Here is a 71,784-nt window from a genome sequence, read left to right on the forward strand (position 1 = left end):
TATATCCTATCCCAACAACTCGCGATAATATTATATACACAATACCTGTCATACCTCACGACACAGCTCTTGAAACCAACTCGCAAATAATTCTCAGCTCCCAAAGGGAAATTGAAAAATGTAAACGATATAACAAACTACGAATTTGTAAGCAAAAATCGGCTAGTCACCCGATAAGCTCCAGTAAAGACTGCGAATCAGAAATATTGCAGTTGGCACCAGATATTTTAAAAATTTGCCCAATAGGCACGTATTATATGAGTGAAGAATTAACCTATATTGAATTAGAAAGCGGCAAATTCATTGTGATTCCCAGAGGCGGAGTTGAGATCCAAACACTTTGTAAAGAACATTCGACCATTACTATTAGAAAGGCACATATTGTAGAATCTGACGAATCCTGTATATTAACCAGTACAAGAAGTATGATTAAAATTGGAAAGGTTGACCGAGAATATACGTACGAAACGCGAATAAAATACATAGAGTTAAATCTTACGATGGAAGATAGCAAAATTTTGTCTAAGGAGCTCCCACACCTACCAATCAAAATTGAAAACGATTTCATAAAAACTTCATACCAAACATTGGATGATTTTGATACAAAATTATACCAGATCAAAAGCTCACGCAGAATAACTAGTCTAATGGAAAATGCTTGGAATATAATGAGTTATGTCGGAGTAGGACTGGGAACTCTTCTCCTTACATACATTTTATATAAATGCGGATTCTGTAAACTTTTTCCGAGATGTCCCAATCTGTGTCTTCAAATATTCTGTTCCAATCAAAATGATACCACGAATACCACTAAAATTGAACCACCAGGTTCTACTGCGCAGTATGAAATGTTACCAATACCATTCTCTCGCGACTTACCAGTCGTTACTGAAATCAAACTACCTGAACGAAGGAGATTACATTTTCGGACAAACAACCTAAGGGACTAGGTTGAATCTAACAATGGGAGAGTGTGAGGGGGGGCCCCCTCCCTTAATCAGCACGATACCCATCCTGTGTCTCCTTACATCCGTTCCGCGAATGCCTCGTAGGCATAAAGAGATCATCTAACCGTGCGACAGGAAGACGCAGTGAGAAATAAAGCAGTTATCATACAAACTCCGTCGGGTGTGGTTTTATTTTAAAATACCTTCCGTCTCGCCGTCACACTTACATTCATATTTATATTATATATTTTATTTCATTTTATTTACAAACATAAATGATCTATATAATAATGATAATCGTAGCATCGATTTACTTATTAATAAATTTATTCTTGACTTTGGTCTGACTTGAAGTTTTGTTACCTTTTACTTTCAGTATAATTACCTTTACCCCTTTTCGTGAATACAGTAAAACTTGGATATATGCAACAAACATTGGGACCCAGGCGTTGCATATATCCAGTCGAGGTGTCGAATCTCGGGTTACACGCGACGAGCAGCCAAGCGTGAACGTAGAAAAGGACAGACAGTGGTGGAAAGAGAGAGGTCCGATGATCAAAGGAAAGAGCCGAAACGTATCGGTGTGACTAATACTAATTCAACTATAAAACTTTTTTATTTTTGACTTTTTTTTACTGAAACTTTTACTAACGCATTGGTGAAATTTTTCTGATTAAAATGATACCAAACACGATATAGTTTGAATTATAATTACTTGCTAAAATTGATGTTAAAAGTTGGCGAAAAGCAAAGGAGGATTGGAAATGAAAACCGGTTGCGGCGTCGACTCGGGTTTCAAACGTTGCATATATCCAAGCGAGGTGTCGATTCTGGGCATTTAAACGTTGCATATATCCAAGCGAGGTGTCGATTCTGGGCATTTAAACGTTGCAAATATCCAAGCGAGGTGTCGATTCTGGGCATTTAATGTTGCATATATCCAAGCGAGGTGTCGATTCTGCGTCCGTACAAATCGTTTGTACCGTGCCGCGTTACCTATTCTATGTTCGTACACAACATGCGACGTGATGCATGTTGCATGTTGCGTGTTTCACGTATCTTTGGTGTACGGCCTGCCTTATACATATGTAGCCAAATCATATCGTGTTTGGTACCATTTTAATCAGAAAAATCTCACAAATGCATTAGTAAAAGTTTCATTAAGAAAAAGTTAAAAATAAAAAAGTTTTATCGTTCAATTAGTATTAGTCCCATCGATATTACGGTCGGATCATATTACACGGTTTCCTCGCCGAGCGGCTCGGTTCGGCTTAGGGGGATCCCCCCAAGTGGAGGGGATAGCGATGTTGCATATATCCAGACAAACTTTTGTTGCATATATCCAGGTTTTACTGTAGCGTGGTATACCAGACTTATCTTTGATGATAGGTTTGATGGTAAGTATGGATCCCTAGGATTGCGCGGCTGTACGATAGATGGTTCTGCGGACGGTAACTGTGTTGTAACGGGTAGCTGGAGCGTGGTAGGTAACTGCTGCGCGGCAGATAATTGGTCTGTGGATAACCGTTACGGAGTGAACGGCCGAGTATTATATAGTGAGTAGAATATTTGCGGTTGGTAATATCTTTGGTGCTGCGGTTGGTTACCGACTAGGGATAGCTTTTACGGCTTATCTTCGGGTAGTATTGCGTGCTTTACTTATTACGATGCGTTTTGCCATCGTTATCTTTCGTAGGTACCTTACTTCTGGTTTTCATCGCGGTGATTTATTGAAAGTTTGTTGAAGTATTTTCGCTTTTCGCTTTTGAACGTTTATATATTCTGTATAATTAAGGCGATGCGAGCGTCGAGGCCGAACTCCGAATTCCGCGTCGGTAAAACAGTCAACGTTTCATCGAAAATTGGGCTGAACAGAAACTGATTTCAGCGCTACCTCAGTTATTGCATCCAACTAACGGCATGCTATTCTACGTCACTCTTCGCATACACCTAAATGACACACGGATGCTACGATAGCTATATGTATTATGTACGATGAATCAGACCAATTTTTGCGCGTCGCCGAAGAAACCACAGTTTCTCGAGCGAGTTCGGCTCGCCTTTGATGTGGTGACAGCCGAGAATCGAAGCAGCGTCCAGGGAGAAAAGCAAGTTTAAATACCCGTGTACGTGTGAGACAATACTAACGCAATCAAAATTTAAGATTAAAACCTTCTTATTTTTGAATTTTTTTAAATGAAAATGTTACTAACGTATTTGTGAGATTTTTCTGATTAAAACAAGATCAAACATGACATAATTTGAATTATAATTATTTATTTACTTATTTATACCTAAATAAGTAAAAATAGTGCAAATTATATGGTGTTTGGTCTTATTTTAATCAGACGAACCTTACAATTACATTGGTAAAAGTTTCATTTAGCAAAAATGAAAAATAAAAAAGTTATTGTTGAATTAATATTGTATCACTCAAATGTTTTTTCTCAGGCCCTTTAATTCTCGGACCTCTTTCTCTTTCGCTATTTGTCCTTTTCTACGTTCGCTAGCATTGAAGAACTCGCTCCAGCCGTGTTGTTCTTCCAACATCACATTTTCGTTACCTATTCATCTAATATTTGGGCGTAACGCAAAATCAGGAGAGTCCAGCATAATATCACATTCTATGCTGAAAAAACATACTAGCTTATCTGTCTAAAAAAATTTTAATAACTCTGGCAACAGATTTATTTTCGGGGTACTTTTCATAAGTAATCAGTATTTCACCAAATTGTTCAGAATATCAATTTTTATAACATATCAAAAAATCATTAAAATCGGGAAAGACGTATTTGTTCTTCAGTTCCACTAAAAAAAAGAATAATAATAGCAACAAAAAATAATGACAGTACGTCTTGTGACACATGGGTTGAAAATCGCTATCCTAGTCGATAGAACGATGCGTGAAAAAAAATTTACGCGTCAGAGTTCATCGCCTATACAAGGCTCGAACGTCCCATTCTCCACGATACATTGTATCGTCGTCGACGGTTCGGTCGACGCACACATATTCACATATACGAGCTGCGAATAAGCGTGCGGTCGAGCAAAGTAAACGAACGAACTGCGCCCTACAGAAAAAACGAGGAACTAAATTTGTGGTCTGTTTTACCTTCTTGACGTCTTTCGCGAGTGAAAAATCAACGAAATCGTAGTTTTCGGTTTTCGTCTAAACGAAAAGTTGTACACCATCCCCTGAGTGCTCGTTTTGCTCTATCCGACCCAAAGAATGGCGCTCTGGTCTCTATTTGGACATTCGTTTCGCAAAAATGTTTATATTACAAATAAACTAATGCAGGTGAGTCCGATCCGCCATTTTCTTGACTGTGGACAGACACAAATTTCAATATTTTATAACTTTTTGACGATTTGGGTAAAATAAGGACCAGAGCGCCATTCTGTAGGGCCTCCTGGACAAGTCCCTCAAATTTTTTTGCATTCTGTTTGGAAATGACGACGGAAACCGAAAACTCGCGTCTAGGGATTTTTCTAGGGACTGTCGGTAAAGTTTTCGACGCTCGCATCGCCTTAATTGATTAATTTGATGATTTAGTGGTTAATTTGATGGTCGACAACCATTATGGTGTAACGTGAAACGTATCACATGAATATGTTTAGAATGGTATGGCGACACTGCCATGGGAATATTTATCGATAGTCTGTAGTATTGATATGTCTCGAGTATAAATCGAGGACCTTTTGTATCGATGGTTATAAATCAAGAGCGAAATTCAAACACCATCTGCGCGAATGTACACTTATATAAATAGATAAGGCCCAAATTGTAAACCCCTCGACATGGGTGATCGAGCTGAGAGAAGGCCGGAAATCCAGAGAATGGGATAGTTTTACTTCTAAAAATCCTGAAAGGCTAATTTATGATAGACCATAGCAAATTCGTTGTTTTCGACCAAGTCACGAAGGTCCTTAAAGAATACGAAGTCTTTTCCGATATCCTGTCTTTTCATGCACTCTAAGAGGGTCGTAAATTTCCTCAAGAGTTGCCTTTGGCAAGTACAAGGTCTTGTCTTTTCCTATTTTCTCTGGGTCCCACGCTTTCTCGTAGCACATGTGCGCTGCAACGTTCTAGCGTCTTGGCGGAGCGCCTCCACTTCCACGCGCCTGAGGGTGGACCACAGCCAGGAGAAGGGGCCCACGCGAGACGGGGTGGACTCCTCCACCATTGGACGAGGGATGATCCTGAGGGAGGATCCAGGATCCACGAAGGAAGGGGCATCGACGGACAGCGCGCGAAGATCTCCTCCGCCAAGCGTTGAACGTTCAGAATGATTTTGTCAACCAAATTAGACGGATCTTTTCTCACGAGTAATTATAACGCATCCTGAAATCAGAGTCTTCAAGTCTGTTTCAAATAAAGAGTTCAAGTTAAAATCGTAAACAACAGTGAACGATAGATTATTTTGTTTTATTCTCGCGCCTTGCGAGCGGAGCGCCTCCGCGCTCCACGAATCACCTTACCTGCGCCTAATTCCCCAGAAATCCCTATACACCGTGAACGGACACGCAACATATTTGGTGACAGCGGTGGGATAATTCAAAAGGGGATAGTTTAAAAGTGGGGATAAACATTTAAAAGGTGATAAACATTCAAAAGGTGACAATTTAAAAGGTGATAACCAGGAGAAAACAGTTTAAACAGTGAAGTAACTGAATAGTTAAATAAAGTGATTGTGATAAACTTATGTACACTTAAATTACTTTATCAGCTCGCGGGTGTGAATTAAACAATTAATCAAATACTTTATAAATTATTTTATTGAACATTATAATAAGTGGACAAAGTTTAGTGCAACTTCTCCCTCTTGGGTTTTGGCACGGTTTCCCCAGGAGCGAAGGGTAAATACCGGAGACAGGTGATTTCGGCTGCCGTGCAAGCCATCCACCGAAATCACGCGCACCTCGTCCACGATATCACCGGATCATTCTTGGAATCTGGATATAAGAAAGGAACCTGAGCGGACTTCTTACGGAGCTGAGGCCTACCTGAAGCAGCTGATCGCAGACGGATTTTTATTGGAGTACCTGTTGCGGAGCTGGAGACCATTGATCCAGAGTACCTGAGGACCTGCTCATAAACCGGGGTCAAACTGCTCAACGGGTCGCCGACGGATAGGACCGTACACCTGCAAAGAGAAGGTTTAATTTAGCAAAAACTTTAAAGTGACTTTTTGCGGAATACTAATTGATTCGTCGCAACAAACTGTAAGTCTAAATTATAACCGATTACATTATAGAATATTAGTTATAATCAGTATATTTGAATCGACAAAATGCCGCCGTTAGCAAAGAAGTTAGTAAAAGCCAGAAGGAGGAAGAGTCGCAAAAATAGTCTGCGTGGTGTTAATGTTATGTATATAGAGGATGTTAAGGGAGAATCTCCTAGCATAGGGTCTTCTTTTTCCTTGCACAATACTGAAACACAGTTGCAGAAGTCACTTCCTGTTCCCGAACAGACTACCATACAGAGCTGGGGTGCGACAGGTGATATATTAAATCTTGCCAGTAGCACGGTGAATAATACGCCAGTTTCATTTGGGGCAACAACTTCCAACGCGTTTCCCTCTTCTTCACGCGGTGTCGACAATCAATTAAATATTTCCGATGCAGTACCTGTCCAACCTTTATTACAACCTTCGGGTAAAGATATACCCGAAAATCCAGTAATGACGCTACCTGAGTCTTCTGTTTCGTCGCGTGCTCCATATGATTTATTAAGTAAATTCGTACCTCAGTTTGATGGTAAATCATCTTCAGTGAACCACTTCATTGCACAGTGTCGACTCGCTGATTCTTTAGTCAAGCTGGGTGATAAAGTCTATTTGCTCGCGTTGATCCAAAGTCGGATGCAGCATCACGTTTATAGAAGTATAGTAGGTAAGGCAAGTCCTAAAACTGTAGAGGAGTTGATCAGTTTAATTAAATCCGCTTATGCTAGGACTTTCAATTTAACCGATATATTAAATGAAATAAAAACTGTACGTCGTAATGAGCGGGAAACGATAGAGGAATTTGGATTTAGGGTAAACGGAATTCTAGATCACGGGTTACAGGCAGCTAGAGAGAGTTATGATTTGGAAAAATTTTTAGGAATTCAAACTTTACTCTCGGAGAGTGCGGTACACGGTTTTCTGAAGGGATTGCGGAATGATATAATTGCGGGTATCGTTTCTAGGGATCGTCTAAGTGACGTTGTAGCTGCTGCAAAATTAGCAGCGGAAATTGAGGCTCAGATGGACACTCCGCGAACATCTCGGAATCCTAAACCGCTTGATAGTAATCCTAAGGTTTTGACGGCAGAAGTGCGCGGAAATAGATGTTATAATTGTGGAAAAACGGGTCATCTTTCCAGGCAATGTTATGCGCGAAGGGATTATCAACGCGGGGGGCCAAGTCGCGACGCTTCTAGGTGCCGAAGGTGTGGGAAACTAGGCCATACGGATTTCCAATGCCGGAGGGGAAATATAAATCGTGGTCACGAAAATATAAATTTAGAACGGGAAAATACTGACCATGGTTGGAGGAAACCGCGATCGCCAATTCCTTCAACTTCTAGGCAACCGGAAAATCCTTTAAACTCAAGGGGGGTTTCGTCGACGGGCGCAGCACGAAGGGAACCCCTTATCTCTCGCGCCGGATCCACCGCGTCTGCCGCGAAACCAGTTTAAATCAGATCAGACAATCACCATATATTCCTTTAGAACACAAACATTTTCGGAATGGTCTCGCTAAATTCCTCGTAGATACTGGCTCTCAACTTAACCTATTTAAACGAAGGGAATTAAATCCTGATTTGTCGATTGACGAAAATTTAGTTTACCATCTTACCGGCATTAGTGCAGGTATAGTCCAGACATGGGGTGAGGTAGTTATTAATGTGCATGGCATCCCTGTACATTTTCAAGTGGTGGAAGATAACTTTCCTGTTAGGGAGGCCGGAATTTTAGGAATGTCATTTTTGGAAAAACAAGGGGCTACTCTGAGGTTTGGAGAGAATTTTCCATGCCTTGTGGAATTTGGTGATGGAAATTTGCGCACTCCTATTTTCTCGTCGTATGAGTTGCCTCCTCGGAACAAAGTTTTGATTTCTGTCCCAACGAAGGGTGATATTAAATCGGGTTACGTTAGGAGGATTGATGCTGGTCCTGGTATATTTTTGGGAGAAGTATTGGTTAATCAACAAAACGGCTCAGTCAAATTATTTGTTATTAATACTACATCGGATTACGTTACGCTTACAACACCGCAGATTGAATTGGAAGATTTTGAACTGAAACCCCCTGCATCGCGTTCTTCTCGAACAGGAAATCCGAACGCAAATAGATCAGCAGATCAGGCACAAAGATTTAGTGCACTACTTAACTCCTTGGATCTGAGTCACCTTCAAGAAAGGGAAAAGGCCAGTATCCTGGAAATTATACATGAGTTTTCGTATCAGTTCCATCTTCCTTCAGATAAACTGAAGGCAGCTAATGTTCCCTCTCACAAAATTACCACAACCGACGAAATACCCATACATACCAAACAGTATAGGTACCCTCCGATCCATAGAAATGAAATAGAGACTCAGGTGGAATCCTTGCTTAAGGACAAAATTATCCAGCCGTCGGTATCTCCTTACAATTCACCTGTATGGGTAGTCCCGAAAAAACCTGGTTCATCTGGAAAACCACGATGGAAGATGGTCATCGATTATCGGAAGTTGAATGAAAAAACTGTGGCTGATGCGTACCCTCTTCCAAATATTACCGAAATTTTGGATCAGTTAGGAGGGGCGAAATATTTCAGTACTCTCGATTTAGCTTCTGGTTTCCACCAGATTCCTGTAGATTCTTCATCGAAGTCTAAAACGGCTTTTTCTACTCCTCATGGGCATTATGAGTTCAACAGGATGCCCTTTGGCCTTAAGAATGCTCCAGCTACTTTTCAAAGGGTTATGGATTTGATACTATCCGGGTTGCAGGGCATCGAGCTTCTGGTTTATATGGATGACATTGTCATTTATGCAGCCTCCATTGAAGAGCATGGGCGTAAGTTGAGAACCCTTTTAGCTCGGTTACAAAGCGCTGGATTAACCCTTCAGCCTGAAAAATGTCGTTTTTTACAAAAGGAAATAATATATTTAGGGCATGTAATCACGAGCGAGGGTGTAAAACCGGATCCCGGGAAAATTCAGGCAGTAAAACAGTTTCCCATACCCAAGACAAGAAAGAATATTAAACAGTTCCTGGGTCTTGTAGGCTATTATAGGCGGTTCATTCCCAACATGGCTCGGATTGCCAAACCCTTGACTAGGCTTTTGAAAAGGGATGTACCTTTTTGTTGGACAGCTGACGTGCAAACTTCCTTCGAAACCTTAAGAGATATCATCTGTGCTGAACCTCTATTACAGTTCCCGAATTTTTCGCAGTCATTCCTCGTTACTACGGATGCTTCTAATTATGCCATTGGCGCCATTCTTAGTCAGGGACCAGTGGGAAAAGATCTCCCAGTCGCGTATGCCTCCAGATCACTAAATGACGCAGAAATTAATTACTCAACGATTGAAAAGGAATTGTTGGCGGTTCTTTTTGGTATAGAACATTTCCGACCCTACCTTTATGGCCGACAATTTACATTGCTCACGGACCATAGACCCTTGGTATGGTTACACAATGTCAAGGATCCAACATCTAAAATCATGAGGTGGCGGATTAGGTTGAATGAATATGATTATACTGTGGTATACAAACCTGGAAAGGTTAACGCCAACGCCGACGCACTTTCACGAAACCCCGTAGACACCTGCATGAATCCTGTTCCTCAACAAAAAACCGTACGGTCTGATGTTGATTTTAATTCGAATTCACAACGATTGGAAGGGGTGCTCACTTGTACGGGTATGGTGCCACCTGCAGATACTGAAACAGATAGAGTAGATGAAACGTTATTTATTGGAAATGAAATTCTTGTGGCCTCTGCTTTCTTGGCGCGCGGGAACACAGCGATCGACTTTAATGAGACTACGAATAAAGTTAATGATAGTACGAACTTACGAGTATTGCCCTTGTTGGCTGGGAATTCAACGGATGAATTTAGTAAAGGATTGTCCCACTCGAGTACCTCCATGCTCGAGGTGCAACTTGTCGCGGCTTGTAGGGGTACGTTAACCCCATGTTGTGATGTTCCACGCTTGCCCCCGGGTAACGTAGCTCCGGGAGGTCAAGTGAGTGAAGCCGGCGCCATCCCGATTAATAGATCCGGATGGTCGCACGATGAGTCCACTATAAAAACGGCTTCGCCGGGTGGACGAAAAGCGAGAGTACTTCCTGGAGGGGAAGATGAATGTAAAGAATTGTCGCCTGGGATAAGAAGCCCAGGTGATAGAATGGGAACGCCATTGTGTCCAGCGCGTCATGGTTCACGCTCGTTGGGATGGACTAGTATGTCTTTGCACGTTTCCCAACGTTCGGTGAGCCTGGATACGTGCTTGTATGGCTTTGAATGTGAAACAACACCGATACGGCCGATACAACCGGGTGGGAATGAATGTGTTAGGAACTGCACTGGCGAGAGGATCAGGCAGGTAGAGGACAAGATTGCACAAGGAAATCCTGGGGAAAAGGCAACTTTAAAAATAGTTTCTATACGTAAAAGTATAATCATGGTTAGTAATGAAAATGATGAAAATACAGATAACAGTCAGGGTAGAGTTTTAATTAATAATGCAGATGATACAGTAAACAGACCTGCGGTACATCCTTCTTCCTTACCCACTATTCTCGATGTAAAAGACAACTTATTCATGAGACAAGACAATCTCGTTCATTTTATTCCTTTAAATTGTATTGATACATCTCAAACCACTGTGGGTTTGTTAAACCGAATTGGATTCTCGGTAGGGGAAGTACAACAATATCAATTTGAAATCGGCAATGCCATGGCTTTTCCGCATGATAAACATTCCGTCTTCTTTTTATTTTATAAGAATGAACATCAAAATGAGTTTAATCTCGATTACGTCGAAGCCTCGTTAAAATCACTCAAACCTCTTTTAGACACCTTGGACACGAAAACGTTTAGTATCTTGATAGATCCGGACAGATTCAACCCTACGGAGCGGGGTAATATAATAAATTTAATCAAACAGATTTTCGATAGTTCTGAATATATCATTACCTTGTGCACTGGAGAAATTGTAGTTCCACCGGAATCGAGTCGTCTTCAAATCATTCAGGAGCACCATGAATCTGCAATTGGAGGTCATAGGGGTATTTTTAAATTGCACCAACTTATTCGCGAACGGTTTTATTGGCCGGGTATGGCAAAGGAGATTACAGAATTCGTTCGCACTTGCCCTATTTGTCAGAAGAATAAAAATTACATAGCTGCAATCAAACAACCAATGCAAATCACCGATACACCCCGTCAAGCCTTTGAGAAAATACAAATGGATATAGTTGGACCTCTACCCGTAACTAATAAAGGAAATCAGTATTTACTCACTTTGCAGGATAATTTGACTAAATATTCTGATGCGATTCCATTAAGAACCATAGATACAGTAACCGTTGCTCATGCTCTTGCTGAACAGTTTATCAGTAGATTTGGATGTCCACGGGTTATCCATACTGATCAAGGGAGGAACTTCATTAGCCAGGTAATGAAGAATTTCTGCAGGATTTTCAAAATACAGCGAATAACATCCACGGCTTTTCATCCTCAGTCGTTGGGTTTTCTTGAAAGAGCACATCGTAGTTTTATTAATTATCTCAAACACTATTGCACAAAAACGGATTGGGATGATTGGATACGCTTTTGCATTTTTTCATATAATACTTCTGTACACGAGGGCACTGGGTTTACCCCTCACGAATTGGTTTTTGGTGTTAAAGCCAACATACCTTCTGAATTTGCCAAGGGACAAACGCCTCGAACTTTTGCACAGCATTTTGATGAGCTTTTCAATAAAATCACCACCACACAGACTATGGCTGCGCGAAATCTAGAGAAAGCAAAACAGAGAAGTAAGGGTTACTACGATAAGAAATTAAACCCATGTAAATTTAAAGTAGGCGATATGGTATATCTACTCAAGGAGCCTAGAACTTCTAAATTTGATTGCGACTGGCTGGGTCCTTATAAAATAAGCCGAATGTTTGGCGACTTAACAGCGGAATTGGAATTAAAAGAGAATAAATGTAAAATAGTACATACCAACAAACTAAAATTGGCGTGTATACGGCTAGATGATATTACCGAAGACTGAATTAGATCGTTGTTGCCTTGTAAACTTGCGATTATACTCTATTAATATTATGGCTTATGAATACACCAGAGACGATTGATAATAGATGGGAGAATTATTATTTGTTGTATGTTTACATATACGGAGTATGCTGGGTGCGAAATTACGAACTATTGAATGGACTATTGAAGTTGTACGACGCGTGACTTTGGAATGAATTAGTTGATACAGACCTACTTTCACGTTATTAAGGAACAATGTTTTGAATGAAAAAGCTGTTTTATGTAAACACCTTTTTGTATAAGGGGGAAGGTGTAACGTGAAACGTATCACATGAATATGTTTAGAATGGTATGGCGACATTGACATGGGAATATTTATCGAATAGACTATTGTATCGATATGTCTCGAATGTTCTTCGAGGATCTTTTGTATCGATGGCTATAAATTAAGAGCGGAGTTTAAACCATCTGCGTGTACGCTCGTATTATAAAATAAACAAAGCCTAAAGTTGTAAACCCCTCGACATGGGTGATCGAGCTGAGAGAAGGCCGGAAATCCAGAGAATGGGATAGTTTTACTTCTAAAAATCCTGAAAGGCTAATTTATGATAGACCATAGCAAATTCGTTGTTTTCGACCAAGTCACGAAGGTCCTTAAAGGATACGAAGTCTTTTCCGATATCCTGTCTTTTCATGCACTCTAAGAGGGTCGTAAATTTCCTCAAGAGTTGCCTTTGGCAAGTACAAGGTCTTGTCTTTTCCTATTTTCTCTGGGTCCCACGCTTTCTCGTAGCACATGTGCGCTGCAACGTTCTAGCGTCTTGGCGGAGCGCCTCCACTTCCACGCGCCTGAGGGTGGACCACAGCCAGGAGAAGGGGCCCACGCGAGACGGGGTGGACTCCTCCACCATTGAACGAGGGATGATCCTGAGGGAGGATCCAGGATCCACGAAGGAAGGGGCATCGACGGACAGCGCGCGAAGATCTCCTCCGCCAAGCGTTGAACGTTCAGAATGATTTTGTCAACCAAATTAGACGGATCTTTTCTCACGAGTAATTATAACGCATCCTGAAATCAGAGTCTTCAAGTCTGTTTCAAATAAAGAGTTCAAGTTAAAATCGTAAACAACAGTGAACGATAGATTATTTTGTTTTATTCTCGCGCCTTGCGAGCGGAGCGCCTCCGCGCTCCACGAATCACCTTACCTGCGCCTAATTCCCCAGAAATCCCTATACACCGTGAACGGACACGCAACATATTTGGTGACAGCGGTGGGATAATTCAAAAGGGGATAGTTTAAAAGTGGGGATAAACATTTAAAAGGTGATAAACATTCAAAAGGTGACAATTTAAAAGGTGATAACCAGGAGAAAACAGTTTAAACAGTGAAGTAACTGAATAGTTAAATAAAGTGATTGTGATAAACTTATGTACACTTAAATTACTTTATCAGCTCGCGGGTGTGAATTAAACAATTAATCAAATACTTTATAAATTATTTTATTGAACATTATAATAAGTGGACAAAGTTTAGTGCAACTTCTCCCTCTTGGGTTTTGGCACGGTTTCCCCAGGAGCGAAGGGTAAATACCGGAGACAGGTGATTTCGGCTGCCGTGCAAGCCATCCACCGAAATCACGCGCACCTCGTCCACGATACCATTGTTGCGTGTCCGTTCACGGTGTATAGGGATTTCTGGGGAATTGGGCGCAGGTAAGGTGATTCGTGGAGCGCGAAGGCGCTCCGCTCGCAAGGCGCGAAAATAAAACAAATAAACTATGTTCACTGTTGATTATAGTTTAATCTCAAGAACTTAATCAAGCTGTTTCAATCAAGTATGATATTGATTTTCGGCGTGAGAACAACGTTGCAGAGTCAAGCGACAAAATCATTCTGATCGTTCTACGCTTAGCGGAGGAGATCTTCGCGCGTCGTCGGTCGATTCCCCTTCCTTGATGGATCCTGGATCCTCCCTCAGAATCATCCCTCGTCCAATGGTGGAGGAGTCCACCCCGTCTCGCGTGGGCCCCTTCTCCTGGCTGTGGTCCACCCTCAGGCGCGTGGAAGTGGAGGCGCTCCGCCAAGACACTAGAACGTTGCAGCGCACATGTGCTACGAGAAAGCGTGGGACCCAGAGAAAATAGGAAAAGACAAGACCTTGTACTTGCCAAAGGCAACTCTTGAGGAAATTTACGACCCTCTTAGAGTGCATGAAAAGACAGGATATCGGAAAAGACTTCGTATCCTTTAAGGACCTTCGTGACTTGGTCGAAAACAACGAATTTGCTATGGTCTATCATAAATTAGCCTTTCAGGATTTTTAGAAGTAAAACTATCCCATTCTCTGGATTTCCGGCCTTCTCTCAGCTCGATCACCCATGTCGAGGGGTTTACAACATTAGGCTTTGTTTATTTTATAATACGAGCGTACACGCAGATGGTTTAAACTCCGCTCTTAATTTATAGCCATCGATACAAAAGATCCTCGAAGAACATTCGAGACATATCGATACAATAGTCTATTCGATAAATATTCCCATGTCAATGTCGCCATACCATTCTAAACATATTCATGTGATACGTTTCACGTTACACCTTCCCCCTTATACAAAAAGGTGTTTACATAAAACAGCTTTTTCATTCAAAACATTGCTCCTTAATAACGTGAAAGTAAGTCTGTATCAACTAATTCATTCCAAAGTCACGCGTCGTACAACTTCAATAGTCCATTCAATAGTTCGTAATTTCGCACCCAGCATAATCCGTATATGTAAACATACAACAAATAATAATTCTCCCATCTATTATCAATCGTCTCTGGTGTATTCATAAGCCATAATATTAATAGAGTATAATCGCAAGTTTACAAGGCAACAACGATCTAATTCAGTCTTCGGTAATATCATCTAGACGTATACACGCCAATTTTAGTTTGTTGGTATGTACTATTTTACATTTATTCTCTTTTAATTCCAATTCCGCTGTTAAGTCGCCAAACATTCGGCTTATTTTATAAGGACCCAGCCAGTCGCAATCAAATTTAGAAGTTCTAGGCTCCTTGAGTAGATATACCATATCGCCTACTTTAAATTTACATGGGTTTAATTTCTTATCGTAGTAACCCTTACTTCTCTGTTTTGCTTTCTCTAGATTTCGCGCAGCCATAGTCTGTGTGGTGGTGATTTTATTGAAAAGCTCATCAAAATGCTGTGCAAAAGTTCGAGGCGTTTGTCCCTTGGCAAATTCAGAAGGTATGTTGGCTTTAACACCAAAAACCAATTCGTGAGGGGTAAACCCAGTGCCCTCGTGTACAGAAGTATTATATGAAAAAATGCAAAAGCGTATCCAATCATCCCAATCCGTTTTTGTGCAATAGTGTTTGAGATAATTAATAAAACTACGATGTGCTCTTTCAAGAGAACCCAACGACTGAGGATGAAAAGCCGTGGATGTTATTCGCTGTATTTTGAAAATCCTGCAGAAATTCTTCATTACCTGGCTAATGAAGTTCCTCCCTTGATCAGTATGGATAACCCGTGGACATCCAAATCTACTGATAAACTGTTCAGCAAGAGCATGAGCAACGGTTACTGTATCTATGGTTCTTAATGGAATCGCATCAGAATATTTAGTCAAATTATCCTGCAAAGTGAGTAAATACTGATTTCCTTTATTAGTTACGGGTAGAGGTCCAACTATATCCATTTGTATTTTCTCAAAGGCTTGACGGGGTGTATCGGTGATTTGCATTGGTTGTTTGATTGCAGCTATGTAATTTTTATTCTTCTGACAAATAGGGCAAGTGCGAACGAATTCTGTAATCTCCTTTGCCATACCCGGCCAATAAAACCGTTCGCGAATAAGTTGGTGCAATTTAAAAATACCCCTATGACCTCCAATTGCAGATTCATGGTGCTCCTGAATGATTTGAAGACGACTCGATTCCGGTGGAACTACAATTTCTCCAGTGCCTAAGGTAATGATATATTCAGAACTATCGAAAATCTGTTTGATTAAATTTATTATATTACCCCGCTCCGTAGGGTTGAATCTGTCCGGATCTATCAAGATACTAAACGTTTTCGTGTCCAAGGTGTCTAAAAGAGGTTTGAGTGATTTTAACGAGGCTTCGACGTAATCGAGATTAAACTCATTTTGATGTTCATTCTTATAAAATAAAAAGAAGACGGAATGTTTATCATGCGGAAAAGCCATGGCATTGCCGATTTCAAATTGATATTGTTGTACTTCCCCTACCGAGAATCCAATTCGGTTTAACAAACCCACAGTGGTTTGAGATGTATCAATACAATTTAAAGGAATAAAATGAACGAGATTGTCTTGTCTCATGAATAAGTTGTCTTTTACATCGAGAATAGTGGGTAAGGAAGAAGGATGTACCGCAGGTCTGTTTACTGTATCATCTGCATTATTAATTAAAACTCTACCCTGACTGTTATCTGTATTTTCATCATTTTCATTACTAACCATGATTATACTTTTACGTATAGAAACTATTTTTAAAGTTGCCTTTTCCCCAGGATTTCCTTGTGCAATCTTGTCCTCTACCTGCCTGATCCTCTCGCCAGTGCAGTTCCTAACACATTCATTCCCACCCGGCTGTATCGGCCGTATCGGTGTTGTTTCACATTCAAAGCCATACAAGCACGTATCCAGGCTCACCGAACGTTGGGAAACGTGCAAAGACATACTAGTCCATCCCAACGAGCGTGAACCATGACGCGCTGGACACAATGGCGTTCCCATTCTATCACCTGGGCTTCTTATCCCAGGCGACAATTCCTTACATTCATCTTCCCCTCCAGGAAGTACTCTCGCTTTTCGTCCACCCGGCGAAGCCGTTTTTGTAGTGGACTCATCGTGCGACCATCCGGATCTATTAATCGGGATGGCGCCGGCTTCACTCACTTGACCTCCCGGAGCTACGTTACCCGGGGGCAAGCGTGGAACATCACAACATGGGGTTAACGTACCCCTACAAGCCGCGACAAGTTGCACCTCGAGCATGGAGGTACTCGAGTGGGACAATCCTTTACTAAATTCATCCGTTGAATTCCCAGCCAACAAGGGCAATACTCGTAAGTTCGTACTATCATTAACTTTATTCGTAGTCTCATTAAAGTCGATCGCTGTGTTCCCGCGCGCCAAGAAAGCAGAGGCCACAAGAATTTCATTTCCAATAAATAACGTTTCATCTACTCTATCTGTTTCAGTATCTGCAGGTGGCACCTTACCCGTACAAGTGAGCACCCCTTCCAATCGTTGTGAATTCGAATTAAAATCAACATCAGACCGTACGGTTTTTTGTTGAGGAACAGGATTCATGCAGGTGTCTACGGGGTTTCGTGAAAGTGCGTCGGCGTTGGCGTTAACCTTTCCAGGTTTGTATACCACAGTATAATCATATTCATTCAACCTAATCCGCCACCTCATGATTTTAGATGTTGGATCCTTGACATTGTGTAACTATACCAAGGGTCTATGGTCCGTGAGCAATGTAAATTGTCGGCCATAAAGGTAGGGTCGGAAATGTTCTATACCAAAAAGAACCGCCAACAATTCCTTTTCAATCGTTGAGTAATTAATTTCTGCGTCATTTAGTGATCTGGAGGCATACGCGACTGGGAGATCTTTTCCCACTGGTCCCTGACTAAGAATGGCGCCAATGGCATAATTAGAAGCATCCGTAGTAACGAGGAATGACTGCGAAAAATTCGGGAACTGTAATAGAGGTTCAGCACAGATGATATCTCTTAAGGTTTCGAAGGAAGTTTGCACGTCAGCTGTCCAACAAAAAGGTACATCCCTTTTCAAAAGCCTAGTCAAGGGTTTGGCAATCCGAGCCATGTTGGGAATGAACCGCCTATAATAGCCTACAAGACCCAGGAACTGTTTAATATTCTTTCTTGTCTTGGGTATGGGAAACTGTTTTACTGCCTGAATTTTCCCGGGATCCGGTTTTACACCCTCGCTCGTGATTACATGCCCTAAATATATTATTTCCTTTTGTAAAAAACGATATTTTTCAGGCTGAAGGGTTAATCCAGCGATTTGTAACCGAGCTAAAAGGGTTCTCAACTTACGCCCATGCTCTTCAATGGAGGCTGCATAAATGACAATGTCATCCATATAAACCAGAAGCTCGATTCCCTGCAACCCGGATAGTATCAAATCCATAACCCTGTTCGGACACGGTTGAGAACCTTTGTCCATCAGGGGAGGTTTATGATACCAAGAGGCCCAGCGCGTTCGTCGCCGGGAATAGCCCTTTGACTCGAAGGACGAGTCAAGGCAAGGCCTTTGTCTATCGGTTTTCGCCCGGTTCGGTTCTACGAATTCACGTGTAACTCATAAATGACCTAACGGGACCGCTGTCCCTCATGCGTCATCGGTAGAAACGAAGAAAGAAAGAAAGGACGTTTTCAAATGCTACCCCTCTGATGCTAGAGTTTTCAGGATAGTTCCGGGTATATTTTTTGCTTGCTTTTTAGTCGACTAGAAGACTTCGAACGGTTCGGATCGCGGTCGTGACAGAGTTAGTTCGCGAGTGCAAGAGCCGAATTTCTTTGAATTTTGAATATTAGATGTCGTCAGACGTGACAACTGCGGTCAGCTGACGACTCGTAGAGTTATACGGATGTCGTTCGGATGTGATAATTGCGATCACACCGACGACTCGTAGGGTTGGTTACATCACGTAACCACCCTGATTACACAAATTACAAGTACACAAAAAGACACCCGTGGTCGTGACGACGACGCGGTAGAGTGGTTACCCAGGTAATCACTCTAATTCGTTATGATTGGTTAACGCCGAATCATATTTATTAGCCGACAAGCATGGCATTACACAAGACAAATTACACAATAGAAAACACATGATCGTACCGATGAGCCGGCAAGCAATGGCTTATATATAAATAATAAGATTTAAAGTTAACGTAAAATTATATTACATGCGATCGCTCGCACCTCGTTTCAATTTATTTCATTCTTAAATATATTTTAAGAATCAGGGGTTTTTATGCCGTATGGCTTTTCCCCTTCGTTTTTTTGAGAGCCAATAAACAATAACATTTTTGGCTCAATTATTATTTAATTTATTTATAAACCTATCACAATCCTTATCGAAACCTGAAATACGGGACTTCTCCATGTTGGAGAGGTTTCGACGCTACAAACCCTTTGAAAAGTAGCTGGAGCATTCTTAAGGCCAAAGGGCATCCTGTTGAACTCATAATGCCCATGAGGAGTAGAAAAAGCCGTTTTAGACTTCGATGAAGAATCTACAGGAATCTGGTGGAAACCAGAAGCTAAATCGAGAGTACTGAAATATTTCGCCCCTCCTAACTGATCCAAAATTTCGGTAATATTTGGAAGAGGGTACGCATCAGCCACAGTTTTTTCATTCAACTTCCGATAATCGATGACCATCCTCCATCGTGGTTTTCCAGATGAACCAGGTTTTTTCGGGACTACCCATACAGGTGAATTGTAAGGAGATACCGACGGCTGGATAATTTTGTCCTTAAGCAAGGATTCCACCTGAGTCTCTATTTCATTTCTATGGATCGAAGGGTACCTATACTGCTTGGTATGTATGGGTATTTCGTCGGTTGTGGTAATTTTGTGAGAGGGAACATTAGCTGCCTTCAGTTTATCTGAAGGAAGATGGAACTGATACGAAAAATCATGTATAATTTCCAGGATACTGGCCTTTTCCCTTTCTTGAAGGTGACTCAGATCCAAGGAGTTAAGTAGTGCACTAAATCTTTGTGCCTGATCTGCTGATCTATTTGCGTTCGGATTTCTTGTTCGAGAAGAACGCGATGCAGGGGGTTTCAGTTCAAAATATTCCAATTCAATCTGCGGTATTGTAAGCGTAACGTAATCCGATGTAGTATTAATAACAAATAATTTGACTGAGCCGTTTTGTTGATTAACCAATACTTCTCCCAAAAATATACCAGGACCAGCATCAATCCTCCTAACGTAACCCGATTTAATATCACCCTTCGTTGGGACAGAAATCAAAACTTTGTTCCGAGGAGGCAACTCATACGACGAGAAAATAGGAGTGCGCAAATTTCCATCACCAAATTCCACAAGGCATGGAAAATTCTCTCCAAACCTCAGAGTAGCCCCTTGTTTTTCCAAAAATGACATTCCTAAAATTCCGGCCTCCCTAACAGGAAAGTTATCTTCCACCACTTGAAAATATACAGGGATGCCATGCACATTAATAACTACCTCACCCCATGTCTGGACTATACCTGCACTAATGCCGGTAAGATGGTAAACTAAATTTTCGTCAATCGACAAATCAGGATTTAATTCCCTTCGTTTAATCAGGTTAAGTTGAGAGCCAGTATCTACGAGGAATTTAGCGAGACCATTCCGAAAATGTTTGTGTTCTAAAGGAATATATGGTGATCGTCTGATCTGATTTAAACTGGTTTCGCGGCAGACGCGGTGGATCCGGCGCGAGAGATAAGGGGTTCCCTTCGTGCTGCGCCCGTCGACGAAACCCCCCTTGAGTTTAAAGGATTTTCCGGTTGCCTAGAAGTTGAAGGAATTGGCGATCGCGGTTTCCACCAACCATGGTCAGTATTTTCCCGTTCTAAATTTATATTTTCGTGACCACGATTTATATTTCCCCTCCGGCATTGGAAATCCGTATGGCCTAGTTTCCCACACCTTCGGCACCTAGAAGCGTCGCGACTTGGCCCCCCGCGTTGATAATCCCTTCGCGCATAACATTGCCTGGAAAGATGACCCGTTTTTCCACAATTATAACATCTATTTCCGCGCACTTCTGCCGTCAAAACCTTAGGATTACTATCAAGCGGTTTAGGATTCCGAGATGTTCGCGGAGTGTCCATCTGAGCCTCAATTTCCGCTGCTAATTTTGCAGCAGCTACAACGTCACTTAGACGATCCCTAGAAACGGTACCCGCAATTATATCATTCCGCAATCCCTTCAGAAAACCGTGTACCGCACTCTCCGAGAATAAAGTTTGAATTCCTAAAAATTTTTCCAAATCATAACTCTCTCTAGCTGCCTGTAACCCGTGATCTAGAATTCCGTTTACCCTAAATCCAAATTCCTCTATCGTTTCCCGCTCATCACGACGTACAGTTTTTATTTCATTTAATATATCGGTTAAATTGAAAGTCCTAGCATAAGCGGATTTAATTAAACTGATCAACTCCTCTACAGTTTTAGGACTTGCCTTACCTACTATACTTCTATAAACGTGATGCTGCATCCGACTTTGGATCAACGCGAGCAAATAGACTTTATCACCCAGCTTGACTAAAGAATCAGCGAGTCGACACTGTGCAATGAAGTGGTTCACTGAAGATGATTTACCATCAAACTGAGGTACGAATTTACTTAATAAATCATATGGAGCACGCGACGAAACAGAAGACTCAGGTAGCGTCATTACTGGATTTTCGGGTATATCTTTACCCGAAGGTTGTAATAAAGGTTGGACAGGTACTGCATCGGAAATATTTAATTGATTGTCGACACCGCGTGAAGAAGAGGGAAACGCGTTGGAAGTTGTTGCCCCAAATGAAACTGGCGTATTATTCACCGTGCTACTGGCAAGATTTGATATATCACCTGTCGCACCCCAGCTCTGTATGATAGTCTGTTCGGGAACAGGAAGTGACTTCTGCAACTGTGTTTCAGTATTGTGCAAGGAAAAAGAAGACCCTATGCTAGGAGATTCTCCCTTAACATCCTCTATATACATAACATTAACACCACGCAGACTATTTTTGCGACTCTTCCTCCTTCTGGCTTTTACTAACTTCTTTGCTAACGGCGGCATTTTGTCGATTCAAATATACCGATTATAACTAATATTCTATAATGTAATCGGTTATAATTTAGACTTACAGTTTGTTGCGACGAATCAATTAGTATTCCGCAAAAAGTCACTTTAAAGTTTTTGCTAAATTAAACCTTCTCTTTGCAGGTGTACGGTCCTATCCGTCGGCGACCCGTTGATTAGGTTGACCTCGGTTTATGGGAAGATTCCTTAGTACTCCGGCTCGATGGTCCCCAATTCAGCAACAGGTACCCCAGTAGGATCCGTCCGCAATCAGCTGCTTCAGGTAGGCCTCAGCTCCGTGAGCAGTCCGCTCAGGTCTCTGGATTTTATTTCGTCCTCTCTTATGCTCCAGGAATGATTTCAATGATGACGTGGATGAGGTGCGTGTGATTTCGGTGGATGGCTTGCACGGCAGCCGAAATCACCTGTCTCCGGTATTTACCCTTCGCTCCTGGGGAAACCGTGCCAAAACCCAAGAGGGAGAAGTTGCACTTAACTTTGTCCACTTATTTAATATGTAACAGTTCAATAAAATAGTTTGTAGAATTTTTAATTGACTGTTTAATACACACCCGCGAGCTAATAAAGTAATTTAAGTGTACATACGTTTGTCACAATCACTTTATTTAACTATTCAGTTATTTCACTGTTTTAAATTGTTTCTCCGAACTATCACCTTAAAATTGTCACCTTTTAAATGTTTATCCCCACTTTTGAACTATCCCTTTTTGAAATATCCCACCGCTGTCACCAAATATGTTGCGTGTCCGTTCACGGTGTATAGGGATTTCTGGGGAATTGGGCGCAGGTAAGGTGATTCGTGGAGCGCGAAGGCGCTCCGCTCGCAAGGCGCGAAAATAAAACAAATAAACTATGTTCACTGTTGATTATAGTTTAATCTCAAGAACTTAATCAAGCTGTTTCAATCAAGTATGATATTGATTTTCGGCGTGAGAACAACTTTGCAGAGTCAAGCGACAAAATCATTCTGAACGTTCTACGCTTAGCGGAGGAGATCTTCGCGCGTCGTCGGTCGATTCCCCTTCCTTGATGGATCCTGGATCCTCCCTCAGGATCATCCCTCGTCCAATGGTGGAGGAGTCCACCCCGTCTCGCGTGGGCCCCTTCTCCTGGCTGTGGTCCACCCTCAGGCGCGTGGAAGTGGAGGCGCTCCGCCAAGACACTAGAACGTTGCAGCGCACATGTGCTACGAGAAAGCGTGGGACCCAGAGAAAATAGGAAAAGACAAGACCTTGTACTTGCCAAAGGCAACTCTTGAGGAAATTTACGACCCTCTTAGAGTGCATGAAAAGACAGGATATCGAAAAGACTTCGTTACTTTTAAGGACCGTTCGTGACTTGGTCGAAAACAACGAATTAGCTATGGTCTATCATAAATTTGTCTTTTAGGAATTTACTAAGTGAAACTATTCCATTCTCTGGATTTCCGGCCTTCTCTCAGCTCGATCACCCATGTCGAGGGGTTTACAACTTTAGGCTTTGTTTATTTTATAATACGAGCGTACACGCAGATGGTTTAAACTCCGCTCTTAATTTATAGCCATCGATACAAAAGATCCTCGAAGAACATTCGAGACATATCGATACAATAGTCTATTCGATAAATATTCCCATGTCAATGTCGCCATACCATTCTAGACATATTCACGTGATAAACGTTTCACGTTACAATGGTATGAGCTAGGGAAATTTATGAATTTATGAACACTAGGTATCTATATACTTTATGGTTTATGGTTGCGCTCTTTACTTTTACTTGGCCCGGTTTCCTATCTTAGTTGGCATGGTCATCGGTTATCGATGACGTCTGTTTACTCTCTCTGAGCATTGTGCATCATGTATGTACCTATATATTTGTTATGTGTTGCGATATGAAGTGTTAAGTGTTAACTAAACTGTATGAATTACTAATTATTAATTGTTGAATTTTCTAATTTAAATTTTGAATTTATTCGACAGTGCGCGTTCTAATGTGCTACACTGAGACGCATTGCAGTGTATGTTTTAGTGTGGTGCTATTTCCTTCGATCTGCTCCGTTTTGTGTATATTATATTATATTATATTATGACCATATTTATATTTATATTTATGCTTATTATGTCCAATCTACGTTCGATTTACGTTCAACTTATGACCAATTCATGTATTGAATATATTATATATTATATTATATTATTATTTTAGACTTTGGATTATGTTCAGTTATTTCAGTTATATTAGGTTATACTTAGTCAGTATTCTGTGCTAAATTGTATCGTATTGTATTATATAACTCCCTATCTCCTATTATATTATTATAATTGAGTGAACAAATGTACAGGGTGATTAACGGTAGCATATGACATATTGAATTACATTAAATTAAATGACCTGATTTTGATTATTAATATGTGCTTGTGTTATTTCACTGTACCTGTTGTGATTATATCCATCTGCCATAGTTTAATGGGTCTGATTATATAATGGAATTTAGTAGAGTTTGGTTTATCTGCATTGGATGGCTGAACGAGTTTATATTGTGTGCTTATATTGCATTTATATTCCTTTATATATTTTAAGGACAGGTTTGATCTTGGTTTCTTAGTTTCTTAGTTTTTAGTTTCTATTGTAGTATTATAGATTGTATATAGATTGTTTTCAAGCTTCCAGGGGTTTCTGGTTTTCAAGCATTATCAGTATAATTGTGAACTATAAGATGTATTACATATTTCCTTAGCACCCTGAGATATGAATGACGTTGACTTTGGTTTATTGTTCGCTGTTCACTATTCTTATTCGGTCACTCTGACATGTATCAAAGATTTCTTCCCCAATTGTGTGTTCATGTTTCATGTTTCTATAAGATCATTCACTGCTCATTTTGTAGCTCTTCGCACCCCTTCAGGATGATGTTGCACATTATGGCTAACACAATTCTAATGTAGATGTGATAGTTGGTGGATTAGTGAACTTATGGTGGTTTACAGTACTCTATGCAATCTTTTGAATCTTGATTTATCCTATCTCAACTATAATCCTGGTTTTAATTTGGTAGGTGTAAGTCCAGTAATGGGTAAAATGGTAGGTGCTCCTGGAAGCATACGCTACAGCAGTCTTTCTGGCATTATACAATGTCTTTATTGCTTTCTATACATACATACATATATATGCATCATTGTTCCTTAAATTCTTTGAATTCTCTGATTTTCTGGACCGTGGATCTCACTAGCCTTTCTTACAACAATGTTTGGCTTGATTTTATTACTCATATGCCTTTTCTATTAATTAGGATTAAAGGGGGCTTAATGGAATTGTGTCATTTAAATCATTTAAATTGACTATAATATAAGGAGTTTAATTAATCATCTACATTAGTATACTTTATTAAATTGATTACATTTGGCGTGTTTTTGTTACATATTATATATATACATATGTTTATAGTAATTTTGATCTATTTTTCTTCATATTAGGGATTAGTTCTCTTTTACTTTCATATTATGGTTCAGTAATAATACGGTGGTATGTGGTGTTTATTATTTGATTAGTTTTGTTCATCACACGTTGTATTACATTGACTTACTTGTATCTGTATCAGTATTAACGTTAATATCATACTTATCGGAGCGGTATGATAATTCAGTAACAATCTACGCAATTTATAACTATCTGAATTGTTTTGATCTGCTTCATGTTTTATGCTGATTTACGTCTCATGTTGCTCCTCATATTATGTCAGGTGGGTATTTTCTTTTCCTATTAATCGTTACGTTTTGCCTCCACTTCTATTGGCTGGCGTAAGGGTTTCCTGCAGATGGACTAGGATTGTGGTTACGATTTGATATTTAATACTATGGTTAACTTCTTATGTTAATAGTTCTATTTCTACCTATTATGCTCATTATGTCCATCATCATTAATCTTATGAGATATATGTTGCTACTTATCTTTATTGATGATTTGCTCACAATAATTTATAATTGTTGTTCTTTGCCTTCATTTGATCATTGATTGTTTCTCCACCATCTCTGCTTGTCAATCACGCTTGAGGTTGTGGTTGTGTAGAATGTTCCTGCAAGCAAATTTAAGCAATTTCAATAATTTCAATGAATAATTTCAATTATTAGTGTTACATTATGCTCACCATCTATTTATTTTCTTCCTTTCTCCTTCTTTTATTCCCAGCTGATCTTCTTTGAAGATATGGTACTTTTTCCATGAATTGATGGGACAGGAATGTATTATGTACTGTACTTGATGTTTGGCGTTAGCGTCATCGATTGGCCTGCTCTATTTTATGTTGCTCGTCTTCTAAGTACATCTGTTCGTTGCAGGGTTGCTCGGTTCTACATAGTACAGACTAGTAGTTTAAATAATCCTAATGGACTTTCATTTACACTATCTTGGTTATCTTGGCTTCTCAGGAGGGATCCTCAACTTCGCTGGTTTGAGCGTTTCATGTAAGCTCTCAGTTTACTTCTTATTATTTGTAATTTTCTTTCAGTCACCTTGATAGTTTTAACAGATGATTATGGGGAACTCCCTGTCACACATGCATTTATTTATTATACTACACATATATGGCGTACCCTTTCTTTTGTGGTGATCTTGTTTCTTGGTTCTTCATTTTGAAGTGATGCGTGTGCCTACTTCGCATTAGAATCCGCTGTTTCTGGTTATACTCTATATTTTACCTTTTACTTCTGACAATAATTAGCAGCATTCTATGATTTATTTCTTTTCTCTCATGACTGGCATTTGCTATCTGCTATTGTCTGGCGTCTTTTACTTTACGTTTCACATCCTTGGTTTATTTTCATTTGAATTTATAGTTCATCTTGAATTTTATTTTAACGATGTGATTACATTGTGTGCTAGTGTTAAATATTAAATACTCTTTACTATTATTCGTCTCCTGCTGCTTGGTTGCTTGCTTGTATGTTTGACGTTTGAGGTTTTGGAGGTTTTGTTGGTTATTCGCTTTTGCTTTGCTTATGCCGAGTTCACATGTGCTCGCTTGCTTGCTCGCTTACTATGCTTCTTATGTTTAGTTCGCATGTTTATTACTGTTTCTTTCTTTCTTTTCAACTGTTTCATTGATTGTTCTGTTGCATTAAATGCATATATACGTTGATTTTCTGTTGTACTTTGTGATTTGTGATTGAATTACGTTTAATCACGTTTAATTATGTTTATTATTTTATTATTGTATTCATCTGTCAGCTGTTATTTACTGTTCGTTCATGGGCTCTTCTATTCATGGGCTTCATGGGCTTATTGATTAATTATTCATTATTCATTATTTATTGTTGCATTTTTGGGGCATTCGAAGCGCTATTCTTGTCATGAGCGTTTGAGCGTTTGCGTGTGTGTGTAAAGTATGTATGGGACAAGTCATCGAGGATTGCAGCCTACGAAGATGTGGCACAGTCAACCGGGGAAAGGACTCGCCCCGAGACCTGACTGTGCTGAAGGAAAATATGACCCTGCCTTTACCGGCAGGTCGGCGTGATGACCTCAGGGATAAGGCACATCATCAGCAACCTACCAGGTGGACGAAGATGGGCACGGTCAACTGTGGAGATACGATGTCCCTGTCCTGGTCGTGCTGAAGCAGGTGAACACATGGCGCGATCACCCGTTGAGTGGGGAAGTCCTCCGGTACCTGGTCGTGGCCGAAGAAAAATGGCCTGTCTTCGTGGAAGGTCAGATGGGCGTGATGACTGCAAGGATAAGCCACATCATCATTATCAACCTACCATGGTGGACGAAGACATGGCGCGATCACCCGTGGAGATACGATGTCCCGGTTCCTGATCGTGGCCGAAGAGGAACCCCTGTCCTGGCAATAGTGCTAGGCAGGCGAAGAGGTGGCGCGGTCACGCCGGGAAGGCGCGATCCTGGATGATGCCCCGGTGCCGATCGTTGCTGAAGAAAAAGTCCTGCGTGTACTGCTCAGGTTGAAAATGTCCTATCGTAAGATCGGAGGTGCAACGGCGTGGTTCCGCAATACCCTAGCGCATAGCGGTTTGCGGGAGGACGGAATAATGCGAAATGCATTGAATTGCCAAAGCGCCGTTGTGGCTATACGTTGGTAACCTTTTATATATCCCAAAGGATGAAGAGGTACTGGCGGCCCACGCAGGGGAGAGGTATTAGTGGGTAGTATATCCAGCCGCGGGACTGTCCCTTCTGGACTACCTGCTCAAGGTCGCCCCTTCTGGGCTGAGACCTACTCTTGGGTTAAACCCAACCCTTCGGGGTCGGGTTGCCAGGTTGCCCCCTTCTGGGGTTGCCTCTTTGGGTTTGCCCCCACCAATGGGCGCCAGGCTGCCCCCTCAGGGCGGGTATGAGTCCCACACTGCCCGGGCCCCCTGTAGCCGAATAGACGAAAGGGCATCCCGCGCGTGCATAAATGCATTTCCTCTTCTAAACCAAAAAAAAAGGGTTAGGTTAGGTTGTGTAAAATGTTCCTGCAAGCAAACTTGAGCAGTTTCAATAATTTGAAACAATCAATCAATTATTTGTGTTACATTATGCTCACCATCTATTTTATTTTCTTCTTTCCTGCTTTTACTCCCAGCTGATCTTCTCTTCTTTGAAGATATGATACTTTTCCCATGAATTAATGTGACAAGAATGTATTATGTATTGTATTTGTATTTGATGTTTGGCATTAGCGTCACCAATAGGCCTGCTCAATTTTATGTTGATCGTCTTCCAAGTACGTCTGTTCATTGCAGGGTTGCTTGGTTACACGTGGCACAGTCTAGTAGTTTAAATAATCTTAATTGACTTTAATTCACATTATCTTGGTTATCTAGGCCTCTCAGGACGGATTCTCAGCTTCGCTGGTTCCCTCGGTTCCCTTCTTATTATTTGTAATTTTCCTTCAGTCACCTTGATAGTTTTAACAGATGATTATGAGGAGTCCCCTGTCACATATATAATTATTTATTATGCTATACATATATGGCGTACCCTCTCTTTGTGGTGATCTTGTTTCTTCATTTTGTGGTGATACGTGTGCCTACTTCACATCAGAATCCGCTGTTTCTGATTATACTTTATACTATACTTTACCTTTTACTGACAATAATTATCAGCATTTTATGTTTTACTTCTTCTCCTTGCTGGCATTTGCTATCTGTTGTCTGGCATCTTTACTTTACCTTTTACATCCTTGGTTCATCTTCATTTTCATTCCAATTTTATAGTTCATTTTGAATTTATCTTGAACGATGTGATTATATTGTGTGCTAGTGCTAAATATTAAATACTCTTTACTATTCATTTTTGCTGCTTGGTTGCCTCGCTGTATGTTTGACGTTGAGGTTTTTGAAGGTTTTGTTGGTTATTCGCTTCTGCTCTGCTTTGCTTATGCCGAGTTCACATATGCTCGCTTGCTTGCTCGCTTACTATGCTTCTTATGTTTAGTTCGCATGTTCGCATATTTTACTGCTTCTTTCTTTATTTTAACTACTTCATTGATTGTTCTGTTGTATTAGATGCATGTATCCGTTGTTTTTCTGTTGTATTTTATGATCTAATTACGCTTAATCACGTTTATTATGGTTGTTATTTTATTACTGTAATTGTTATTTATTGTTCGTTTATGGGCTCTTCTATTCATGGGCTTATTGACTCACTTATTTTTATTGGCTCACTTATTCATTGTTGCATTTATTTTGGGGTATTCGATGCGCTATACTTGCCTTGTCTTGTCATGAGCGTTTGTGTATGTGTGTGAAGTATGTGAGGGACAAGTCATCGAGGATTGCAGCCTAAGAAGACGTGGCACAGTCAACCGGGGAAAGGACTCGCCCCGGGATCTGACTGTGCTGAAGGAAAATATGGCCCTGCCTTTACCGGCAGGTCGGCGCGATGACCTCAGGGATAAAGCACATCATCAGCAACCAACCAGGTGGACGAAGACATGGCACGGTCAACTGTGGAGATGCGATGTCCCGGTTCCTGACCGTGTTGAAGAGCAAGCCCTGCTGTAGCAGGTGAACACATGGCGCGATCACCCGTTGAGTGGGAAAGTCCTCCGGTACCTGATCGTGGCCGAAGAAAAATGGCCTGTCCTCGTGGAAGGTCAGGTGGGCGTGATGACTGCAAGGATAAGCCACATCTTCATTATCAACCAACCATGGTGGACGAAGATGGACACGGTCAACTGTGGAGATACGATGTCCCGGTTCCTGGCCGTGTCGAAGAGCAAGCTCCTGCCCTGGTAAGTGAACACATGGCGCGACCACCCGTGAATGGGCTTACTCCGGTTCCTGGTCGTGGCCGAAGAAAAATCCTGTGCGTAATCGTGCAGGTTTGTTATAAATTTTTGACTTCGCGAAAACGATTGATTCCCTTCGACGGTTCTGGGGTAAGTGCCATGCCGTTCCTCATGGTCCTCCTACCAGAAGATGCAAGATCTTCCCCACTCCGTGACCAGATCCTTCTAGAAAATCCTTATTTTTTTACACGTGCCATGCAGCACTATGACTTCGGGTCATCGGCCACACGCGCGTTCCTTCGAGAATCGGCGATCGAACTCCCTATCGCCGTTCCATAAACAAAACATCCGCGACTCTTAGAATTCGTCGCACCTCAAGTATCAATTACCGCCGGCCTAAGTCCGATGACAGACGTATGGCTCGGGGTATCGATAGCCTAAATAATCCTGAGAAATCCTTGGAAAGCAGGTCAAAGCCCCAAATGCAATGACCCTGCCACGTGTCAACCCTTGCACACGTGCTGACGCTAACAGGTTGAAAATGTCCTACTGCTGGATCGGAGGTGCAACGGCGTGGATCCTCAATCTATCATGGTTGCCTAGCGCATGTCAGATTGAGGGAGGACGGAATAACGCGAAATGCGTTGAAGTGCCGAAGCGCCGTTGTGGCTATACGCTGGTATTCTTTATATATTCTAACGAGTGAAAAGGTACCGGCGGCCCACGTTAGAGGAGAGGTTTTAGTGGGTAGTATGTCCAGCCACGGGAGTGCCCCCCTATGGGCTGCCCGGCTAGGTCGCCCCTTCAGGGCTGTGACCTCAACCTCACCCCCCCCCAAACCCTTCCGGTTGGGTTGCCAGGTTGCCCCCCTCTGGGGTTTCCTCTTTGGGTTAGCCCCCACCTCACGGGCGCCAGGCTGCCCCCTCAGGGCGGACATGAGTCCCACACTGCCCGGGCCCCCTCTAGCCGAATAGACGAAAAGGGGAACCAGCCCGCGCGTGCGCAAACGCATTTCCTCTTCCAACTGAACCAAAAAAAAAAGGGTTAGGTTAGGTTTTTTTATTTTTTTTTTTCAATTTTTAAATATTTTTTGTACACTTTCTGTTCATTTTTTTCATTTTTTAAATATTTTTTTCACTTTTTTTTTCTTAATGTGCTCACTGAGATCAGTGCATAAACCACTTTTGGGACGATTTTAGTTTTTGACCTCTACCGGGACGGCGGGTGGAAGTTAAGAGATGGGATGACCACCGCTGGAATCGCCATCTCAAGGGCTATCTATGGTAAAAAAATGAGATCGATCTGAGGTTACCCCGTAAACCACAACTCAACCGAAAATTCGGACATTGGATATATTTTGGAAGTTGATTAGAAATACCCGCTAGAATTACACGACAAGCATGCAGATTTACCTTTTTATCCAATACGCGAGAAGCCTCGTAATGCCAAACATGAAAAACTACTCGCTACACTTCAGGATAAGCAACATCAGGATAAGTTACATCATCCATTACCGCAATCTTCAAGAATGCTTAAATCATGGCTTAAAGGTTTCTATAATTCATCGCGTTTTAGAATTTAAACAATCTCTATGGCTTCGCGAATACATTAATTTAAACACGCAACTTAGAACTGTAACTAAAAATGATTTTGAAAAGAACTTATTTAAATTAATGAATAATGCAGTCTTTGGTAAAACTATGGAGAACGTTAGAAATCATGTAGTCGTTAAATTAGTTACAAAATGGGAAGGTAGATACGGCGCTGAGGCCCTGATAGCAAAACCAAATTTTCATAGCAGATCAATATTTTATCATAGATATTTTAAAATAGAAATGCGAAAGTTGGAAATTAAATTTAGAAAACCCATTTATGTTGGTATGTGTATTCTGGATATATCAAAAACATGTTTGTACAAATTCCATCATGATTATGTTTGGCCGAAATTTAAACATCTTTGTAAAATATTATACACAGACACAGACAGTCTTATATACGAACTGGAATGTGATGACATATACGATGTAATGAAACGCGATATACATCGGTTTGACACGAGCGACTATACCGAGGGCAATGTTTACACTATTGTAACGTCCCGCTAAGAAGACCCGGCATTTTTTCGTTTTTACTATTGTAACGTCCCAGTGATAGGTACGTCACTGCATCGACGTATAGGGAGAGCGGTTCCCTAAGAAGGCGATTCGTATGAATGTATTAGGGATTGTAGGTTCGCGTGGTGTGCGGTTGAGGAGTAAAATCCAAACATTAATGTATCAAACCAAAGATTTATTCGAATAGGTAAGTATTTGATAACTGAATATGCTTGTTCTGAGTATAATATAAAAATAACGCTGGTATAATTATAATTAGTACGCCCTAGATTAGAAAATACAGTGAAAAGTATATGATTAGTAATTAGTATTAGAATTAGTATGCGCTTTAATCTATGGATACAGCCAACACTCTGTACAATCACCAACTACGCTAAGTATTGGAAACTATACTTCAGTGGCTTGTACGGTACCCTCAGACACGCGTGGACTTTGCCTACAGGTCGCACTTAGTTTCTGGGCTAGCCAGAGCTGTGTTAAGTACAGGCCGTTTCAAGGAGCTTCGCTCCTCGCTAGCTCTTTATACTTGAGTATGGCTTAGTAGAAAACACCTGATTAACACGTTACGTACCGTGAGTAGGATGTCTACAAATCTGAAGTCTCGCACGTCACCACTGAGAGAAAAGGATAAAGTTTACTCTTGTGCTCTATCGTTGCCTAAGCAATTCAGCGCAGAGCTTTCCTCTACTACCAGAGTGCTGTCTGTATTCGACCGAAGTCGGAGATGATCTGATCTGACACTGCGTGGAACGCCTCTATTTATAGTCAGATTCTGCTGACTTAGCGTTTTTCTTCTACATAGAATTCCTTTCGTCTTCTGGAATTCCCCATCACGTGTGTGCCGAGTACCCCTACTCTAGAATCTCACCGACTGACTTACCGACAAAACGTTTACCGACTCATTTTACTAGACTGAATTATCTTTTAAAGTTTGAAATAAAAATTATTTATTACAAATATACAGGGTGTTCGACAACAGGTGGGCAATATTTTAAGGGGTGATTCTAGGGATCAAACTAAGACGAAAATCAAGAATAACGAAATAGCGTTTACGGCTTTGTTGTCTAGTTATTAACGTTTAAAAATTCGAGTAAAAAGCGCCAGAAACCTGCAATCCGCTCAGCACCGACGACCGAACGTCAGCTGAGCAGGGGTCGGTACAGTCATAACCAAGAATCGTTCAATAGTAGAAACTTACCTCGTGCTATTCTGTTTCTCGGTACCCCACCATTCGGCTTTGATTCTTGGTTATGACTGTACCGACCCCTGCTCAGCTGACGTTCGGTCATCGGTGCTGAGCGGATTGCAGGTTTCTGGCGCTGTTTACTCGAATTGATAAACGTTAATAACTAGACAACAAAGCCGTAAACGCTATTTCGTTATTCTTGATTTTCGTCTTAGTTTGATCCCTAGAATCACCCCTTAAAATATTGCCCACCTGTTGTCGAACACCCTGTATATACAAATTAAACTAAACATTTCTCATAAACTTTAACTAGATAGATAGATAGCTTTATTTCTCGCCTTTCGGCTTTGAAAGGGGGTTTGGCACGTGAGTGCGCCTACAATATTTTATAAGATATGTACATTATAAGTTTAACACAATAACGTCCGTTCAGGTCTTCTGTCCCTGGCCTATCTCCTTCCTTCTTCGGATTATTTCGCTCATCCATTTTCTCCCCTACTCTTGACCCTGCAAAATATTCCACCTTGTTAAATCATTATCCCTTTCTACTTCCCTACATTCTTCTAACAAGTGTTCTATTGTCTCCTCTCCTAATCCACACATTCTACAGACGTTGTCCTCTTTCTTTTTCCAGTATCTATTGCCTCTTTCTTCATTCCCACAACTGAACCTTGCAATCATTGACTGGTCCCTTCCTTTGTATTCTGCTTTCAAATAGTAAGCTCGGTTTTCCTCCCTTATCCTTCTGTAATTTCCGTTATACCTTCCTATTACTATCCTGTCATAAAATGATTGGCACTGCTCTGCTCTGTCTAACTGTGATAGATTTTCTGCTAGCGTCAGTTCTCCCGTGCATCTAGCTTTAACCTCCTTTATTTCTATTCCTTTCTCTTCGTAGTATTGTCTTCTCTGTTCTTCCCATTTCGACCTTTTCCTCTCGCATTTTGTATCTATCTCTTTCCAGCATTCTAGTATTATCTTGTTAATTCCTTTCGTCCTTGTTTTTTCTTCGTATCTCACTGCTCTCCTGCCTGCTTCTATTCTTATTTTGTCCTCCTTTGCTTCATCCATTACTATATATGTTGGTGTATTGAAGTCCAATCCTAATACCCATTTTATGTACTTTGTATGTAGTTTTTCAAGTCTCTCCGATTCGCTCCATCCCCATATCTCTGCTGCATACATCATAACGCTTTTCACCAAGCTTCTGTAGATCTTCATCCTTCTTTCAAAGTTGTTTTTGAATCTCCTTTCTCCTATTCCCCATGTTTGCTTCATCACTATCATCGCCTTTTTCGCTGTTTCTCTCCAGTGCATCTCCGTTCCTCCATTTTTCTGGAAGTGATACCCTAGGTATTTGAAGTCTTTTACTTCTTCTAATTCTTCTTCTCCCCATTTCCATATCTGCTTTTTCTTCTGACTTCTTCCTTTCTTGAAAATTATTATCTTCGACTTTCCAGCGTTTAGCATTAACTCTCTTCTTTCAAAGTATCTTTTCATTCTGTTTATCATTTCCTTTAAGTCCTGCGGATGTGTTGCTAATAGTACGATGTCATCTGCGTACGACAGTGACCAAAACTTCTCTTTTCCGATCACCATTCCTCCTGCTTGTCCTTCTCTCAATTTCTCTTCAAGGTCCGCCGAGTATAACGAGAATAGGGTAGGGCTTAGTGGACATCATTGCCTTAATCCTTTCGTTGTCCAAAACTTTTCAGATACTTTCCCATTAACTCTTATCCTATTCTCTGTTTCTTTGTAAATTTCGTTAATTCTCGTTCTTAGAGTGTTACTTATTCCTTTTTCCTCCATAACCTTGCTCAGTTTTTCTCTGTTTACTTTATCGAAAGCCGCTGTTAGATCTGCGAAGAAAGCATATAGCTTTCCTCCCTTTTCTTTGATTTCTCTGTTTACCACGTAGTTCAGAATAAAAATGTTGTCCATTGTGCTTCTTCCTTTTCTGAAGCCTGCTTGCGTCTCTGGTATGATTTTCTTTTCCTCTAGTTCTGCACTTAATCTGTTCTCCAGAATCATCGCGTATATCTTGTTTGCCGTATTTAGTAGCGTTATCCCTCTGTAATTCTTTACATTATCCCCATCTCCCTTCTTAAATATAGGGCTAATTATACCTACTTTCCATCTCCTTGGCATTCCTTCTCCCTTCCATACTTTGTTTATCAGTGTTGTGATTCTGGTGAGTACCTTTCTTCCTCCATGTATCGAGACCTCGTTTTCTAGGCCGTCTTCCCCTGCTGCTTTCCTTTTTTTCAATTTCTTAATTTGCCTCATCACTTCTTGCTCCGTTATAATTTCATTTGTATCCTGTTGTTCCTCTGTATCCTCTAATCTCTCTTCTTCTTGATCCTATTGTTCTTTTCCTTCTAATAATTCCATGAAATATCTTCTTCAGCCCTGTATACTTACTTTGTTTGTTGTTCCTATTCTTTTTTTCCTTTCCCGTCTGATATATTTCCATATTTCATTTGTGTTTTTAATTTGTTCTATTTCTTCTTCTTCTTTCTTCTGTTGTTGGTCCTTCTTCTTCTCGCAGAGTTTCTTGAGTTCTCTCCTTTTCTAAATGTATGTCACCTTTTCCCCTTTCCCTCTTCTCCATTTTCTCAGCTCTTTTCTCGTTTCCCTTTTTCTCTCTGTACATTCTTTATCCCACCATTTCTTGTACCCTGGTTTCAATTCCATTACCTTTACCACTTTCTTGAGTACCGTCCCGTTGATCTTATGTACCATTTCTTCCATCATTTCGTTTGAATCCTCCTTTTCGAATTCAATTTGTTTCACTTCCTCCTGGTAGTGTCTCTTTCCTTCCTCCGTCCAAAGCCGTCTCTCCTTCCATATCTCTTCTTCTTGCTTCTCTACACTGGTTTCTCCATAAATTTCTAATTTCAGCGGTAAATGATCTGACGCTATCCTCTCTTCTATCCTGAAACTTCTGATATCTTCTTTAATTGCTGGGTCTACTAATACATAATCGATTACTGTGTTTCCTTTGCCCCCGATGAAAGTATATTTACCTTCTTCGTCTCCTTCAAAATTACCGTTCATAATTTCCCATCCGTTGTCTTCTACCATTTCTATTAGCCTGGTTCCTTCTATGTTTTTTATCTTATCTCTCGATTTTCTCGTTTCTTTGTCTTTCCTATCCTCATTGCTAAATGATCCTTCTAAAGCTATTCTTGCATTGAAATCCCCGCCGATTATAAGTCTTTCTTCTTTCATACCTCCGATTGCATCTTCTATATTCTCTCTCGTCTTTTTCATATCTCTGCTGTATACCATGATTATGCTCCATATGTTACCTTGTATCTCAATCCTCCTTTCTTGCATGTCCGAATTTTCCTTCTATGTATCTCTTTCTGTTATCCTTTTCTTCACTCTCGTTATGATGCCTCCGCTCGCTCTACCTTTGTTCTTCTCTTTTTTTGCCAGTTGACATTTCCAGTTGAAACTGTTCGGTAACCTGTTCTGTAACCCACTCCATTGTTTCTCGTCTACCCAAGTTTCAGTTAGTCCTACAAAATCGTATGTCTCCACATATTCCCAAAATTGCTTATCTTTATTGTACAGACCTGCGACGTTCCAGAAACCTATCGATAATGTCTTATTCTTTACTTGCTGCTTGTCATGTACCTTCTGTTTTCTTTTCTCGTTCTTTTCATTGTTGTAATTTCCCTCTCCTCCCCTGTTCGTCTTTTCAGACGCGGGAGGAGTGGTACTTAGCGCCTTATCTTCTGTCGCGGTCCCGTTTCGCTCGGTGTCTCTCTCTGAAATTAGAGAGTCACCGAACTTTGTCGGCTCCAAAATTTTGCCTCTTCAAGTCCTACTCCCTCTTTCCATTTGAAAATCCTGTCGTTTATCCTTACCTTTCTGTATCCTATTTTCACGTGTGCTCCCTGCTCTCTCTCCGCTTTCGCAATTCCTAAGATTGCCTTCTGAGTTTTTCTTTCGTTTTTTGTTAAATCATTATCAATGTATATTTTCTTACCTTTCAGTTTGCCCTTCTTTATCATTATCTCCTTTTTCTGTTGCCAGTTTCTTAACTTTGCTATCAAAATACTCCCTCTCTCTCCCTTTCTCGTCCAGAAAGCATTCTCTATTTCCACTTCCACCTGCAAATTTTCTGATATTACCTTTACTGCCGTATCTTTCGGTGTTTCGCCTCTTGGTAGATCTTCTCCTTTCAGTGTGATATTGTTTCGTTTCTCCCTTTTTTCTCTTGCCTCCTCTTTTCGCTCTATACGGTTTATTCTTTCAATTAATTCGTCCGCCTCATCTCTTTTCGTTTCTAGATTTTTAATTCTCTTCTGTATTTCTTGTTTTTCTCGCTCCCATGCTTCTTGCTTTCTTTTCCATTCTTCTTTTAGTTCTCTTATTTCCTTATTTATGAATTCGTTTTCTTTCTTAATATCTTGTGTGTCCTTCTTCACTGTCAGCACAAGCTCAGTCAATCTGTCTAACTTGTCCATTTTTATATCTTTAGGTTCGCCTTCTATTCCTTCGCTTTCTGTTCCTTCCCCTTCCGTAGCTTCTTGTGGTGGTGATCTTCCTACTCTTCTTGCTTTTTGGAAATTTTCTATCAGTTCTTTCTCCACTCTTCTTCTTTCTTCTTCTGCTTCTTCTTCTTCTCTTTTTCTTTTAAACGAGTCCAGCAATGATCCTTGGCTGCCCGACCTATACTTCCCAAGCTGTTCAGCTAAAGTCGGCCTTTGTCTTTTTCCGGAATCCTTTGGTCTCTTCTTCTCTCCTGTTTTACTCATCTATGTTTTTCTCTCTCTGTGTTCGCTTCTATGCCTATACTTCTCTACGTGGCTGCGCCAGACTTGACGCGGCCGCTCTGGTCTGCTTCTAGGTGTCGCTACCTTCGTTCTTCTTTATCTTATCAGTTTATCATCCAATCGATCTACATTTATCGACGTATTATTCCACGTCGTTTATAATTCTACAATATCGACTTTTTCCACGTAGCTCATTAGACAACCTAACCTCTTACCTCTTTCGCCAGTTTCATTTCTTTTAAGTAACTTGTTTCCGTGTACCTTTTTGATGCCTTTATACACCTGTGTTCTTTGGTTTTTCCTCTTTCCAGCGGTATTTATTGCACCTCTATCCGTTCAGATTTTCCTTCGGAATTGATTGATTCTGTTTCACTTCTCTCCGACACGTACTGCCTCTATAGCTATCGTCACGTGACCCCCCCATAAACTTTAACTAAATATTAATAATAAAAATTAAACTGAACATTTTGTTCACATTTAAACTAAAAATTGATTATAGTGTAACGACCCGCTAAGAAGACCCAGCACTTTTTCGTTTTTACTTTTTATTATTATAATCAATTTTTAGTTTAAATTTTGTACAAGATGTTTAAGTTTATAAGAAATATTTAGTTTAATTTGTATTATATATATTTTTGTAATAATAAACAATTTTCATTTCAAACTTCAAAAGATAATTCAGTCTAATAAAATGAGTCGGTAAATGATTAGTCGGCAAGTCAGCCGGTAAGCCGGATTACACTGTCAAACAAATTTTAACTTTTTTTCTGTTTTCCGATTCCCACTGGATGATTCTTATAGTGTTTTGTACGCTGATTACGAATCTGCAAACCGTTTTGCTCCTACACGTGCAGTTTTTGAGAAATTTGATTTTGAAAAAAAATCATATTTTTCAGATTTAAACCAATTTTCTGACGTAATTATAAAAGATATTGAAATTCTATTTACACTGAAAGATTCTGTAGACTTTCTTGAATACAACGATACCTATCTTTAATACATTGTAAATGTTTAAGTATGTTTGAACGATCACTGAACGCGCAGGGACCCCGATTTGCCACCAATTTTTTGAATATTTTTCAATTTATCTGAAAAAGTAGAGGTCCAGCGTAAAATCGAATTATACCACGAGATAGAGCAGATTTTTATCTTGAAAAACTACCCAGAGAAAGTTGCAACATCTATTTTTTTATCAAGCCAGAAAGCGAAATAGCTTTGCGGGAGACGAAGTATCGACAGTGGCGCTCTGCGTCAGGACTTAAGGGGGTAGACACGGTATGTGACCTCACCGATTCGGGACGTCGGTATTACAGCAGATTTTTCTGCATCGAAATGGTAATACCCGTAGATATAGGGCTGGCCGATGAAAACGAGAGGGCGCTTTTGGCTAATTCTATATTCTATTCTGAATATAAAAGAAATAGTCAGCTGTCGCATTGTACTTGACAAAATTTAAACGCAAAGTTTGGTTGATAGTGCAAGTGTAGAAAATTTATTGTACTTTTAATTAATTAAAATATCCTTATGCTACAGTATGTTACGTGGGAGTGAGGAACTATAAGTCAGTAGGAAAACTAAAAGATGGGAAATCCCAGAAAAATAAAGTTCCTTACGTTACACCTTTTTCCATATAAAAATACTAAACGGTTAGGTTCTGGTTAGATTAGTAAATAAACAGTGAATGAATATTTAAAGAAAAAAGGATTAAAATACTACCCAGTAAAGTACAAGCCTTTTTTATTAATAAAATACTACAGTAGAACATGAACTGCGTACACTTATAAGATAATTGACAGTAATTATTGAACAAACATTATGTATACAATTTGGTTGAGACGATACCGAATATCTTCAACTATCATGCTGTACACCCTGGTTTGATCTGCAAAAATAAATAAGTTTAATAACAATTACTTTTTCAGTTTATACTACTTTAATGTAGAAAATGGTACCTACACTTCCTGATGAATCCACTGTTACTTTCCTATTTCTCACCAATATTTCTTGCAATGATGTACAGAGTATATTCTCATTGAACCTACGATGAAAAGTTAGAATCAGTTCTAATCAATCTGCATGCAATAAATTTGTAAATGTATGTGTTTTACTTATCTTTATGCTTGCATTGCGAAGACCTGCTTCCTTTCCTCCCTTCGTAGAACAGGATATTCACCATTGATACTGGTCATTGAAAATAATTAAAACAAATTCTTATATGAAATTCATGATGATTTCGAATTAATCCAACTACTTCTATACCAACAGTATAAGTGTCATACTTACGCTGTCATACATTGTACTCTTCCCTGCAAAGTAAGGAAAAGTAGCTGCAAGTATAAATTATTAGGAGAGTGTGAAGAGATCCACCACCACCCTCGTCATAGACGGTCCTCTTCACTCTCCGTATTTATCTTCTACATACCTTCGTATTTATATTTTCGAATAGTATTCGACAACTCTTCATACACGCTGCATACACACGCCGGTGTATAGGGTTTGTAATTTCTTTTTTTTTATCAGCTCGTCTGCTGCATACACACGCTGGTGTATAGGGTTAGTGATTTTTTTTATCAGCTCATCCGCTGCATTCAGACACTGGTGTATAGGATTTGCAATTTTTTTTTAATAGCTCTTCATGTACTTTACTGTATACTTGTACTTGCTCCTCCTGTTTTTATGTACGGAGGTTCTCGAATCGGCTGGTGTCGATTGAATTGACTATCTATGATTTCTGGCAACAGGCAGTCCTCATAAAACTTCTTCAGTTTTTCCTCCATCTCTGTTGCCCAGAATGTATCATTTCCTAGTACTTTTATAATTTTCATTCCTTTCGGCGTCCATAAACAGAATAGAGCGCATTGTCTATTCATTATGTGCAACTGTCCTTGCACTTGATAATAGTAACAATGAATTTTATTCATTTCATCACCCCGGAAAATACGTCGTATTGCAGGAAGTTGCTCTATAGCTTCAGCAGGCGATAAATCCTTCGCCGATTCCGGACATTTTACTTCGACGATGGTATGCACCTAAGTAAGGCACAATGGCATCGATGAAGAGACCACATGGTCGAATACGAATTCCTAATTCGTCTTCTAATTGCCTCAAGGCGTTTGCTTCGTTCTCCCTTCCGTATTCGAGAGAACGTATATTCGGGATTTTGCGGATACATTATACTCTTCACGTAATTGCACATTCGGCACTGTATGTACATCATACGTTTTTTCTAAGCTATATTTTTGACATCCAATTATTTCGAAATGTTCAATGCCACAGCCAATAGGTGAATGATTTGCAAGATTTTTTATTTGTTCGAATATATATGCAAAATCAGCAAAATCTATTCCTTCCGAAATTGGTTCTTTTGGCTGTGGTGGTTCGGCTTTCTCTACCACCCAATTTATTTCTTCGTCTTCATCGGTGGTATTCAATTGATCTTCTCCTGTATAGAAATCTCCTTCCTGTACAATTTCTTCGATACTTTCCATTTCTTCAACATTTTCTATGTTTTCTTCATATAATCTCTCCGTAAGCAAATCATCTGCAGCAGATGTACTTGCGATTGCTTTCTCGGAGATATCTGCACAGGTACCTGCTTCCGCCGCGGTACCTTCACTTACCGTGAGGCATGCTGCCTTTTTCAATTGTTGCCTGCAAGGAAAGTGTTAGTAATCAGTAGTGTTGCCTCGAAATAAGCAACTCGCTCGGGGTAGAACAGTTGTTTATTACGGAGCAGGTATGCTGTACCGTTTGACTTTGTTCTCGAAACGGGACGATAGAGAACACGAGAAACGAGTGAGACATCGGAGGTAGCGGCAAACCATAAAGTGATCGGCCGAGCAGCGATGTTATTTCTTGAAAAGAAATAGAATATAACATGTTCTCTCATTTTGGCACTAATTGTAAACGCTTCCGAATGAACGTAGAATTATATGAATGAAACACATCAGAATCGCTAATGCCAGAATGAGAAAGCATTATATATGTTGTACATAATAATTATGCCTAAATTAAGATTCTTGTTATAGATTTTATTTACGATTTGATTTTACAAGAATTGCTACTCTGGAAACTGTTTGGTTTACCACTCGCTCTAAATCTGATCGCTCTGTTATTTATAATTGTCGGTCGCTACAGACGCTTCTCTCTCTCTCTCTCTCTCAGGCTGAAGTCTCGGTTCGAGAACGATACAGTAAAACTTGAATATATGCAACAGAAATTGGGAACCAAGCATTTCGTTTATAGAATCGAGGTATTGAATGCGGGTTATGCGCGACGCCAGCCAAGCGTGCACGTAGAAAGGGACAGACAGTAGAGGAGAGAGAGAGGTCCAAGAATTCAAAGCGAGGAGCCGAAACGTATCGGTGTGACTAATACTAATTCATTTATAAAACTTTTTTATTTTTGACTTTTTTTAAATAAAATTTTTACAAGCGCATTGGTGAGATTTTTTTGATTAAAATGATACCGAACACGATATACTTTCAATTATATTTATTTATTTATTCAGAATATGCTGCAGAACTATTGACTGCAAATTAGGAGCTTTATGATGTTAGGAAATGCCCGTGATTTCAAACCGGACAGTTTTTTCCTATTGAAAATTAAAGTAATGTACAAGCTGACAATAATAATAGAATAACAATAAAATAAATAAGCAATAATAATAGAATAAAGAACATCGAATCGACACCTCCGCTGCATATAAACGATGTGTGTGGCCGCAGAATCGACACCTCGCCTTGCTTGGATATGCACAATGTTTTATTTATTTATTTATTTCACATAAACGGGCATAGCCCTTTACAACAACAAGCTTAACTAGTAGTAAAGTAAGTACAATACGTCAGTCGCAGTGTTATGATTCGAGAATAACGGGTAATGTGCTGCTGAATGTCGTATCGTTACGTTACGACCGCAAGTATATACAAAGCATAGTAGAAGTAGTGACGCCGCGTAAGTGTATACATATGAATGAAGACGGAATATAAGCAAAGTCGGTGTTTCATAAGTGCACAGATCGTGCTTTAATGGTGAATGAAGACTGAAGACTGTTAGATTTCTCCAAACAAACTAGTGCAAATTAGTATGGCTGAATATGGTCAAGAGTTATCCTGGTGATGAGCGGTCAATGAAGAGGTTACGGAGGTTATGTTTGGTTTTATCTACAGAGACACCAAAAAAGTCACTGACTGTATTATATGTATTCGCTGTTATACATATTCTATTTGTAACATTTAAGTGCCCAAATCTGGAGTGGTGGTGGTATTGGTGAAACAGATCTGATGATCTAGTGGCTCGAGGTGGAATGTGAAAAGGAACCTGTTCAAGGAGTGGTGCACAATCAATTTTATTTGAGAGGAGCTTTTGTAAGAAAGAAATCTCGTTAATGATACGCCTGTCCTTAAGAGATAGAATCTTACATCTATGCATGATTTCGCTGTAGTCGTGCTGATATCGTCCCATGGGGGAGGAGGTTTTAAAAGATAGAAAGCGTAGGAATCTGTGCTGAATCCCCTCAAGAGCATTAACGTGTTTGGCTAAGCGCGGTGCCCAAAGAATGCTAGCATATTCCAGATGAAACAATACCAGTGTATAATATATAGTGAGAAAAGTACTGGTTTCTTTGAATTGGCAACAAGTGCGTTTCAGGTATCCCAGCATTCTGGAAGCAGAGTTAGTGACCGCCACAATATGCTGGTCGAATGTTAGTGAACTGTCAATTAAAACTCCAAGATCCCTTGTACATTCAGTAGCATTAAGGACAGAGTTAAAGAGTGAGTACCTCAATATAATAGGTTCTCTACCTCTATAAAATCTGATTACGTTGCATTTAGTAAGATTCAGGCTCATCAAATTGCTATTGCACCACTCCTCCAACCGGTGGATGTCCTGCTGCAGGTAAAGAGCATCAGAGTCTGAGGTGATAACCCGAAAAAGTTTGAGATCGTCCGCAAATAGCAGAAAGTTGCATCTGGTGAAGACGTATCTGATGTCATCGATAAATAACAGGAAAAGCAAAGGTCCCAGATGGGAACCTTGCGGAACACCAGAGGTTACAGAGATTGTTCTGGAATAGACACCGTAGTATTTAATTGTTTGTATCCGTCCTGTAATGTAACTAAAAAACCATTGTTGGAGAGTACCAGTTACACCGAATGAATAGAGTTTATCAATCAGTAAACTATGATTGACTCTGTCGAACGCCTTGGCAAAGTCAGTGTATATAGCATCGACCTGCTTATTCTTTTCTAGTGCCTGGGAGATGAAGCTAACGTAACACGCTAGGTTTGTTGTTGTTGATCTGCCATTAATGAAGCCATGCTGCTCTGGAGCTAAGTAATTGTGCATAAGTTTAGAGAGTTTTTTGCAGACAATGGCTTCAAAAATTTTAGAAGCAACGTTGAGTAAAGTAATAGGCCTGAAATTATCTATATTGGTTTTATCCCCTGACTTGAAAATTGGAGTTATAACACTCCTCTTCCAGCGTACAGGATATTTACCAGCATTAAGGGATTTGCAGAATATAATCCAGAGTGGCCTAGACAAAATATATTTACAATGCTTGAAAATACAGCTAGGGAGTTCGTCTTCTCCAGGACTTTTGAAAATGTTGAGATTTTCAATCTCCGCAAGTACGTCGCCAATACTAATATCCAAACCGGATATACACAAATCCGATGTTGTCTGATGGGGATTATCTCCTGAGCCCGGTGTACTGGAAGAGTAATTCGACTCGAAAAAGTCTGCAAATAGATTTGCTATCGTTTGAGGATCGCTGGATTCACGGTTCGCGAATTTCATGTTAAGTGGGAGCGAATGAGATAGTCGATTTTTGTTGACAAACGCCCAAAATGCCTTTAAATTGCAACGGATGTTAGATTCCGCCGCCGATACATAATTTCTGTGACACTGCCTGGATAGTGATGAACATTTACTTCTAAGTGCGCAAAATTGAATATAATCGCAGTGCCGGAAGTGCGCTTTGTATTCAGCGTGTGCTGCTTTTTTCTTAATGACTAATGAGATTAATTCGCTGGTGAACCAAGGTAGAAAACTGCTCGGCCTACTGGTTTTAAACGGAACAAAAGTTGTTATTGCCTGGTAGAGATTATCGTACATGAAATCAACTGCGTCATCAACCGATAGGTTAGACATGTTGACGTCCCAGCTGATCGAGTTGAAGAAGTCAAGCATGCCCAAGTAGTTTGCTCTGTTAAAATCAGGTCTGCTTCTGGGCTCGGCTGGAGAGGTTCCAAAGACGAAAGGAGTAAAAAGTTGCGTGGTGATTTTAAGTGAAGGATGAAATAGATCGATGGGAAGAAGTGATTCGTTGGGGAATTGTATGCAGGTATTTGGATGATTTGTGAGGATAAGATCGAGAATAGAGCCAACAGAGTTGATGAAATGATTGATTTGAATGAGGTCGCATTGATCCATTAGTTCATGAATGAGGTTAGTAATCTGGACGGATCTGCTGTTTACGGAAGAAGAAATAAGTTGAGAGCTACAGGATGGTGTCTGGGAAGACCAGCTAATAAATTAAATGGGACATTAAAGTCACCAGTTAGTATCAGCGAAGCTGATGCGTATTCAGTTGCTAAGTTGGAAATAGCCATGAAATGGTCAGAGTAGAAGGAAGGAGGAAAACCTGGAGGAAGATAAATGGTAGAGACTAAAAGGAGCTGAGAGGATAGCGGAGAGCTGACTTTTAGGATAAGATGCTCTAAGTGGTCAGTAAGAGGAGAGAGCAGAGAGCAAATTAAACTGGTGTGGACCGCGATTAGCACACCCCCGCCCCTGTCATAAGCGCTGGTGGAGTCACATCTGTCCTTGCGAAACACCGTGTAGTCATCCAGCCCGAGTTCGCCAGTAAAAAAGCAATGGTTAAGCCACGTTTCGGTGAGAATGATTATATCGTAACGCTTAGTGGATGTACGCAGAGAGGAGCTTAATTCAAATAATTTGGTACGTAGACCTCGAACATTTTGATAATATATCTTGAGATCATTTACTAGTTTTTTGAACTGCCAGGTTTTGGCTTACTTTGGGAATCAACAATACATGGGATGCCCTTGATGTAGCGGATGGTCTTCCTGGTGTCCCCTTGGTTGTGCAAAGTTTGAAGTTTCGTGCGTAGATCACGTAAATATGCCTGCTCGGTAGGTGACTTGTCATTTGTGATCTTGAGAGGACCGTTGTATCTGCTCTTGTTGGCAAGGATCTGCCTGGCGGCCTCAGCATCCTGCAGAGATATACGGAGGAGCCTGGGTGCTTTGCCTAGTTTTCCTAATCTTGCTACACTGATGGATGAATAGTCTGCCGAGTGAATACTGGATAAGATTTGTTTGGCCGTTTGGATGTCCTGTTCCCTAAGTGAATTAGAGGTTCCGCCGCCAGTGGTTGTTGGTTCGGGGATGCCGTGAATAAGGACATTTTTGGACCTTTTCTCCCTCTCTGCAATCTCAGCAACGACGGTGAAAGTCAGTTCTGGTGTAGAGACAGCGGTGTTGCTGCCAACGTCAGTGCGATTTTCCAGTAGTGAGAGCCTCTCATTTAACTCGTACCTCATTGCGGTCATTTCGCCTATCAATGAGGCCAACTCGGTTTTAATGACGTTGTCGTATTCTCTCCGCAGGTTCATGATTTCGTTACGGAATAAGTCCCTAATGTCATCGAGGCAAAAGGAGGAAGAGGAGCCTCCTGGTGTAGATGCTCGCGAACTAATTGGCGAGGTGGTTAATGAGGTACTGCCAGGTGGCATAGCAGTAGGATCACTCTTGCAATTTAAAAGACGCCCGTTGTGCCAGGGGTGACCCGACCTGACTAAACAATTTGTACCTGTATGCGAGATTATCCCGCAATCTTGGCATCTGGCCGGATTGGACGTTGCAGGTTTAGCACATCCCTTGCACTTGTCGGCCATCTCAAGATAATGTGTTACACTGATAGATGTCACAAATTAATCGTTAATAAAAACGGTGTAAAACCTTTCTTGTAAATGTTAGCAATCCTTCCTTATAAGATGAAGTAAGAATTGGTTTGTTCGGGATGCACTAAGCACACTTGCACTATAATGCACCAGGTAACATCACCCGCACTCCGTTCTGCGATAATTAGACTTAATACGAGAGAAATAACGAGTGAAATAGTTGGTGTGAAACGGTAAATTTCAAACAGGAGAGATTGAGCGATACGTGTGTACAGCAGCAAGGTCAACTGTCAACTGACAGTTTTGATTCGATCTCTCTGGCTTTTCGCCAACTTTTAACATCAATTTTAGCAAGTAATTACAATTCAAGCTATATCGTGTTTGGTATCATTTTAATCAGAAAAATCTCAACAATGCGTTAGTAAAAATTTTATTTAAAAAAAGTCAAAAATAAAAAAGTTTTATAAATGAATTAGGATTAGTCACACCAATATGTTTCGGCTCTTCGCTTTGAATTCTTGGACCTCTCTCTCTCCTTTACTGTCTGTCCCTTTCTACGTTCACGCTTGGCTGGAACCGCACGTAAACATAGACTCGACACCTCGGCTGCAATGTTTGGATCGCAAATCACCCTTGCATTTATTGTGCTTTTACTGTACATAATAATAAGATAAACATGCAGTAGAAAAGAAAAGCAGGCATAGTAAAAGAAGATACAGTAAAATCTCAATTACTGCATTTTGCTCAGGATTGAATGCGATTTGTAATTTATACAGAGAAACAAAATGCGAATTCTAATACAGGATACGTTTCTCGAGCGAGTTCAGCTCGTCTTTGATGTGACAGCCGCGAATCGAGGCAGCGTACGGGGATAGAATCGAGGCAGCGTACTGGGATAGAATCCAGGCAGTCTATTTTTGGCCCGTTGAAAAAGTCCACAATATTTTAGAGCAGGGTTTTAACATATAAAAATCCAATTTTTATATGTTAAAGGCGATTGAATTAAAACTCTTTCCGCTGTAACTTTTGATGTAACTTTTACAGTTTTTTAGATAATCAATCTTAAACAAAAATTGCAAGTATTCAACTTTAGAAATGATTTATGCATGTTTAGATTCTTAGTTTTTGAAATATAATGAAAAATATCAGGAAATGTGCGATTTACGCATCTCTAATGTAATAACAATTTATATCATTTTATTCTAACTACGTAGAATAATTTGATATGCTGTACCGTGGTGACACCCGTGCCCCCCCCCCCTCCCCGTTACAATCGCTGCGCTTCCCCCCCATACCCCCCCCCCACCGAACGCTACCCTATAACCCTTTCCTCACCCTACCCCTTTCTCCCTGCTCACCGGTGTCAGACCGATGGAGGCAACGGACTGACCCAGAACGAGGACCACCCTCAAAAGGAGCTTCGAGGCCGGCGACAGACCCACCCCTCCAGCAAACACGGAACAACGTGGGATTTCCAGGAATTTCGATGAAGCGGCCCAAACTGACGCAAACGTCCACCCGGAGCCATCTGTCGCCGAGCCCGAAGATCTAAGCCCACCCGTCACCGCAGGAAGTCCGTCAGCCCCATCGACCCCGATCATCGGTGTATTGAAAATCGATAATCGATCCATCCCGGGCCGGAAGAGGCCCCCTTCCAAAACCCCATCCCCTCCCTAAAATATCCCGCGACGGTCAATGAGCCTAAGCCTACGGTATAGCGAGCGTAAAAGTGTAAAGAGATTTCGAAAAAGGACAGAGCGATTATTGAGATTTACGGAGTGTGAGAGTTTGAGTGAGGCGATTGGTAAGCCCATCCGATTTTAAGATTTTCTTGTATTGTTTGAGTTTGGCAACGTACCCCTTCTCGTTTGAAACCCCCTGTTTATTATTCAAGCTACGCGTAACGTAGAGACCCCGCGAGTACCCATCTCGACCCTGCACCTTCCTGTCCTCCACTATTTCGTCCTCGCGTACTCCCCCGCGAAACTGTGCGGACGAAATTGCCCGAGAGCCCTTCGTTGTGAATTCCCCAATATCCCCTTCTCCCCTTTTCTTGATTTCGATTGCCACAGAGTGGCTGGCGCCCAACAAAGTTTTGTATTTCGCGACATCCCCTTATAGAGTGAACCCCCGAAAGGGTCACAATGCATAATGAATGTATTTTATTTGTATTTACTGTTTTATTTGGACTAATATTCTGTTTGTTACGGATAGACCATTTTCACTGTGACTGACTGTACATATAACATACACTCGGAGACAAAATAAGTGAACACTGTACAAAATGGAATACCTCGGTTAAAATTGTACTAAATAACTTGAGATTTTTTGAGAAGGTGTAAAAATTAATTCACTAAAATATGTATAAATGCCTTGACCGATCTCGATGAAATTTTCAGCACACACATAACTTATTTGAATCTACGAACCATATTTTAAATTTTCATTATAAACTCACATAAAAAAGTTGAAAAATTAGCATTCACTATTTTTTTCACGATTGCAAGAAATTGTAATTTGTTTAAACGATAAAAATACATATTTCAGTGAATAAATTTTTATAGCTTCTCAAAAAACCTGAACTTATTTAGTCCAATTTTAACCAAGGTATTCTGTTTTGAACAGTGTTTACTTATTTTGTCCCTGAGTGTATAAATAAAATACCGTGCTATTACTACATTACAAACTGTAACATGATACAAATTTATACCATAAAACGTAACTTACCTTTTTCGACGTTTCTTATTTGTGGACAAACGCCTTGTAAATACATTCAGTTTGTTCTTTCTTGTAGTATTCTTCAAATAGCGCTTGTTTCTTGTATCTGCGCCTTCGTTTTTTCCTTCCATGGTAATGGTCACACACACACACACCGATTATTACTGCACTTTTGAATTACGCGGAAATGAAAAAATAATTTCATATATCAATACCTGCTCAATTCGATAGTTTTCTGCGTCTGCAGCGTAGTGCAAGCGACAAAAAACTGATCAGCTAGCGCTGATCACAGATCAGCGATGCTGAGACGCAGAACGAAAGATAAACAGAACGGAACAGGATGGATGTATGCATCCTGTTCCTCTCTTTCTCATTAGGATTAGTGTATACTGATACATTTCTGTAGATACATTTACATACTGATACATTTACATTTAGAATATGTACTTTCGAGGATACTTTTTAATGCAAAATTGTGCACAGGAAATAAGTTTTTATTATCCTCGTGTACTTTTGATGTATCAACGACTTTATTAGGAAAAAATTCTCATTTCGTTGTACAGTTATCCTTCCCACTTTCCTAACGGCGAAGGAACAGCCTACAAGTATGCGCGGGCACGCCGCACATTTTCAAACCTTTGCGCATTCGAATTTTCACGCGGGCCGCTGACTTACCTCTCTACCCTTGGTGCAAGTGAAATACAAAATATAGAGTGAGTGAGAAAGGCAGTTCGGGCTCTGTCCACTTTTGAGGGTAGCAAAGGCTCGATCGTCAGAAAAAAAATGACCGTCAGCAAGTGAATATCGTAAGTACCTTGACGTTTACTACATACTCCTCTCTTTTTCACTATATGTGCCGGTAATATGAAAGTGGTCTAATCCCAAATTTTCCGTTTATTACATTTCACTTATTTTTTTCATACATTTTAGTGGATTTTGAAGTCGATTACATTTTTTGTTAAAAATTATTTTATTTTTTATCTTTTATTGTTGATTTACCGAATTTATTACATATTACATCAACATGATACATAATAAACATAAAGTTCAATTTATTTTTTTTTTTAATTTGCACTAACGCCACTTTCATAATAACCGATACACGTCTACATTTTACTTTCAACCTAAGACGGTATTTAGACATATTGCGGGTGAAGTTTCATTATCGTCACAGTATTGTTCTAATTTTATGTGCGAAATCTATTATGTCAACTGTGATTGTTTGAGTGTTCGCATGTTCTTTACAATCGGAGATTCGTGTATTTGTAGAATAATAAAGTTATGTTATAATTCACCTGCGAAATGTCTAGAAAAAATATATACATTCGGGTGCATAATATCTTATCAAGTTTCGAAATATCTGTATTTTCAAATGTCTAACTTTTGTGGTTTCACAGTTACAAATTTCACAGAATTACAAATGTTGGAAATATATGCATTTGAAAGTTTTTAAACTTGGAAATTCCAGCGTTTATAAATGTGAACATTCCGCTCCTGCGCTAAATCTTGGCCAAAGGAAGCCTATCTTGTACCCGAATGTACAACCTTGATAAACATGTACTCTTCTATGTATTGCAGTTTCAAATCCATTTTATAGTTTCATTGTTTTTTTGACTTGTTTTTAGATGAGTAGCAAAGAAATGATGAACGAAAAACGGACTCCATCCCGGGAACAAAGTACGTCCAGAAGCCGGCGTCCGTCCGAAGGACAGAGCGGATCCGAAACCAGGAGTCCGTCTAGAAGCCGGCGTCCGTCCGAAGGACAGAGCGGATCCGAAACCAGGAGTCCGTCTAGAAGCCGGCGTCCGTCCGAAGGACAGAGCGGATCCGAAACCAGGAGTCCGTCTAGAAGCCGGCGTCCGTCCGAAGGACAGAGCGGATCCGAAACCAGGAGTCCGTCTAGAAGCCGGCGTCCGTCCGAAGGACGGAGCGGATTCAAAACCCGGAGTCCATCTAGAAGCCGGCGTCCGTCCCGAGGACGGACTTCGTCCCGGGATCCGAGTCCGACACGGCAGAGGAACAGGACGTCGTCCGTAGAGGCCAGTAGTGGATCTAGTACGTGGTGGCCGGAATATATCCGATATCGGGAAATGGCCCGTATATATAAGAAGAAGGTATGTAAACACGTTACGATCGATTAGCGTAGGTCAGCATTTGCACGAGTTTAACATAAGCTTTATGTGTATTTTTCAAATAACAGATTACCGAACTCAAGAGAGAAAATAAAATGTTAAAATATTGGGCAGGAGGAGGAAGAGGAAGAGGAGGAAGAGGAGGAAGAGGAGGAAGCGATGAAAGAGGAGGAAGAGGTGGAAGAGGCGCCAAACAACTATTAATTTTTAATTGAATTTTATTTTATTATTTTATTATAAATAAAATTAAATAACGAATAAATTGTTTATCATTCTTCAGCCCACCCTTCTTTTGAGTTTAAACTTGTCAGTTATACATACGCATATTTATATACATACATATACGTTTACTATATGTTTTATACAATAGTCGGTAGAATACAAAAGAATAATAATAAGAGAAATAATTTGAAATAATTGCTGTAACTTCCACACTTTGAAAATATATCAGTAAATAAATACTACCAGTATTAGTAAAAAAGTTCCAATCTTTCTTTTTTTATTTTCAATAATATTGCCATATGGTTAGAATATAAATTCGACAGTGATTTCAAGTACCCGATGACGTTTAAAATAAGCCGTCCCTAACATACATATAGCTTAACCTACATACGAAAATGAATACATTGCCTGCATCATGCTTTTATTCTGACATACATATGTATCAAGCTAACGCTTCGGTTTTCCTATGATTCCACGTTAGCAGTCCTCCTGAGTAGGCGCCATCTCCTAACCAGTAACTGAACTAAATTTGTCACGTGACTTGCTCTGTAGTATCCGGCTAATGGCGGAACTCGTCTTTGGGAATGCTTTTACGGGAATCGGTTATTCGTCATTATATGAGAAGATCTTGAGCTGAATAAGGGCTCATTCGAAAGAGGAAGGTTCAATGAAGGGGGCTCAACAAATCGTTTTTGTTACAAAACTCTTATAGTTACCTAAAATATACTTGGATTCAGTGGGCGTATTTTCTCGATTTTTCCTCTACTTCGGACACTCATATTATTAGATATCAACACAATCTCGTTAAACCATCGGTTGAGCCCCCTGCATTGGACCTTCCTCTTTCGAATGAGCCCTCACCCAGCCCTGTGTGTTCTCATATAAGGACAAATAACCGATTCCCGTAACCCCATTAATAGGCCCATTTTTGCCGGTAAAGTCAACGCGCTACTATTACCCGTGCCTACCCCCTTAAAGCAACAGCATTAGGCGGGACGCCGAGGAACCGTCCTGACGCGGAGCGCCACTGTCGGTACTTCGTGCCCCGCGAAGCTATTACGCTTTCTGGCTTGATAAAAAAATAGGAGTCTGGGAAAATTCACCGCCCGCAATTCACCGCCAGCAATTCACCGCCAGCAATTTACCGCAGCGTCAATTCATCGCGCCCGCAATTCACCGCCAGCAATTAATCGCTGGCAGTTTACCGCCGTGTTATTTTATTGTATAAGCAATTTATAGCCTAAAAATGATCGCTGGCATATATTACCGTCTATAAGCAATGCGATGTGCTTGGTCAAATCATAAAAAGTCATTTTTTATTTAAGTTTTTGCCTTAAATTATGATTACCATATTCTTGGAATTCTAAGAACTATGAAGAAATACATAGTATGGAAATGAAAAAATACATGTATGGAAATATGTAATTTAATAGGTAGATTACCTAACCTAACCCTAACCTAAACCTAACCTAAACCTAACCCTAACCTAACCTAACTAGAAATCTTAAATATAAATCAAATTTGTTTAATTAAAGAAGTTAAACAAAATTTCTTGAAAATGAATTTTATAAGGGACACCCTATACATACCGGAACCCGATTTCTAAATTTCATGTAGATCAGTCACCAGGGACATTCGGAACTATAGCCATTCATAGAACTCCAAAAATATGCTTAAATAAAAAATAACTTTTTATGATTTGACCAAACAAATCTCGGCAGTGAACTGCGCATGCGATGAAATGACGCGGCGGTGAATTGCTGGCGATGGATTGACGCGGCGGTGAATTGCTGGCGGTGAATTACGGGCGATGAATTTTCCGGATCCCAAGAAAATAGATGTTGCAACTTTCTTTGGGTAGTTTTTCAAGATAAAAATCTGCTCTATCGCGTGGTATAATTCGATTTTGCGCTGGACCTCTACTTTTTCAGATAAATTGAAAAATATCCTAAAAAATTGGTGCCAAATCGGGGTCCCTCCGCGTTCAATGATCGTTTAAACATACTTAAACATTTACAATGTAATAAAGATAGGTATCGTTGTATTCAGGGAAGTCTACAGAATCTTTTAGTATAAATAGAATTTCAATATCTTTTATAATTACGTCAGAAAATTGGTTCAAATCTGAAAAATATGTTTTTTTTTCAAAATCAAATTTCTCAAAAACTGTACGTATAGGAGCAAAAACGGTTTGCAGATTCGTAATCAGCGTACAAAACACTATAAGAATCATGAGGTGGGAATCGGAAAACAGAAAAAAAGTTAAAATTTGTTGGACAGTGTAATCCGGCTTACCGGCTGACTTACCGACTAATCATTTACCGACTCATTTTATTAGACTGAGTTATCTTTTGAAGTTTGAAATGTAAATTGTTTATTATTACAAAAATATATATAATACAAATTAAACTAAATATTTCTTATAAACTTAAACATCTTGTACAAAATTTAAACTAAAAATTGATTATAATAATAAAAAGTAAAAACGAAAAAGTGCTGGGTCTTCTTAGCGGGTCGTTACACTATAATCAATTTTTAGTTTAAGTGTGTACAAAATGTTTAGTTTAATTTTTATTATTAATATTTAGTTAAAGTTTATGAGAAATGTTTAGTTAATTTGTATATATATTTGTAATAAATAATTTTCATTTCAAACTTTAAAAGATAATTCAGTCTAGTAAAATTAGTCGGTAAACATTTGGTTGGTAAGTCAGTCGGTAAGTTAAATTATCGATAAATGATCGACGTGCGACCACATATGCGCCAGCGCAACCCCGATGATTCCGCGGTGGGGTGAGATTCTAGAGTAGGGGTACTCGGCACACACGTGATGGGGAATTCCAGAAGACGAAAGGAATTCTATGTAGAAGAAAAACGCTAAGTCAGCAGAATCTGACTATAAATAGAAGCGTTCCACGCAGTGTCAGATCAGATCATCTCCGACTTCGGTCGAATACAGACAGCACTCTGGTAGTAGAGGAAAGCTCTGCGCTGAATTGCTTAGGCAACGATAGAGCGCAAGAGTAAACTTTATCCTTTTCTCTCAGTGGTGACGTGCGAGACTTCAGATTTGTAGACATCCTACTCACGGTACGTAACGTGTTAATCAGGTGTTTTCTACTAAGCCATACTCAAGTATAAAGAGCTAGCGAGGAGCGAAGCTCCTTGAAACGGCCTGTACTTAACACAGCTCTGGCTAGCCCAGAAACTAAGTGCGACCTGTAGGCAAAGTCCACGCGTGTCTGAGGGTACCGTACAAGCCACTGAAGTATAGTTTCCAATACTTAGCGTAGTTGGTGATTGTACAGAGTGTTGGCTGTATCCATAGATTAAAGCGCATACTAATTCTAATACTAATTACTAATCATATACTTTTCACTGTATTTTCTAATCTAGGGCGTACTAATTATAATTATACCAGCGTTATTTTTATATTATACTCAGAACAAGCATATTCAGTTATCAAATACTTACCTATTCGAATAAATCTTTGGTTTGATACATTAATGTTTGGATTTTACTCCTCAACCGTACACCACGCGAACCTATAATCCCTAATACATTCATACGAGTCGCCTTCTTAGGGAACCGCTCTCCCTATACGTCGGAGCAGTGACGTACCTATCTCTGGGTTGTTACAGTATGCCCCGAATAAATAAAAAAGTACCGGGATTAATGATGGATGAAAATAATGGGTGTAATGACTGAGTTTGTCGGACTTCGGTCGAAAATGTATGCTTTGCGCGTAGAGGGCAAACAGGACACGAAAACGGTCAAGGGTGTCAAAAGTAACGTAATTAGGAAAACTATTTGCTTCGATGATTATATACGTTGCTTGTATGATCGTTTAGAAGTGCATCGTGAACAGAGATGTATTCGTTCAAAATTGCACAATGTATATTCTGTATGTGAAGAAAAGAAGGTGCTAAGTCCCTACGATGATAACCGATTCATAATTCCACAATCCACAAGAACATTGCCTTGGGGACATTATAAAATAAATAATTATTCGTAAAAACAGAATTTATTCTTTGCTCCACGAGTAAAATATTACTAATTTCCAAGTATCTTTATAAGCCTGTAGGTTTTCGAGTTCATGCAAACCTTGCAATTTCATGAGAGAGAGACCGGAGTTCTTACTCATCTCAGGTCTTAGAGTTTGGAGGGAGATGTTTTCTCAGTGCTTTATAAACCGAAGCGTGTTCGTTTTACCATTCATTATTTTCTGTTGAACATGGCAGTTCCGCGTTTAGAAGACAAGGCATTTATGGCCAGCGCCAAATATTATCGTAAGTAGTCTTCAACAATTACCCGTAGTGTGTAAATTTTATTTATTTTTAACTAGTTGTTTTCGCCTCAACAGCTATAATTATGCCGCTGTTTGAATTGGTGCCGAGGGAGGAGGCCGCGCCGCTGCCCATAAAATGCCGGGAGCGGCAAGAGCGGCGCCGCGAATACGAATCACGATGGGCGGCAACGTGGACGGAGGTCGATTTATTGGACCTCCGATATTTGTTCGGGGAGTAAATCGATGTAAGTTGCCTGTCCGTTTTTATTTTTGATTTATTAGATTGTTATTGTGTATTGTAATGTGTATTTTATCTGTTATAGCCGGACTGGTGGTAGCTGTTCCCCCTCCCCGCTCCTCCCACATATAATATATGTACTCTTAGTTTATTACTTAGTATATTAAAATTATATAACCTATAATACATGTACTCTTAGTTTATTACTTAGTATATTAAAATTATATAACCGTTATTAATGTAATTTATTTTGCTTGACCCTTCCCAATAATATCTATATATATAAAAAGAAAAGACCTGACTCACTGACTCATCAACGCCCAGGCCAAAGTATTATTATAGACCGTTGCTTCAAAGTTATAAGGCCATTATCTTCCAACTGTAGGCGTTCAGTAGAGAGGGAGAGAGTGTTTCGTCTCCCCGGACGCCTTGAGTTCGGGTCGGGGTTCGCTAGGTGGCGACGGGCCTAGGTGTTCTCGCAAGCGGTACCCCGGCATACGGTTCGGATATATATGAGTTCCGAACCCCGGTACGATAGGTGTCTGGGGCAGGAATCGTCTGTTGTCAGCCCCACTGACGAGTCTGACAGACGATCCCGAGACGAAACACCTTTTTCTCCCCTCTCCAACACACCACAGTTGCGCGCGCTGCCGCCGCTTCCCGGACAGTATATGAACAGCGAGACAAGGCGGGCCAACTTCTATTATTACTGCAACATTTGTGACGATAACGTTCGAAATCTAAGATGGCAACATGACAAAATTAAAACTCTATGGGAGTGAACAGGGGGATAAAATGTTTTATGGAGGAACGATATCAATTTCCGAGGTTTCCTGTGCGAGCGAAGCCACGGGCAAAAGCTAGTAATCTATATAAGGACATGTCCTGACTGATTCATCAACGCCCAGCCCAAACCCCCGAACCTAGAAACATGAAATTCGGGTAGTGTTTTTGCTTACGACGGTCACCCATACAAATGATTAAAAACATAATTCAGAATTTTGTTCCAATCAACATCTAAAGGCGCAAATCCAGATTTAAATTCTCGAAGTTTTTATTTATGAGAGCGGGCGAAGCTGCGAATACATGAAGGCTTTGTATGTACTGACTCGCAGGTGTTCGCTGACCATGCATTTCCAAGTATTTTTATACGCATGCAGGGTTTCGAGTTCTTGCAAACCTTTTAATTTCATGTCGATTCCGAGTTGTTACAACATGTAAGATATCCGGCAGATTAATCTCAGATTGTGTCAGCTGTTTTCATTGTTAGAAATGGAGGGAGATGTTTCCTCTTTGCTTTATAAACGCATCAACGTGGCGTTTTCGTTATTTACCGTGGAAAATTTCACGAATTTGTAAATTCTTGCATTAGAAGCGTTCATCGCTTTTCAGCGGAAGTAGTTTTTCGATAATTACTTTTAATGCGTAGATTTTATTTGTTTTTAATTCGTTTTTTTGTTATCAGCCGTTGCCTTGCAGTCATTGGGATATATATTTAAAAAAGACTTCCCAAATATTCGGCGGGAGCGGGTGGAGAGGCGGCGAAATGTAGAGAAAGTATGGGCGGAAGCCGCTTTTGATTTGCAGCAGTTGTTCCGGGAGGAGCTGGATGTGAGTTACTTGTCCGTTTTTGTTTTATTAGATTTTTACTATGTATTAATGTATATTTTATTTTATCTGTTATAGCCGGATTGGTGGTAGCCTTCAACCCCAATATAATAAGAATAATATAATAAAATACAAGTATATAACCGTTATCAATGTAATTTATTTTTGCCACACCCTTTCCCATACTTCTTTTAATAATTAATAAAATATCGGAGAGCGATAATAAATATATAGTAAAGATAAAATAAAAGTATTTTTTTAGCCACACCCTTCCCCATATTTCTTTTAATAATATAGTAAAGTTATAAAGATAAAATAAAAGTATATAACCATTATCAATGTAATTTATTTTTTGCCACACCCTTCCCCGTACTTCTTTTAACAATTGTGACCCTTTCGGGGGTTCACTCTATAAACGGGGTCGCAAGATACAATTTTGTTGGGCGCCAGCCACTTATTGCGGCAACCGAAATCGAAAGGGGAAAAAGGGGAAATGGGGACTTGTACAATGGAGGGGTCTCGGGCACTTTCGTCCGTACAATTTCGCGGGGGAGTGCGCGAGGAGGAGATAATGGAGGACGGGAAGGTACAGGGTCGGGATGGGTTCTCGCGGGGGTCAGTACGTTACGCGTAGTTTTACAATTGAACGGGGTCAGAACGAAAGGGGTAGCCGTTGCCAAATCTCGGACAATGATGCGCTAATATAATCGTTATTAAGGAAAGGGCTTACCAACACGCCACACACACAACTCCACACTAAATCTCTCTAAATTTCTCTACGCTTCAATACTTTTCTACACGGTAGCCTCAGGCTCATTAACGGCTCGTCGTCGCCGCTGCGACGACGAGACCGTCGCAGATATTTTAGGGAGGGGATGGGGTTTGGAAGGGGGCCACTTCCGGCCCGGGATGGGTCGATTATCGATCTTCGATACACCGGTGATCGGGGTCGATGGGGCTGACGGACTTCCTGCGGTAACGGGTGGGCTGAGGTCTTCGGGCTCGGCGACAGATGGCTCCGGGTGGACGTTTGCGTCAGTTTGGGCCGCTTCATCATGATTTCTGGAAATTCCACGTTGCTCCTTATTTGCTGAAGGGGTGGATCTGTCGCCGGCCTCGAAGCTCCTGTTGAGGGTGATCCTCGTTGGGTCAGTCCGTCGCCTCCATCGGCCCGACACCGGTGGGCAGGGAGAAAGGGGTAGGGTGAGAGAAGAGTTATGGGTTAGTTTTAGGTGGGCGCATGGGTGGGGGAAAGCGCAGCGATTGTAACGGGGGGGGGGCAATGGTGTCACCACGTTACACAATATAATAAAATAAATAATATGGTAAAGTTATATAATCGTTATTACTGTAATTTATTCTTTACCTCACCCTTCCCCCTACTTCATTAATGTAATAATATGAAAATAAAATTGTAAAACCGTTAATGTGATATGAAAATAAAATTATTCAATCATTATTCTTTGCAATGTTCGAGTTCTTGCGAACCTTGCAATTTCATGAGAGAGAGAGGCGCCCGACTCGGAGTTCTTGCAAATTTGCAATTTCGTGAGATGCTGAAAGTCTAGTGGTTGGGTGTATTAGGATTGGAGGGGATATTTTCTCGGTGCTTTATAAACTGATGCGTTTTCATTATCCACTATTCATTTCGTTATCCGCTGTACATTTCGCGTTATTCAGTTTACGATGGCTACCGTTCCGCGACTTGAACTACTTGCCTTTAAGGCACTTATTGAACAGTATTGTAAGTAGTCTTTAACGATTACTCTTGGCGTGTTAATTTTATTTTTAACTAGTTGTTTGTTAAAAGCTGAAAGGTTAGGATTAGTGCCAATAAAAAGATTCATTGAAGTGCGCTGGAAACGATCGGACTATCGGCTCAGCCTGATGTTGGTGTGGGACGAAGTTTGGAATCCGAATCATGAATGCTTATTCGATTTGAGTACTCTGTTTGGAGAGGAAATAGATGAGGGCCCTATTTGGGGAGATATTGATGTGTATCACCATGTCTACCATACACAGAAAATTTAAGTGGTCAATAAATGCAATCCGATGCCGGTTGGAGGAGATTGATGTGAGATGCCCGTCCGTTTATGTTTTTAATTTATTAGATTTTACCTAATGCGAATTTTATTTTGTCTGTTATAGCCTCCACCTCCCAGCGAATAGTATATTATGTATTAAATATTATCTTTCTTGTATTATTGTATTACGTATTATATTTATTGTATTAAAAAGTATTCAAAATTATCAATATAATTTATTTTTACAATAAAATTGTATCTTACAAAAGCTTCAGATTATAAATTTATACCACATATGCATGTCTAACATACACGTGAAATATAATTGCACCAATCATGTTACTAGAATCGGAAATTAATTTACATTTATTATATTCCTTACCATCTGCATCGCATATTGTTCGGTTACACCTTATCGAGAGCGTCGCAAGAGTCGCCGTGACGTCACCGCGCAAACATTAAATTATAGGGCTATGCGCAGCCCCCACCATGCGGTGGTTTCGCGGAGACACGCGTGTCGCTCAACCGTTTAACGACGATTAGAATAAATCCAGATTTCTATCGATTACCAGTGCGAGCAAATAGTCAAAGTTAATTCTTCCAACCGATTTTTATTAAAATTATTCTGTACATCTTCGTTCGGACAACGTGCCAAAGAACGGAGCACATTGTGACAAATAAAGTTACAATCATTACTTTATTAAACCCATTCCTTTATTAAAAGGATTTCATTATTTTCACACCGCCTCGAAATCCAGTCCTTCGGATAAGGACGCATCAGCGATCCGACCATCCAATCCACCCACATTTTATGGTCCTTCGAGCCGGATTGGAGTCGAGGAGTGAAAACCGTTAAAGTAGTGAACCACGTGCTCAGCCTACGGAAACCATCATGAGTACATTGGAAGAAATTTTGTTTAAACAAAACCAAGTTATGCGCTCGATCGAACGTGCACTTACCAATTATAAAAAGCTGGGTCAAGCTAAAATGACTCCAGCTACCACCCGGAACCGGATGAACATGCTAAAAGAGGCATACCAACAGTGCCAAGACCTGGACGCGAAAATCGTCGCCATGGCGGATCTACAAGCCAGATCAACTCTTCAGTACTTCGTCGACAACCATTTCGAAAGATGTGAGGAGTGCTATCAGGAGTCCCTGGACTACATGTCGGAGATCCTGGATAAGACATCCTCGACCCAGGAGACAGCATCCGAGAAAGGGAATCTTCAACCAGTGAAGCTACGCTCGCAATCGTTGCTGCCTCAAATCCAGCTGCCGTCTTTCGATGGAACCTTCGAACAATGGGAGAGTTTCCGAGATAAGTTTCAATCTATAGTAATTAATGATAATTCTTTGTCAAATGTTGAGCGTTTGCATTTTCTTTGTTCCGCTTTAACCGGCGACGCAAAAAAAGCGGTTAATCATTTACCAACCACCGATGCAAATTTCGAGGTCGCGTGGCAGTTAGTTAAAAATAGATACGAAAACAAACGCCGGTTACTTTCGACCTATTTAAATAATTTGTTTTCGTTACCGCAAGTGACCTCTGAATCTGCGAAAGAGCTCCGCAGTTTACGCGATCAGTTAAACGTTTCGATACACGGTTTGAAAAATTTGAAACGACCCGTCGAACATTGGGACGACGTAATTGTTTTCCTCGGTACACAAAAACTTGACCGTTCCTCCCGAAAGGCGTGGGAGTTACAATTCGGTGATACATCAGAATTGTCTACTTATGTCGAATTCGACAAGTTTTTGGAGTCTCGAGTTCGGGCTTTAGAGTCAATGTCGCCAATAAAAACTGATAAACCGGAAAACGTAACTGTTAAATCAAAACCGAAAACAATTTCAACGAACACGTCTACCGTGTCGCCAATTATATGTCCTGTATGTAAACAGAACCACTTGTTATATCAATGTCAAACATTTCAGGCGCTTGAGCCATCCGAACGGTTTAAATTAATTAAATCCCAACGAAGATGCGTTAATTGTTTTTCCGCGAAGCATGCGAAAGAACAATGCCACAGTCAAAGAAGCTGTAAAGAATGTAAACAGCGACATCACACTCTGTTGCATTTTCCGATAAAACCGGAGCAGTCCAGCGTGAGTCAGTCAAATCAGACGTCGGCTACCAATCCGAATTCAGAACTTGAAATCAGCTCGAATTCTGCGTCGCGAACGAAAACTAATACCGGCATTCTTCTTTCAACAGCTCGCATCCGAGTGCACTCATTGCAGGGTCGAACAGTACAAGCACGCGCATTATTGGATCAAGGGTCAGTCGCAACTCTAATATCAGAGAACCTAGCCCAAATTTTGCGACTCCCGAGAAACAAACAAAATACATGCATAACCGGAATAGGAGGAATACAGTCGTGGGCTAATCACACCGCTCGCATCACGATTACTCCGTTGGTAAGAACCGAGCCTGTATACTCGACAACTGCTATTATTTTGAAAACTTTAACACAATACACTCCAAAACGACATTCTTCCGTAACTAATTGGAATCATATTGCAGGACTTGAATTGGCCGATACAGACCCCATGAGCTCAGATCCGATTGATATCGTTATCGGTGCGGATTTGTTTGGTCAATTATTATTGGACGGAGTTCGGAAAGGTTCTACAAGTGAACCGATCGCGCAAAATACACACCTGGGATGGATCCTATCTGGTCCTACGTCCACTCATCCTCTTCCTTTCTTTATAGATGCCCATCACGCTACGTTGTTAGAAAATCTCGATGCAGATCTTCGCCGCTTCTGGGAAGTGGAAAATATCCCAACTCAATCAGTGCTCTCACCTGAGGAAGAAAAATGTGAATTACACTTTCAATCCTCTCATACTCGTACGTCGGAAGGGCGTTACATAGTTCGACTCCCGTTCAAGAGCGAACCCCCTATAGATTTAGGCGAATCTCGTTTTGCCGCGATGAAAAGTCTTCTCTCTCTTGAAAGACGCTTTAAAAGCGACCAAGTAAATACCGAAACTTATAAAGAATTCCTCTCAGAATACGAAGCCTTAGGCCATATGGAAAGGGTTCCAACTGTCCCGGTTCAAACAACCAACCAAATTTATTATATTCCTCATCACGCAGTTCTTCGCGAAAGTAGTTCGACAACTCGTCTTCGCGTGGTATTTAACGCTTCCCGCCGAACTTCAAACGGCACTTCTCTAAATGATCATCTTTTAACTGGACCCAAGCTCCAAACCGATCTAATTGCAATCCTCCTCCGGTGGAGAGGATTCCGGTTTGTATATACCACTGACATCGAGAAAATGTACCGTCAGATTTTAGTTGATACACGAGATACAGATTTTCAACGCATTTTATGGCGTCCCTCGTCGCAACAGTCCGTTGAGGAGTATCAACTCTGTACCGTCACGTATGGCACCAAATCAGCTCCTTATCAAGCTCTTCGCGTTTTAAATCAGCTGGCAGTGGACGAAGGTCATCAATATCCTCTAGCTCTTCCAGTATTAAAGGATCAAACTTATGTCGACGACTGTCTCTTCGGAGCAGACGACAAAGATCTCTTGCGAACAATCCGCGACCAAACCATAAACCTGTTAAACAAAGGCGGCTTTCGTTTACGAAAATGGGCCAGTAATGATCCAACTCTGTTAATTGATATCGATCCGCGCGATCACGGTCTTGCGAAAAATAAACTCCTTAAGATCGAGGAGACCTGCTCAGTTTTAGGCTTAGAATGGAATCCAGTGCTCGATCACTTTCAATTTCGAGCTACCATTTCTTCGAATTTTGCCAATACGAAACGCACAATTCTCTCTCAAATTGCAAAACTTTTCGACCCGATGGGGTTGTTAACTCCAGTCGTTATACCCGCGAAAGTGTTTATGCAGAAATTATGGTCACTCCAATATGATTGGGATGACATTCTTCCTAACGATGTTCTCCTAGAATGGCAAGATTACTACACTCATTTACCAGATTTAAATAAGATCACGATTCCTCGCCAAATAGCCAATGGCATCGCGCTACATCAGGAAATCCACGGATTCGCCGATGCATCCACTAAAGCCTACGCAGCTTCGGTTTATATAAAAAGCGTCCTCCCAGATGACAATGTCTTCGTGGCGCTTCTCGTTGCAAAATCACGAGTAGCTCCCGTTAAAACATTAAGCGTACCGAGATTAGAATTATGTGCAGCGGCATTGTTGGCACGTCTTGTCGTTTTTGTGGAAAATTCCTTGTCGCTCATCCATCACAATGTCCACTGTTGGACTGATTCAAGCATCACCCTCGCCTGGCTTAGCCAACCTCCGACTCGTTGGAAGACTTTTGTCGCCAATCGAGTGTCGAAAATTCAGTCTCTTTTACCGAAAGTGCAGTGGCATCATGTTCCAACAAATAGCAATCCTGCTGATTGTGCAACCCGCGGTCTAACGCCATCGGAATTAAAAATCCATTCCATGTGGTGGTCAGGACCTTCATGGTTAAAACAAGGCGAAGAACGTTGGCCAAAACCCAATATCAGAATAGTCGATTCGCATGAGGAGGAGAAAATTCCAAAATTATTGTCTGCAGTTTCGACTACGGATCCCTGGGATTTACCCACGCGATACTCATCCTGGTCGAAACTACTTCGAGTGACGGCTTACATACTTCGTTTTACTTCTAACCTTCGCTTCCGACATACGAATAAAATTAAATTACAACTCACCATTAAGTCACTAATAGCAGTGCCTCCTCTTCAACCCGACGAGATTCAGAGAGCAAAATTCCTTTGGTTGAGAAGAATGCAATCCGAGCTATTTCCGGATGAGCTTAGTAGTCTGTCTGCGAAAAACACTCTCCTAAAATCCAGCAAGTTACTTTCTCTTAACCCTATCCTAGACCAAGACGGGCTTATTAGGGCGAAAGGGCGACTTGCACACTCGCTATTTCCTGAAAACACAAAGAAACCTATTATCCTAAGCTCCCATCCACTACTATCATTGATAATAAATCATACGCACGTAATCCATCTGCACGCAGGTTCGCAACTCACTCTTGCCTGTTTGCGACGTGAGTACTGGATCTTGCGAGCACGCACCACGATACGATCCGTTTTACATAGGTGCGTACCATGCGCTCGTCATCGCGCATCTGTTCCGTCTGAGCTCATGGGAGATTTACCGGCATCCAGAGTCACTGCGGTAGAAAGACCATTCATAAATACAGGTGTCGACTACGCAGGCCCGATTCACGTTCGTACTACATCGGGACGAGGACACAAATCGCACAAAGCTCACATTGCAGTTTTTGTTTGTATGGCAACAAAGGCCGTCCATTTAGATCTCGTAAGCGACTATACATCAGCCGCATTCCTAGCAGCTTATACGAGATTTGTGTCCAGACGCGGAATTCCAAAATCCATGTATTCAGACAATGGAACGACCTTTCAAGGAGCAAACAAGGAACTTAGAAAAGCTCACCGAGAATCTCTACGAGATACCAATCTCCATAATAAGCTCGCCGTGGATGGTGTCGCTTGGCACTTTTTACCCCCATCAGCACCTCATTTTGGAGGGTTGTGGGAGGCAGCGGTGAAAAGTGTTAAACACCATTTACGCCGATCCATCGGTACTCATACACTCTCCTTTGAGGAATTAACCACAGTACTGTGTCGTATCGAAGCCGCATTAAATTCTCGTCCGCTCGTCGCCATGTCTGATTGCATCGATGATTATAACGCACTTACACCAGGTCATTTCTTGATTGGATCGGCCTTAACCTCAATTCCGGAACCAAGCGTACTACAATTAAAAGAAAACCGACTGTCACGTTGGCAGTTAATCCAACGAATAACGGAAACTTTTTGGAAAGCGTGGCATACCGAATACTTACATACTCTTCATCAACGTCCGAAGTGGAGAGTCGCGCAAAATCTCACAAAAATCGGTCAGCTTGTCCTCTTGCGAAATGAATGCACTCCACCAGCACAATGGGAATTAGCACGCATAATAGATTGTCACCCCGGTACCGACGGGATAATTCGCGTCGTAACCATTAAAACAGTGAACTCAACGTACAAGCGACCCATTTCGAAATTATGTTTCTTGCCGATTGACATTAATGTCGAGTCTGACGCCCAACAAAGTTCTTGAATGAGTTCATTCAACGGGGCCCGGCGTGTTCGGTTACACCTTATCGAGAGCGTCGCAAGAGTCGCCGTGACGTCACCGCGCAAACATTAAATTATAGGGCTATGCGCAGCCCCCACCATGCGGTGGTTTCGCGGAGACACGCGTGTCGCTCAACCGTTTAACGACGATTAGAATAAATCCAGATTTCTATCGATTACCAGTGCGAGCAAATAGTCAAAGTTAATTCTTCCAACCGATTTTTATTAAAATTATTCTGTACATCTTCGTTCGGACAACGTGCCAAAGAACGGAGCACATTGTGACAAATAAAGTTACAATCATTACTTTATTAAACCCATTCCTTTATTAAAAGGATTTCGTTATTTTCACACCGCCTCGAAATCCAGTCCTTCGGATAAGGACGCATCAGCGATCCGACCATCCAATCCACCCACACATATTAATACGTAGATATGTACTAATATAATTTTTATTAATATTGTAAGCTTTAAATAACTGTATTAATGCCTAGTATACATGGTAAACGCTTGATATCGTAATGGATATTAACTGTACATCCATATCTGGTATGACCGCGACCCGGCGTATATGCGCGATACATATTTAATTTTAAAATATGCAAAAATGTAAAAGGCAAACATAGCATATAATACATCAATGGATTCAGAAACAAATTTATGTTCTTTTTTGTTATTATGTAAATTGTGATTACTTTTAAAATAATGTTATGAACAAATTTTGTGTTATAAACAAATTATTTTTTACAAAATTTATGACCAGCTGTTATATGTTCATAAAAAACGATCAAACTATTCCTACGAAAGTTTTCTTCTATCTATGATAGTTTCCGAGATAGCCTATTGTAGCCGAAACTTTAGGGGGTCGTTTCATCCCCTAAATATGAAAACGGGAAAAAATAAAAAAATACGTATACCTTATTTTTCGGTCCTTTAAAACATATCCAAAAATCAGAACAATCGGAGGCGGACAGCTAAAAAACCTTCCTTGTTAGACCAACCTCTTTGTTCCGACTATTCGGAGTTACAATAAAATGAGGAAGGACATGAGGTGGAATTGGCGTCACCGGTAAATAAATAAAACAACTGATATATAATTAAAACAAAAAAATAACTTTAATAATTCAAAACCCTAACTGACTCTACTCTACGGGTACCGGCTGTAAAAAACCCCAGTCAAAAGTGGGGAAAAAGCCTGGTCCCAGCAAACAAATTATACTAAAAGAATATATACATCAAAGGATACAACAAAATCTAATAATCTAAAACGTGAAATAAAACTAGAAATTAAAACTAGCATGCACTTGCATAATCATTCAAGCCGTACTATAACTTCGCACAATCGAGAGCTCTCTTACCAATCGTATCGGATGGTGTCTCGCCGACGTAGCAACAAATCGTCGTGGTCCTTACCAAAAAACTACAAACCCTGATCACAGGTAACGTCCCGGCAAAGAGGACAAAGTGGCCGTAAAAAACGCACCACTAACTGCACGGCTAGCCAGGTGGGCAGAATCAACCGATCGCAGAACTGTGCGCACAGTTAGCCGTCTGAACCACCCACAAGATCGCCCGGCCGTGCAGATAAAATGACAGCACCTAGTTGCTTCAACAAGAGGACCCACGCCCGACAGCCACAGCGCACGTCAACGAACACCACCAGTCCAAGATCCAAAACACAATTCACTCTTTAAAAGATTTGGGAAAACTCAGAAAAACTCTGGGAAAACACCCGCACAAATTGACCGATCACGGTTCAATGCGCGGGCCCGATCCCGGGCCATACCCCGCCACCACCACCGACACGCCACCCGCGCCTGCGCAGGGTTGCGTGACATCGTCCAACCGCAGACCCTCGCACAGCGCCAAATTTAAAAACAACCGCTCGAGCAAGTATGCAATCGCGCGACGCGAACATTCCGCCCGCCTTCGTCCACCGGACGAACCTTTAACTCGCGCTCAAATTATTGCATTATCCGCCGCAGGCTTGGATGGACTCCGCTCTAACCATAACGGGCATAATCGCGCAACATGCCGCTTTAAACAAGAAGTAGCCGTTCGTACCGTGACTACTCTCACTAAACCATCCGGTCCAAGGTGGACTTCAGTAACGCGCCCGAGAGGCCATTTCGAAGGAGGATACCGGTCGTCCCGCACGAGAACCAGTTGACCGACCGCGAAATTTTCCGTTGGTCCTCGCCATTTTGAACGCTCTTGCAGATGCTGCAGGTATTCCTCCGACCATTTCTTCCAAAAATTGTTTCTAATCGATTGAAGCAATTGAAACCGTTCAAGACGATTCTCTGACACGTCGGGGGGTGATTCGTCTGGAACTAACCCTGAAGCTACACCGAGAAAATGCGCAGGTGTCAAAGCCTGCAGATCTTCAATATCCGCGTTCAAAGGGCAAAGAGGCCGCGAATTGAGGCACGCCTCAATTTCTACTAAAACAGTTGAAAACTCCTCAAAGGTTAAAGGTCGATCACCAATCGCCCGTTTCAAGTGATGTTTAACCGATTTTACCCCCGCTTCCCATAAACCTCCGTAGTGGGGAGAATTCGGAGGGATGAACGTCCAAGTCGTTCCGTCATTCGCGAGAGTGGCGGCTACACTCTTATAAAAATCCGAAGCCGCTATAAACATGGCCCGCAACTCTTTATCCGCGGCTTGGAACGTGGTAGCATTATCACTATAAAGGTTCCGGCAGACCCCTCGACGTCCTGCGAAACGCCGATACGCGGCAAGAAACATCCGAGTCGTGAGATCGCTCACTGCTTCAAGGTGGATTGCTCGTGTCGTGAAACAAACAAAAAGTGCAATATAACCCTTATAACATTTATAACCCCGACCCTTAGCAGTGCGAACCTGGAAAGGTCCAGCATAATCTAAACCGGCGGAAGAAAACGGTCGAGCTGGTGTAATCCGCGTGGCAGGCAGATTGCCCATCATTTGCCAGGCCAAACGTGGCTTGACGCGTTGACAAGTGACACATTGTCGAATCTCCGTTTTGACCAGACGGGTCCTACCGAGAATCCATGCATATTGTAAAACCGTATTCATCGTGAGCGTAGGTCCACCATGAAGACAGGAACGATGCGCGTGCCGAACAAACAAACGACTAAGTGGAGAACGACGCGGTAAAATAGGTGGATGCTTGCGATCGTGAGACAAACTCGAATTTGCTAGACGACCCCCAACGCGCAGAACACCGTCCATCTTGTCCACAAACGGATTTAAACTAAGCAAAGGGTTACGCTTCGGTAAACTTTTCCCCATCTGTAACAATTTAATTTCTGAATCAAAAGCATGCGCCTGTGCCAACTTAACTATTGCAATTCGTGCTGCAGACAATTCTGATGTGGTCAAAAAATCAGGTAATTTAGAAAGATTGTCCTTGCGCCTTCGCAAACTAACCAATGGACGTAAACAAAAAGCCACAACACGAGTTAACCGAGTCAACGTAGAAAATTTACACAAAATCTCCGGATCACTCGGAGTCGCTTCAACATGCAAGACCTGCGGAGCTAGCGGCGCTTTCGGCCAGTGCTCCTCGGGCATCGCAAGCCAATCAGGCCCATGCCACCACAGGTTTGCATGTATCAAGTCTGCAGGCTTACTACCACGTGAAGCCAAATCTGCGGGATTCTCATTCGTGGGCACATGCGCCCATATAGCACTCGGCAACTCGGTCTGGATGAACGATACACGGTTCGCCACAAAAGTTTTCCAATGGCATGGGTGTTTGCGAAGCCAAGTCAAAACAATTTGACTGTCAGACCAAGTAAAAACAGGCAAATTCTGTAAAAAATCTAGTTTACGAACATGGCAAAGAAGCTTGACAAGTAATACGGCCCCACACAACTCTAAATTAGGAATGCTCACTGTTTTCACAGGAGCAACTTTACTTTTCGCGGATAGCAGAGAAACTCGAAACCGACCATTTCCCTCATGAATTCTAATATAAATTGCTGCAGCATAAGCACGGGATGAGGCGTCTGAGAACCCATGAATCTGCAAACCCGAGTCGCAAGAGGCTCCCAACCATCGACTAATTGGCAAGGCAGGCAAAATTGAAAGAGAGCTACAATAATCACGCCATCTATCCTGCACATCTAGTGGTAGAACAGAGTCCCATCCAATCTTTAGAATCCAAAGATCCTGCATCAAAATCTTGGCGGTTATCGTAATCGGAGCCAACCACCCCAGCGGATCAAACAAGCGCGCAATATTGGAGAGAACAGATCGCTTGGTCACTGCTCCGGTTAAGCCTTTAAAATCTAACGTAGTGAAACGAAATTCATCCCGATTTGGATTCCACTGAACCCCTAAAGTTTTGACAGACTCATCGATACCTATTGATTTTGAGTCTTCCGTCCCAGATTGCTGTGTATTGCCCGGCAGCAAATCAGCATGATTCGCGGCCCATTTATCTAACTCAACGCCCGCCGATTTTAAAAGGTCAATGAGCTCCCGTCGGGTGCGCACCGCGACGGCGAGCTCGTCCGCGCCCGAAAACGTATCGTCCACATACGTATTGTATATTAAACACTGGGCACCGAGAGGGAAGCGCGATTTTTCATCCTCCGCTAATTGTAGAAGCGTACGAATCGCGAGATAGGGAGCACACGCCGTCCCATAAGTCACGGTTGTCAACCGGTATTCCACCGGCGTCTCCGACGAGCTAGGAGCCCATACTATCCTTTGCAAATCTTGATCAACGCGCGCGACGCAAATTTGCCTAAACATTTTAACAACGTCCGCCGTAAACACAAAACGATACCGTCGCCAATTTAATAAGATCAACGAGAGATCACGCTGAAGAGCAGGTCCCGGCAAAAGGAAATCATTTAAACATTGACCTTCGCGAGTCTTTCGCGACGCATCAAAAACTACTCTAATCTTCCACTTTGACGGCGTCGATTGCACGACCGCATGATGTGGAAGGTACCATGCACGCGAATTAACAAGCTCCGACGCGGGAACACGCTCCATATGTCCTAAACTTTCATAAACGGACATAAATTCGCGGTATGCCGATGCAAGTCTAGAATCGCGATCAAACCGGCGATACATATGCGCAAGAGAGCCGATAGCCATACGTCTGG

At 41.0% G+C, this 71,784-nt stretch overlaps 3 protein-coding genes and 6 long non-coding RNA genes across 12 annotated transcripts in view; 4 read left to right on the forward strand and 5 right to left on the reverse strand.

Annotated features, from left to right (window-relative positions):
• Nucleotides 1–9,014: 9,014 nt before the first annotated feature.
• Nucleotides 9,015–9,837, reverse strand: LOC114881150. Its single transcript, XR_003790218.2, has 4 exons — nt 9,698–9,837; nt 9,562–9,637; nt 9,281–9,477; nt 9,015–9,049 (listed from the first exon to the last, which is right to left on the reverse strand). It is a non-coding gene; the product is annotated as an uncharacterized LOC114881150 (long non-coding RNA).
• A 797-nt stretch (nt 9,838–10,634) lies between these two features.
• On the reverse strand, nt 10,635–12,332 carry LOC123987936. Its single transcript, XR_006829549.1, has 5 exons — nt 12,162–12,332; nt 11,849–11,949; nt 11,451–11,618; nt 11,124–11,194; nt 10,635–11,056 (listed from the first exon to the last, which is right to left on the reverse strand). It is a non-coding gene; the product is annotated as an uncharacterized LOC123987936 (long non-coding RNA).
• Nucleotides 12,333–14,662: 2,330 nt separating this feature from the next.
• On the forward strand, nt 14,663–16,166 carry LOC114881151. Of its 3 annotated transcripts, none has more exons than XM_046286333.1 (4): nt 14,663–14,865; nt 15,346–15,446; nt 15,615–15,844; nt 15,917–15,994. In XM_046286333.1, the coding sequence occupies exons 1-3, from the start codon at nt 14,734–14,736 to the stop codon at nt 15,802–15,804; spliced, it is 423 nt and encodes a 140-aa protein (XP_046142289.1). In that variant the 5' UTR covers nt 14,663–14,733; the 3' UTR covers nt 15,805–15,844; nt 15,917–15,994. The 3 variants fall into 3 exon arrangements, 2 of the variants coding, with proteins under 2 accessions (XP_046142289.1, XP_046142288.1); XM_046286332.1 differs by lacking the exon at nt 15,917–15,994 and adding an exon at nt 16,101–16,166 and having other exon boundaries at nt 14,666–14,865; XR_003790219.2 differs by lacking the exons at nt 14,663–14,865; nt 15,917–15,994 and adding exons at nt 15,106–15,133; nt 16,101–16,166 and having other exon boundaries at nt 15,613–15,844.
• A 1,522-nt stretch (nt 16,167–17,688) lies between these two features.
• Nucleotides 17,689–18,280, forward strand: LOC123987972. The gene is made up of 3 exons (XR_006829562.1): nt 17,689–17,733; nt 17,818–18,014; nt 18,246–18,280. It is a non-coding gene; the product is annotated as an uncharacterized LOC123987972 (long non-coding RNA).
• A 3,099-nt stretch (nt 18,281–21,379) lies between these two features.
• Nucleotides 21,380–22,614, forward strand: LOC123987971. Of its 2 annotated transcripts, XR_006829561.1 has the most exons (3): nt 21,380–21,601; nt 22,206–22,344; nt 22,414–22,614. It is a non-coding gene; the product is annotated as an uncharacterized LOC123987971 (long non-coding RNA). The 2 variants fall into 2 exon arrangements; XR_006829560.1 differs by lacking the exon at nt 21,380–21,601 and having other exon boundaries at nt 21,895–22,344.
• A 2,638-nt stretch (nt 22,615–25,252) lies between these two features.
• Nucleotides 25,253–27,631, reverse strand: LOC123987934. The gene is made up of 3 exons (XR_006829546.1): nt 26,652–27,631; nt 26,207–26,570; nt 25,253–26,134 (listed from the first exon to the last, which is right to left on the reverse strand). It is a non-coding gene; the product is annotated as an uncharacterized LOC123987934 (long non-coding RNA).
• Nucleotides 27,632–28,456: 825 nt separating this feature from the next.
• Nucleotides 28,457–29,459, reverse strand: LOC114881979. Its single transcript, XR_003790361.1, has 3 exons — nt 29,044–29,459; nt 28,607–28,962; nt 28,457–28,491 (listed from the first exon to the last, which is right to left on the reverse strand). It is a non-coding gene; the product is annotated as an uncharacterized LOC114881979 (long non-coding RNA).
• A 31,991-nt stretch (nt 29,460–61,450) lies between these two features.
• On the forward strand, nt 61,451–62,841 carry LOC123987939. The gene is made up of 2 exons (XM_046286353.1): nt 61,451–62,651; nt 62,761–62,841. The coding sequence occupies exons 1-2, from the start codon at nt 61,479–61,481 to the stop codon at nt 62,839–62,841; spliced, it is 1,254 nt and encodes a 417-aa protein (XP_046142309.1). The 5' UTR covers nt 61,451–61,478.
• Nucleotides 62,842–68,638: 5,797 nt separating this feature from the next.
• LOC123987999 overlaps nt 68,639–71,784 on the reverse strand; it is a 5,298-nt gene continuing 2,152 nt past the window's right edge. Inside the window, exon 1 of the mRNA XM_046286571.1 lies at nt 68,639–71,784. This exon is cut by the window's right edge and continues 2,152 nt beyond it. Within this exon, the coding sequence (XP_046142527.1) occupies nt 68,639–71,784 (3,146 nt within the window).

Source organism: Osmia bicornis, chromosome 7, assembly GCF_907164935.1.
Source record: "Osmia bicornis bicornis chromosome 7, iOsmBic2.1, whole genome shotgun sequence".
Classification (NCBI taxonomy): Eukaryota; Metazoa; Arthropoda; class Insecta; order Hymenoptera; family Megachilidae; genus Osmia; species Osmia bicornis.

Bases quoted from the DNA above. Each gene is read 5' to 3' on its own strand.
- LOC114881151 (XM_046286333.1), top strand. From the start codon at position 14,734: ATGTCAATGTCGCCATACCATTCTAAACATATTCATGTGATACGTTTC. The intron at 14,866-15,345 runs GTAAGTCTGTAT...TGCTTTCTCTAG, and splicing joins TGCTCCTTAATAACGTGAAA to ATTTCGCGCAGCCATAGTCT. The intron at 15,447-15,614 runs GTATGTTGGCTT...CTCTTTCAAGAG, and splicing joins TCCCTTGGCAAATTCAGAAG to AACCCAACGACTGAGGATGA.
- LOC123987939 (XM_046286353.1), top strand. From the start codon at position 61,479: ATGCGCTCGATCGAACGTGCACTTACCAATTATAAAAAGCTGGGTCAA. The intron at 62,652-62,760 runs GTGAGTCAGTCA...TTCTTTCAACAG, and splicing joins TAAAACCGGAGCAGTCCAGC to CTCGCATCCGAGTGCACTCA.